This window comes from Catharus ustulatus, chromosome 18 (genome assembly GCF_009819885.2).
Source record: "Catharus ustulatus isolate bCatUst1 chromosome 18, bCatUst1.pri.v2, whole genome shotgun sequence".
Lineage (NCBI taxonomy): Eukaryota > Metazoa > Chordata > Aves > Passeriformes > Turdidae > Catharus > Catharus ustulatus.
Window position 1 is genome coordinate 625243 of NC_046238.1, and position 72089 is coordinate 697331.

The following is a 72089-nucleotide window of genomic DNA, read 5'->3' on the forward strand; positions in this document are numbered from 1 at the left end:
AGGGACAGGAACAGGGGCAGCCAAACCGAGAAGCTGCTGCCCCAGAGATCGCCTCAGACTGCTCCCAAAACTCAGACAAACCAAAAACTGCCCCTGCCACCGCTGGCAGTGACACCCTGCTGCTCCTGGAGTCAGTCCGAGCAAAGCCAGATCTGCAAGTTCAAAAAAAAAAACGAGTAAAGGACGTGCCTTAAATTTGGTTTTATCATACCCTGCAAATGAAGGGCTTTGAGGAGTTTTCAAAACTGATCAAAGAGCTGTGTAATACACCCCTTCACAGCCCAGGCTCTGCCGGCTCCAAGGGTGGAATTTTCAAAGAAATATGCAGAAGAACCTGTTGCCCCAGATAAGTTAATTAACAAAACCAGTAATGGCTGGAATTCTGAATTTGATTATTCTTCAAACCTTCTCTTGCCACTGCATTGTGATTGTTTCCAAAACCACACATTGGCAACTTCAGTTTACCAAAAGTAATACTCTTCTAATGGTGTAAGATGCTGTGCACAGAGCTAGATAATCAGATTCCACTCCAAATATTGATATAGGTGTCCAGGATAGCCAGGGAAGCATGGAATGAAAACCTGGATGCCTTTCTGTGTCTGTGAGGAGAGCAGGGGGTCAGAGCAGTGCAATGCAAACCAAACTGCTGGACACCAGATTCAGGCAAAAATGAGTTGAGTTTGGGCATCTCTAGCTTGAGGATTTTCACAATGCCAGCTCCCTTGAGGCATTTCCTCCTTCCTCCCCTCCTAAGGCTCTGTTCTCTGTATCTATAACCTGTGCACTCACTACCTGTGCTCACTGCTGTCTGTATCTATAGCCTGTGCATTAATTGTGCTCACTGCTGTCTGTATCTATAGCCTGTGCACTACCTGTGCTCACTGCTGTCTGTATCTACAGCCTGTGCTCACTCTTCTCTGTATCTATAACCTGTGCTCTGTTCTCTATATCTATACCCTGTGCATTACCTGTGCCCAATTTTCCTTCTCCTGCCTTTTCTGGAGGAGCTCTCAGATTCCACACAGCCACACTCAGTCAGTGTTTACCTTCTTGTGAGATTCGCTATCAAAGACAGCCCTACAGCACTCACATTCAGAATCTCTTTCCCACAGCTCTCCTTGTTAGATATGCAAAGCAGGTCCTTGAAGAGCTATTACAGAGCGTGAAAAGAAACATCAGATTTGGTTCACTCCTGATGCTCCTACCCCAGTACCAGACCAAACCGAGCAGAATCCTGCTCCCCACAGCCTGTGTTGGTCACACACCTCCCAAAGCTGAGCAGAGCACAGTGCACTGTCCATGGGTGCTGTGACACTCTCTGCACTTGGGCAGCCTTGGCTGTGTGCTCCAGGGAAGCTTTCAAGCATCTCCAGAGCTGCTGCAGACTGGGCAAGCTGAAAGTCAGCCACAACACAGGCTCAGCCTTTCTAATGAAATTTGCTGGGTGATTGTTTGGTCGTGACAGGCCCAGACCCAACAAAACAAATCTGCTGGTCTGGTCCATGGCCCCCAGAATGCAGAGCTCAGCTCTCAGTGTCTTCATAGAAAGATGTAGGAGAGACAGGGGAAAGAGCCCCCAAAAACCCTGCCTGGAGCTGAGTTTAAGCTGTAGGAGAAGGTTTTTTTTTGTCCATCCTTTCTCAGCCATGACCATGCTGAAAACAGCCACTAAAAGCTGAGAGAACCTGGGAGCTGAGCTGGGAATGGAAACCCAGCCTCAGCAGAAGAGCTGCTCCAGGAACAACGGCCCTGCTGCACCCTGCTCATGGGGCTCAACTGCAAAACTGCTCACAGGGGAATTACTGAAACACCTAAAAACATCTGAGAGTGTGAAACAATCTAGAGTGATGCTCCATCTTCCAAATCCCACAATTCACATTTATTTAGTGCACTGTTCTGTCCTTAAAATTGCCTTTATAGTTATCACCATGCCTATACTTGATTAAATAGCATTTTTACCTGGTTTCAAATGGAATCCCTTAATTTAGCATAAAGTGTATGTAGACATGTAGCTTGGTTTTTATTCTCTACTAATTGTCAATGAATAACTTATGAAAATGTTGCTAACATCTTATGTCAAACAAGAAAGGCTTATTGAAGAAACAAAAAGGCTGCATCAAGATTGTTGCAAAAGGATGGGAAGTCTAAGGAAACTGTCATATCTCACTGTTAAAATCAGGATCCTAAAGAACAAAAAGGTTCTTTTATGTAATTTTTAAAAGAAAAAAAGATGACATGATTAAAAACACCCCCAACATCTACAGTAATGAAAGGTGTAAAACCTCAGTAGAAATCTGTCATTTAAAAATCCATTTACAAGACAAAATGTTGTCAATATGAAATAAAATATTTTGACCACAAAAATATTAAAAAGAAGCAAAATGGCATAACTTAAAGGGTATCAAAGGTCCAGATGTCAACACCATGGTTCCAGTGTTATCAAATGAGTGCAGTGGTCACAGGCCAGGTCTGGAATCTGTTACAGACCCACAGGAGGGACAATCAGTGTCCCTGTAATGCCCTGGGCAGTGCTGGCAGCTCAGTGAGAGCCAGGCTGGGCTCCTGCCACAGCTGGAGCTGGGAAAACTGGAGCACAAACCCCTCCTCAGGCTGGCACTGCAGTGAGGGGGGGCTTTCCCCTCTTTTATCAACTGCTCTAATGTTCTTTGTGCCTTTCCTGTTTTTTATTTCACACAGACATTAGTCTCAGATAAAGGAACTATAAAATAACAAACATCCAAGACAGAACCAAACAATGCCTGCCTTCCACAAAAGAGTGTTTTCAGGCTGAAGGCACCTGCTCAGAACTGGCAGTCTCCTCTTGACAGTCTGCTGTGTTCATCAGCACCTTTGGCAGCCCAGAACTTTGAACCTCTGCTCCTTACCACAGCCTTTACCCAAAAAGAGAAAGATAAAACACGAGTTTTGAAATCTCTTTTCGTTTCTGGGGAACAAAGAGGACTCAAAGCAGTGGCAGGTCCTGGCCAGTGGCACCCAGAGCTGTGTGTGGGCAGATTAGAGAGTGAGGGGATGCAGCACAGAGAGGAGGGGAGGGGAGCCAGGCACAGGTGGGTGATGAAAGCTGAGCAGCACAGGGCAAGGGAAGGGAATGAGGGGATGGGGGCACAGCCTGGGATCCACCCCAGACAGGAGAGGAGAGGCAGCAAAGATGGGAACTGGCTGGAGAACCTCTGGGGAGCTGCCTTGCCAGCAGGAAATGCAGATTTATTAATACCAAGTATTTTGCAATTAATGTGTGTTCTCAGAAAGCCAAAATATACTGAAAAACCCCCCAAATAAATCTTCATTCCAACATTATCAACATCCAGTATTTCTGAATTTCATTTTGAAATGACAGTCCTTTTGCAACATGGGCTTTGTACATTCTAACATAGCTGGATTTTGAAAATATAATTGATATAGTTTCATTCACTGATACTTTTTCCTGTATCATGAATTTATGTCACATCAGGGTTTTCAAAAGATGCTTTGATGTGGGAAAATAAAATAAAAATAATGACTTTCCTGTAGCTCATGCTTTCCTTGAGATAGGAAGTTTGATTGAAAGCATACACTGAATTTAGCTGGACACCCATTGACTCCAGTGGAGCAGTTCTATGAGGAGATCTTGAAGAATGGAAGGAAAAAACTAGTGACAACAAACTGGAGGAATTCCTCTGGAAACAATGCCCTACAAACACACAGGGGGATCGCCCCGTCCTGCCTTTGATGTTCAACTCCCCAAAGCTTCACTTTGCTGGCACAGGAAAAGCAGAGCTGGGGACCCAGGGCTGTTCTCAGAATGGAATTGCTGATCCCAGGCTGCACTGGCAGGGCTGTAAACCCAGCCCTGCCTCACTGCAGAACCAGCTCAGCACTCACTGCTCTGCAGCCCTGGGGAAGGCACTGCCTTGCTGGGCTGTTTGCTGGAAACAGCCCCTCCACTTCCCAGCCAGACCTGCAGCTGTTTGCAGCAGGGTTACTGAGCTAAACTCCTCTCTGCCAGAGCAGGACCTGTGTGTTACACAGAGCTGAGCCTGTGTCTCTGCTGGATAAACCTGTGAGCACACAGCAGGCTGCAGCTGATCAGATCCAAGGCAACATGGACTATTGTCTGGATAAAAATAATGGAAAGCAGGTTAATATCAGCACTCAGGCCGAGTGGAACTTGTGGCCCCCAGAAAATCAAGGTTTTGTGATGGGGATGCTGGTACCTCCTTAACTGTTACAGCACAAACAGCCACTGCAGCACAGCTCAGAGCCAGCTCCATCGAGGACTGCTCTGTAAATGAATAATGACTTTGCTTAAAGCTAATCAACATCAAGTGTGTTAGGAAAGATGAAATAGTGCTGGAAGGCAGTGGGAGGTAGAGGAGCCTCAAAGTGCAAACAGGTGCTGATCTCCCTTCAGGGGGGATTGAGTGGCACAGACCTTACAGGGCTGTCACTTCTGATCAAAGCAAGCTCCAAGACCACATAATCACCATCACCCACCTTTTAAAGGATGCCCTGATTTATCATCTGTCACTGTTAATAACTTGGCTACTCTGTCTGAAATACTTAAAAACATTACACGAGGATAACATTTCACATTTTTTTAAAGAAATGCGTAAATGTTTTGAACTAACAGGCACTGGAGCTCGCCCTTGGAGCCATCTGTGGCAGCAGACCACCTGCCATCAGGAGCCCACCTGAGCAGGAATATCCCATCCCTGCAGAGCCACCCCTGCACAGGGCTGGGGCTGGGCTCTTGGTGCCCTCTGACAGCCAGATGTGCACAACAGCTGCACAATACCTGGCAGTGAAATGAGCTCTGGGCAGAACCTGAGGAGGGATCTCCGTGAACTTGATAAAGGACCTGAACACTGCTGGCCTGAGCCCTGCAGCTGCTGAGCTTTGTTATGAGAATCAGCATTTCACCCAGAAACAAGACTTGTACCATGGTAATTACAATTTTGTGGGGTTTTGCCCTGGATCCCATTTCCCCCTGCTGATCTCATGCTTTTACCTCATTAATCTCTCCTCAGTAAATCACTCTGTTCTACCAAACTGCCTTGGCCAGAAAAAGGAACTTTCTGCCTTTCTTTTACCTGTTCACAAGCCTGTGGCAAACCTCTGGTTCTTGATTTAGTGTAGAATGCATTTCTTTCAGAATTTTTATCTGATAAATGCCACTGGACATTTCTTCCTCAACAAGTTTCCTAGGGAGTGACTGGATTGTTAAAATAACCACATACAGACACTTTTCCTAAAAGTCTGAGATAAGCAAATACTCATTGGCAGTAAAGAAAAAATCTGTAAAATTCAACTAACAAAAATACAAACATGATTTCACTAAAATTTAAAATTACTGTGAAAAATAAAGAAGTTTAATGTTTTTGAGATGTTGCCTTAACAACTTTTAGTATTGTTATCATTTAACTAATATGTAGCCTTTTATGACAAGAGCACAGATCTGTGTTAAATATTAATTACTATATTAAATTAATTGCTTTGAAAACAAGTGTATTACTTCCCTTTAACAGTAATAAACTTCTGATTCCTTAAGTAGCAACTTCAGTATTAAACTGTTAAGAGTTATGGGATGGCAAAAGTACGATTTCTGAATTAATTAATTCTTAAGATATCCTCAAAGCCAATCACTACATTCTGCTGCATTTACAGTGTACCAGTCCTGGTGTAAATAACTGGCACCATTGTACTTGAGGAATCTCATTTGCTTACCAGTAACCCCCCCCCAAATAATTCCTGACTAACTGCAAGCATGAAATAAAGTCTGAGCACTCGGTTCAGAGTTTAGCAAGAATCTATTTGTGACACCATGCCTCCAGCCAAGCATTATTTGTCATTTCCACAGAAAAAGGAGCAGTTCTGCTCTGTGACAATGAAGGCCCAAGCTGGCAATGGAATGAGCTGAGAGTGGCAGCAGCAGCTCAGCCACTGCTGAACATCCATCCCCACTTTTTCTGTCTTCCAGAATCCTGCTAGCAGGCTGTAAGGATTCATCATCAGAGTAAATAAAAAGCAGATAATATTCTATACCCACAAAGATGGTGAGATGTTTGTTATTCCAGTGACTGGTGCACCTGGAGCCAAGCCTGGGACCATCCCCTGAACAAACCTGTCAGAGGTGAGTTCTGTGTGAGGCACACGGGATCCTGCTGAGTGTCACACACAAACCAAACACAGCCCCGGAGGCTTCACGGCAATCTGCAACACTCAGGTCGTGTTAAAACCCCCCATTTCTCAGGATCTGATTGAGCCAGAGCATGGACAGATGCACAGCCGTGGATTCAGCAGTTCAGAAGTGCATTTGTTTGTGCAATGTCCAGCTCTGGCTGCAGCACAGTGTCCTCAGACAGGATTAACTTCCAGGGCATCTCAAAGCCTGTGTCAGACATGGCACACTGGCACAAAAACGCAAAAAGATATTTTCTCTTCCTCAAAAGTTAAATTTTGTATCAAAAGCTGCTTTATCTATGTGCACTTTAGACATGAAGATTATTGATAATACCTGCAAGATCATTTATGTCACTCAAGCTCCTTGCCACTGCTGGGAACACTTAAAAACAGTACAAAAAGGCAAGAATTTATCTGCCACGCTGCACAGATAAGTTGAAAAAGCAGACCACTACTAAAGAACCTTCTGTTGGAAAACTCCCAGCCACTCCATGATGTCACAAGGATCCCCACGCTCCATGAGACCTGTTCTTCCTGCAATGGGATCCCTGACAAAGACTTCTAGAGCAGCCTGGGTGACAGGGAGGGTCTGTCCCTGCTCACCAGCTGATCCAGCACCTGGAAAACTGCAGGGACAGCTGCAGGTTCACACAAAAACTTCTTGAAAATGTATTTAGGGTTTTCATCAGGTAACTCCCCTGAAGCAGAACTCAGACCCTGCATTTGCACTCCCCGTGTCCCCCAAGCCTTTCCCCAGATGGTGACACTCTCAGTGGTGCTGGAAAGGGGAGAACCCCCCGAAAAGAGAGACTGAGTCGTGCTCCAGCTGCGGGGAGTGGGGCTGAGATCTGATCTTTGACACGCTGAATGCTGCCCATGCAAATGCTGAAGGCTCATTGTTGTAATCTCAGTGCTTTGTAAACCTGCTCCACATGCTCACATTTTTACATCACTAAAACCCACTCCTTTTCTCAGCTGCAGAGGCTCACAGAAATACACACCTTCGAAATCCATTTATTTCATTTCACCTTGCAATTTCTTTCGAGTCAATTACTGTTCTGTTTATACTTGCAGGCAAGTATAACAACAGCTATTATATCCAAAGTGTGCTTTTATCAAATGATCCAGGAAACAAGTTTATTAACTGCAAAGCACATCAGAGAAAGTTTAGAACACACAAAATTATCAAACTAAAGAACATATTTTATTTTTAATAAAATAGTGGAGCATGAAAAATAATTGTATATTACAAATATATACAGCACAAAACTGTGCACCCCCAGCACAGTAAAGAGCATCACTCTATACAAAGCTTCCCTTTGCAGAATCTAGTGCTTCTTGATCTATTCATAGTGAGAATTTGTTTAACAATAGAAAGAGTCAATAAGCCCTTTGGGTTTCTTTGAATTGATCCCCCCCTTTTTTTTTGCACAAATCAGTCCAAACGTGTATAACATTGGCTTGATTTCCATTAAAAAGCCACAAAATGTAACACTAAAGGGTTTCTGAGGACTAGACCTCTTAGTTCTTTTGTTAAGAGATTTCTTTTGTTGTCTTTATGTACAGCAAAATACTTGTTTCTCTTTTCATGTCATGGTAAGGAAAAAAAATGTATTGCACATTATTCTTATTCACAAAGTTTGTGTCTGGTGCAGGAAGTTTCTCTTTTGGTGAAAGAATATTGGTGAGCATTATAGACTGAGCCTATTTTTAGGCCCTCCAAACCCAGAGGGCTGAGAGCAGCTGTAGAGGGTTTTAAAGTTGTTTTCCCAGAGAGCATCCTCGCTCAGGACGGGCTCCTGGGGACCCCGTGAGACAATGCTCACTTGGGCACTTGGAAATTCAAACCTTTGCTCCATAAAACCTGACTATACCTTGTTACTCAGAGCTGAAGAAAATCCAGCCCAGCTACACAAAAAAGTTAAATAAGTGTCGGTTGTTGTGTTTGGTTTTGGTTTTATGTTGTTTTGTTTTTTTTAATCTGAGGGATGGATGTAATTTTTAGCTACAAAATTAGTAACAGAACAGACTGGTTTAATTCACAATATTTCTTTCACTGAAAACTTTTCCATGAGTAGGTTTACCTTCAGTTTTTCACCAGGTCCTGAATTCAGCATGATACATTTTTGTGCCTGGAGATATTAAACGGTTCTGACAAAAAAAGCACCATTCATTTTTAAATTTCTGACTGCAACTGTGGACATTTGTCAGTCTGTGAGGTGAGATACAGTCTTTTCTAAAACCTGGTCACACACAAGTGGGCGGTTGTAATGTGGATTCATATTTTGCAAGGTGAGTTTTCTGTGGATGTTGAGGTTTTTTGTAGATTCCACTACTGGTAATAACACTTGCGGGTTTTCTCCTGCTTCTCTTCTTTAATCTCCGACTACAAACATTCTGCCAGGATTGAAGAGTCTTGGAAGTCCAGATCCACATGCCACTAGTAATGCCCACAACTAATAACATAAAAATTTTGACCATAAAAATTTCTACTGCTGGGATAGAGTTATTCATCATGCAGTCTAAATTTTTAGTCTGATTATTCATCTTGCATTTCTGTTGAGTTGCCACAATTTTCCAGTAATCCATGTTCAGTCTCTCATAAAAATAGCAAGCTATGACACAAGTTGCAGGCACTGTGTACAAGACTGAGAAGACACCAATCCTGACCATAAGTTTCTCCAACTTGTCGGTGTTTTCCCCACCCGTTTTCATCACCCTCCTGATATGAAAAAGAGCCACAAACCCAGAAAGAATAAACGAAGTGCCAATGATTAGATAACAAGCCAAAGGAATGAGCACAAAGCCCGTCAGGGCGTTCACATCCATGCTGCCAACGTAGCAGAGCCCCGTGAGCTCGTCTCCAGCCACCCTCCTCATCACCAGGATCATGATGGTCTTCACAGCCGGGATGGCCCAGGCTGCCAGGTGGAAGTAGCTGCTGTTGGCCTCGATGGCCTCGTGCCCCCACTTCTTCCCAGCCGCCAGAAACCAAGTCAAGGTCAGGATCACCCACCACAAGGAGCTGGCCATGCCAAAGTAGTAGAGAACCAGGAACACAATGGTGCAGCCCGTGCTCTCCAGCCCCTCCTGGATGACATAGAGCTGGCCGCTGTCCCTGTCGCAGGCGATGCTCTCGGCCCCGGAGAAGAGGCGGATGATGTACCCCACCGAGTAGACGCAGTAGCACATGGACAGGAAGATGATGGGCCGCTCGGGGTACTTGAAACGCTGAGGGTCTATGAGGAAAGTGAGCACGGTGAAAGCGCTGGAGAAGAAGCACAGGATGGACCAGATGGCAATCCAAATGACAGCGAACTGTTTGTCGTCCCTGCTCCAGTACACGTCAACCCCTGGCGTGCAGAGCGGCGCGCAGGAAGCGCTCTTTTCCACATGGTGGAACTTGCCGGGGTTTTCACAGGACGTTCTGCTCAGGCTGTCCTTGTGCTGCTGCAGGTCATGGCCGCTGCTGGGCCGCTGGGGACGGAACATGGGTGGCAGCATGCTGGAGCCCCTGGGCGGCTCGTCCGAGCCGTTGTTGGGGGCTTCCATGCACAGGTAGTTGGGGTCGTTCTTGTTGGGCAGTTTGCTGCAGTCCAAGGAGTCCGGCCACTTAAAATTGAACTGCTCCATAATCGGGGAGCACTTGAGCCTCGCCTGCTCGCACATCACCCTGCACGCCGGGATCGGCGTGGAAACCTGCTCCGTGCACATCGGGGCGTAGAGGGAGCACAGGAAAAATTTCAGATGGCTGTGGCACCCGTACTCCACCAAGGGGGCAAACTCGTGCAGCTGAATGGCAGCTTCCCTTTGGTTCTCGTGCCCCATCAGGTTGGGCATCCTGGTCATGTTGTAGCCGATATCCTTGCACATGGGGATCTCGATGGGCTGGCAGCGGCCGTCGCCGGGCCGCTCGATGTCCATGGAGCTGATGGCCGCGCAGCAGCCGCTGAGCCAGCAGAGCAGCAGCGCCGTGCTGCCGGGCCCCATGCTGCCGGGGGCCGCGGGGCTCAGAGCCGCGCCCGGCCGGGCCCTGCCCTCGGCGGCAGCGGGGCCGCGGGGCCGGCGGAGCGGGGCAGCATCGCCCGGGCCCCGCGATGGGGAGCGCCGCGGTGGGGAGCGATTCCGCGATGGGGAGCGATCCCTCGGTGGGGAGCGATCCCGCGGTGGGGAGCGATCTGGGGAACGATCCGGCGATGGGGAGCGGTCCCGGGAGCGGTCCCGCGATGGGGAGAGACCCAGCGATGGGGAGCGATCCCGGGATGGGGAGCGGCCCCGGAATGGGAAGAGACCCAGCGATGGGGAGTGATCCCGCGATGGGGAGCGATCCCCTGGTGAGGAGCGATTCCGCGGTGGGGAGCGGCCCCGCTCCGCTGCAGCGCCCGGCTCGCTGCGGCCAGCCCGGCAACTTTGTGCTCGCCGCGCTTCCACTTTGGCGAGCCGCCTGCTCACCTCCCTCGGCTCCGCTGCTCCTCCGCTGCCTGCCCGGCGCTGTCCGGAGAGCTCGGCCGGCCGTTCACCGCGTCCCTTCGCTCACCGCGTCCCTTGGCTCACCGCGTCCCCTCGCTCACCGCGTCCCCTCGCTCATGTCCCGGCCGCTGGCGGGCTCTCCTCTCCGGCTCGCAGCTCCTCACTTTCCTGCCAAGAGCTGGGGACCGGTTTATCCGAGCGCGGAATAAAGGAGGAGGAGGGGGAGGAAGTGTCTAAGGCGTTGAGGAGGGGGCCGGGCAGAGCCCCCCGGTGGCCCGGCCGTGCAGGAGCTGCCCCGGGCGAGCGGGGCTCGCAGCGCTGCGCGGTGCGCGCTGCCCGTGCCGGCTCCGCGGCAGCTGCGGCTCTGGGGGGCGGCTCAACCCCGCGAGGAAATAAAGTGAAAAACAAAAAAAGCTAAACCCAAGGAAAGAAAAAAAAAAACCAAAAAACCTGTGCAGGATCCGCCTCGCATACGACATCCACTTTGCATGAGAAAGGTGAAGCTGACACGGTGATTACTTTCCAATCACTCGGAACGCCTTGAAACCTCCTTAAGGACCCCTACAGGTTCTCCTTGATCGGCACAGATTAGAAAAAAACCCCATTTGTTTCTCTCTCCTTCTCTCTTTCCTTCCTTTCTGCTTTCCCTGCCGTTGCCCTCTCCCGAAAGTTTAACAAGATCTTTTCAGAGAAGGCGTCCCTGCCCTCCCTCGCTCAGGTAGGAAGGCAGGGAGAGCGAGCGCTCCAGACTCGGTGTCTCCTAATAACAGGGTGAAGGTGGTGCCTCCTTGCCTGCCTTTATTGGAGGGGGCGAAGCTCTAGCAGGGAGGATGTGGGGAGGAGGATGCATTTTATGGCGAGTGCTATAAACTCTTCGCTGCCAGGGTCATAAATATGGTTGCTTTCAGCCTGGAGTCCCAGCTTTTTTCAAATGTCGTGCTTTGTCTCGAATTCCTAAATGAACAGGACAGGCAGGATTGCTGGAAAAGTACCTGATTATGGTTTTAATCACAGTATGGCATCACTCGAAAAGCAGCTTTTTTTTTTTTTTTTCCTTAAATAAATGCTAAAAGGACGAGAGACATTACCCTTGGGGAAGTTACTTCATCCACTACAGAAAAGATAGAGATTTTTGGAGACGGGGATCGCTCTAAACTGAGTTGTGTTCACTTTTAAAGTTACGCTTTGAGATTTATTTTGCTTTTTGGTCTCTCAGAGCTGGAGAAGGTTAAATCCCCAGCCGAACTACACTCGCAGTTTTACAGACGGAAAAGGAGCACAGTGAGCAGAAGTCAAAGATTAGCTCTGCTCAGCTCCCCCTTCCCCCGCCCCTCGCCCCCCTTTGAGCTCAGTTTTAGCGAACATATTAATGAAGAAGGAAAATCTCTCTTTCATTTCATTCATGCTCACCCACACAAACCGGGCTCCTCTCCATTAGTGCCTGTTTCTTATCGAAAAGAGCACGGATTCTCCTGGAAACTCCCAAATCCCGCAGGGTCAGAGTTAATACCCCAGCAGCTCCAGAAAGGAAACTGTTGGCTTCCTCAGCTGTGATAAGGGTGAAATGGATCCAAGCAAGGACAACAAACCAGGGCTAATGTTTGTGTCTGAAAGCCCTGAAGATGTGGCCAGCTCTTGCCAAGGAGTAAAAGCCATCATAAAAATGTGGCTTGAAAAGCGAGGTCCTTTCTGTGGCTTTTCAGTGCACGGAGGAGATTAGATTTATAAAGTCCTGGTCTTAGGGAGCGACCTTTCCTTGGACACTCAGATCCCTCGGGGAATGTTTCAAAAGCAGGCAGTGTTATGAGCAGAAAAAGAGCTTTATTTATTTTAGTGTGTCTGTGTGTGTGAGAGAGAGGGTGTGCTGGGGCATTTCCATTCTTCATTAATCTAAGCCTGTTTTCTTAGTGTTTGTATTCATCCCGATTCCTCTTCTGGAGAGCTCAGCTGGGGGTAGCAGGGAAGTGTAGGGAAAGCTTTTTCAAGGGACGAGTAAATTCTACTTTAAAAAGTAGAATTTAAATAATAATAAAAAGTAGAATTTAAATAATGCAGAACAGGCACATATTCAATGTTTGTTTTATCCGACTGGATTGTTTGGGAGCTTGTTTTTCTTTTTATTTTTCAAACAAGTATTTTTGCAAAACACATTCAATCACCATTGACATTAAAGTAATCTAGAAAAAATACATCATATAAAGCATGACCTTTTTCTTCTGTAACACCGATAGCAACCTTTTTCTCCTAAGAGGCAGAGAAGAAACACAAATGAAAGTGAGAAAAAAAAAAAGGAGGGGGGGAACCTCCAACCTTTGTAGTTGTGTCTCTCTTAATTGATCTTTCATGTGCCAATTTAAATCAACCTTGTTTTTCTAGCCATTATTTTAGCCACTGCATCCTGCTTTAGATCATTTCTTTTACTTGCTATATTTTTAAAAAGCCATCTACGACTATCAGCCATTCAGGGAGCCTGAGTCAGGGAGAGTAACAAACAGAACATTATTATAGAAAAATGAGAGCGCTAAGAAATCAGCAACTGGAAGATACCTCTGTAACTAATAAATGAAAAGAGCCTTTTGAAGGCTCCAGCTGAAAAGATATTTTATTTTATTTTTTCTCCTGTGTGTGGGATTTGAGATGTGTGATTCTATGGAGCAGCCAGGCACCCCTGCTGCTAGGCCCTGGCTAGGAGTTGGCCCCCCTCTGGCAAATGTTATGGAGAATTGGGAGGAATTTTATGGCTGTCTTTTCCCTCAGCTCTTTTTTCTTTTGTCTTCTTTGAAGAATGACTTTAGACATTTTATTTACATATTTAACCATGGATGAAAGAGGAAAAAGAAAGCATTTGGGCCGTTGTGGGAATAGTGATATGTTTAAATTAATGGAAATCTTATTAGGCTTCTAAAATTTTAAGCAAAAGATTTTTAATGAAACTTTATAATTAAACATGATTTCAAATAATGTGCCAGCTCACAGGAAGGATGCATTTCTCCCTCTAGCTACCCATATCCCCACCTCCCAAAAATGTGCAGAGGAATAATCTCTATCTTGAAGTCCAGCTCTTCTTCTGTCCCGTAAGGAAAAGATTTAAAAACTTGAATATTTAATAAGGCATGCGATAATTCAAACCATAACTAAATATTTTGTAGGTAAAGCAAACCATAAATGAGGCAAGAGAAAAAAAACCCCACCAGCCCTCGTCCCTGCAATGGCAAAGTTTCATGCTGGATAATCTATTACAGTGGCAGAGGAATAAAACACTTTGATATGGCTGATGGGGAAAATCAAAGTTGCATCCATTCTATCCATGTTGGAGTCGTTGGAAATTACAGAGCCAGGCAAGGTTTTCTGAAATGGGATTAAAGAAGACCCAAATAATCCATTTGAGAGAAAATGTTCTGGCACTTCAGCAGTAAAGAGAAATGAAATGAGCAGCTCGGGGAGTTGAAGAGTTAATTAGTACATTAAAGATTTTTATAAAATAGTCCAAATTACTCAGTGGTGTGTCATGACAGAAGGTGAACTGATATTGGCAATCCTCTGAGAAGTCTGTAGCTATAACTGATTTTCAGGTTTCATATTTCTGGCCAGCCATTTATAACACAAAAAATAAAGATCAATTTAATGTTAATCCAATTCAACAATCCTATTCTCATCCATATTTTTATACATTCATTCACTTTTTAACTCACACATTTCATTCCAGTAATGAATTCTATGTATATATTACAAACACAGATATTAAAAAATATATATTAAAAGAATGTTAGCTGTACAGATAACAACTGTGGAAGAAAAGGATCACACACATACACAAAAAGAAAGCTGATAGCTATTTTAGCAATGTTATAGGCCTGTATTTCTTACTGGATTTCCACTAGACATTAATAAAATTAAATGGCATGCAGAGAAATGTTTATTTTCTAAACCAAATGGGTTTATTTTTTCCTAGCTACAGAATCTTTGTAGCAGTTTTCCTCCAAAATTTAAGTAAACATGTCTGCCTAATAGGACAGGCACACTGAGAAATATTCCCATGCAAGTGTGAATCTGCACAATGCACAAAAGTTTTAATTGCCTTAGAAAGCCAGCACCACCAAGAGTTAAAAGAATTAAAAACAAAAACAAATCATAAATGGATGAGTGGCTTGTATAGTATTGCTCTAATACAATTTAGCTGGCTATTTTAAGGGCACTTCCCTTGAAATGTGGTTTGAAATATTACCAAAGGTTCGACGGGGTGCATTAGTGTGAATTGCAAATCAGAACATTTCTTTAATCCCCTTTTCATGGCCTGGCTTCGGATCAGTGGCATCTAAGGGACTCCCCACTGCTTCTGGCTCAGGAGGAACCATTCACTGGGGCAGCTTCCCTCCTCTATTCCCACAGTCCAGAAAACAACACCACAGACAGACACCCTCCAACTAAATTAGATTAAACTCCTTCTCTTCCACAGCACATTAGCCTTTTCACTGCCCAAGATTCATTATTCAGCTACTCCTAATTTAAAGATACAGTATTTTTCTGCTCTTAGGAACAAAAACAACGAACAAAACTAAAGCCAAAGCAGAAAAAAAAAAAGAAAATTTCTGGTCAAAAATAAACCTGATGATGCTAAAATCAGATAAAGGCAGGACAATATCCTTTTCACTTGTACTCTAATATTACAGGAATATTATAATTTTAAAGCACAGGTCGCAGCAGAAAGTTCTACAGACACTACAAACAAGAGAAGGCTCAGTAGAAAAAGAAAATGCCCACAGATTTTGTTTTCTTATGAACACCATTTGATAACCTTCATTCACCAGCCTTCCTGCATGCACTGTTTGCATGTCTTGCAGCCAAATCTGGGCTTGTGAAGGCATAAACACAGTGAAAACTGCAGATGATACAGCAATTATCATTAGTTCTCCTGTTGCCACTTCCTCCCTTACTTCCATCCATAACTTCTCCACTCCTCCTTTTCAAGTTACAGCAGTTGTGAAACCCTCTGCCCTTGGGCTGTGAGCGTGCAGTGCTGGCAGACACAAACTGTCCCTGGGATCCAGGTTTGCCTTTGCTGCACCTCAGCAGTGCCACCCTGGGCACTGCACCCCTGACCAGCATCCCTGGGGTTGGAGCACAAGCCTGGAGCTCTGCTGAGCTTCATCAGCTGTTCAACAGTGAAATCTGGGATGACTGGATGTGCCAGTTCCCTTCATCCTTCCACAGCCATCCATCTCTGTGGTCTTTGTCACTTCAGAAAATATTGACACTTTTACAGAGCCTCCCTTGCTCATTCATGTCTGTGGGTTTGTCCCATGAAGAAGAGAACAATTTTAATTTTATCAGTAATTCCAAAGATGCAGGGAAAGCTGTCATAGTGGTGACACTATGTTAGAACCATAGAATCAGGAATTGTTAAGCTTGGCAAAGGTCTTTAAGATCATCAAGCCCAACCAAGGGGTTTAAGATGGTTTGGAACACAAGCTGAAATTCCAGACCTGGCTACGTGAACCCTCAAGTCTTCTCACTCACTCTAACTTATACTGCTGTCTTGAGGTAATTTTGATTTTCATGGACCAATAATAGCATCAATTTTAACCTTTAAGAATCCTTGACACAGTCAATATCTGAACCAAAATTTAGCAGTTCAAAGATTCCCTCATGTACATGATATTCCCCCCAGGAATTGTAGTTCCCCCATTATTTACTGTGATATATTGAGGGAGTTCCAATCTCACCACAGCTTTATTTCTACCCCTCTGCTAGAGAGGGCTGGCAGGGACAGGATATCCTGCTGGATGGGCTTCTGGCCTGACCTGCTGATCCTTTTTACATTCTTTGGTAGCAGGAATGGATGATACGGGTTTAATCATTGCTGTAAGTTGCCCTTGCACATTCTCCATCTGGCATTTGAATTTTAGGAGGGTGATGGCAATCACACATCCTCTGAAGGGAGCATGAAAAGTGAGAAATTGAAATGCCATTGTTTGGAGTGCTATTTATTGTTTCCAGATCACAGAAGAGAGATGCTCTGTGTGTGCTGCATGCAAGAGGCACAGGAGGGACGGAGCCAGCAGCGAAGGCAGGCACACCACACTCCCAGCATCAGCACAAAGGTCACATAGAAAACTTGATTCTGTCCAAAAGTGGCTGGTGCATTTCTAGCCCAGCCTTTCCCTCAGCTCTGACACTAAAGCCCAGCTGTAGCTGGTGGCAGAACCCCTGATCTCAGTTCAGGCTGCAGGACAAGCTCAGGCTGAGTTTGGGGCCGGAGTGGCTGCTGGCTGTTTGAGCCCACACTCACTCACAGCCTAAACCACAGCCCACCACAAAGTCCCCAAACCCAATCTCTTCTTTTACCCTCATCCTACAGAGCATGGCCAGGCTGTGCTTCCCACAGGAGCAGGAGTTTGATAGAAATGTCAGAGCATTTGATGGAGGATCCATCTGGCTCAAACGCACAAACTGCCAGCGTGGGACAGAGTGAGGCACAGAAAACTTTGCTGTGTGGTGGAGTTATGCCAGTATGAAATATGGGGAGGAAGTGTTACATCTAGATCACTCCTAGATGTTCACAGGTCTTTTTTCCTATTTAAATTATTATTATATGGAAGTGATTAAAACATGGTGGGAAGAAAGACCTGCTGGGTCTGAAATACTTGTATGAGACAGAGAGGGAGTGCACAGACAGCAGCAAGGTAAAGTATAATGAGATAGCAGTGCTGAAATGGCTCTGTGTGCTCCAGCCCCGTGGCTAAATTTGTTTTCCTTGTCTTTGAATGAAGAATTTTCTGCCTGGTGAAAGGGAATGGGAAGTGCTCGGACACTGCAATGTTGGAATTCCCATTACTCCATGAGAGAGTGATCAGAAAACTCAGACATTTGGGAGGACACTGCCAGACCTTTCTGGATCCACTGCCAGCCCAGTGCAGATATATTTGAGTTTGGCAATCTCCTGTTCAAGAGCACAGGAACACTGGTACATGCTGCACACATTAGGCAGCCATGTACACAGAATCAATTCAAAGCAGCTGTTGGAGACCAGCAATTTTAGGGGAGCTATAGGGTGAATTCCTCCATCTATACATCTTTTTTTTTTTTTTTTTTTCTGAAAGTGGGAATGCAAAGGAGGAGGGAATGAAAAATTGATACTGCTCTGTGCTCCAGATGAAAGAACAAACATAATTTTATTTTCTTTAATGACTCTACTGGATTCTGAAATTAAACCCAGCGGGTAAAAAGATCCTGTGCAGATTTCAAAAGAGATCATGTAGTCTGTCCATGTGCTAAGGCAGGCACATTTTTTGAGCCCTGCCATGCTCTGTAAAACTGAAAAAGGGTTATCCCTGTAAGCATTCTGCTTTTCAAAGCCTCTCTCCCTCCACCTACCCCAAGTCAGTGGATATTCCAAATAAATGTCATCCTAACTTTAAATGTCATTTTGTGGTTCCTCCCTCTGAGTTTAGAAGGAGAATTGCTGTATACTCTGCATTAAATATTATTAGACCTCAACATACAGACAGCACGCCCTTTTTTTTCTTTATCCTCCCAGCAGAACCAGACAGAAAAAGAAGCCAAAAAAACAAACCAAAAAACCCCCAGCCATATAAATAACTGAACATAATCCCCAGTACAGATTTCAACCCAACTGCACTGAGAATAGCTAACCTTGGCTCTGAACTCTCTCCAGCTGCAGGTTACTGCAGTGACTTGCAGAGCACCTGGTCTGAGCCCCAGGTACATGAATCATCCCCAGCACACCTTGAATCCCTCACTGTGCTGTCATGGCCCGGGGCAGGGACAGCTCCTGCTGCAGCTTTGTTCTGCTGGGGGTGCCAGCCCTGGGTGTGGGGAGCTCCCTGAGCACCGGGGAGGGCAGGGGAGGGGAGGGACGGGCAGGGGAGCACAGGGAGAACAGGGAGCACAGGAGAGCTCCTTCTCTCCAGGCTCGGTGCTACCTGCTGGGATGAGCACTGACAGTTGTGTCCCAGTGCTCACTGAGCTCAACCCGGCTGTGCCAGGCTGTGCTGGGCTGTGCCAGGTTATGCTGGGCTGTGCCAGGCTGGGGTGGGCTGTGTTGGGGCTCTGCTGGGCTGTGCTCAGCTGTGCCAAGCTATGCTGGGCTGTGCCAGGCTGTTCCAGGCTATGCTGGGCTGTGCTGGGCTGTTCCAAGCTATGCTGGGCTGTGCTGGGCTGTTCCAAGCTATGCTGGGCTGTGCTGGGCTGTGCCAGGCTGTGCTGGGCTGTTCCAGGCTGTGCTGGGCTGTGCCAGGCTGTGCTCAGCTGTGCCAAGCTGTGCTGGGCTGTGCTGGGCTATGCTGGGATGTGCTGGGCTGTTCCAGGCTGGGCTGAGCTGTGCCAAGCTATGCTGGGCTGTTCCAGGCCGTGCCAGGCTGGGCTCACTCCCTGAGCTCCTCGGGGTGCTGCAGTCACTGAACAAGACCCAAACGCTGCTCACAGACCCTCAGCACCAACGGGGCACCCCTGGCACAGAGCAGGGCATGTGACACCTGTGCAGGGGTGTTCAGCACGTGTGACACCTGTGCAGGGGTGTGCAGCCTGTGACATCTGTGCAGGTGTGTGCAGCATGTGTGACACCTGTGCAGGTGTGTGCAGCCTGTGTGACATCTGTGCAGGTGTGTGCAGCCTGTGACACCTGTGCAGGTGTGTTCAGCATGTGACACCTGTGCAGGTGTGTTCAGCCTGTGACACCTGTGCAGGTGTGTTCAGCATGTGTGACATCTGTGCAGGGGTGTTCAGCCTGTGACACCTGTGCAGGTGTGTTCAGCCTGTGACACCTGTGCAGCGGTGTTCAGCATGTGTGACACCTGTGCAGGCAGGTGTGTTCAGCCTGTGACACCTGTGCAGGTGTGTGCAGCATGTGACACCTGTGCAGGGGTGTGCAGCATGTGTGACACCTGTGCAGGGGTTTTCAGCATGTGTGACACCTGTGCAGGTAGGTGTGTTCAGCATGTGACACCTGTGCAGGTGTGTGCAGCCTGTGACACCTGTGCAGGTGTGGTCAGCATGTGTGACACCTGTGCAGGTGTGTTCAGCATGTGTGACACCTGTGCAGGTGTGTGCAGCGTGTGACACCTGTGCAGGTGTGTTCAGCATGTGACACCTGTGCAGGTGTGTTCAGCCTGTGACACCTGTGCAGGGGTGTTCAGCATGTGTGACATCTGTGCAGGTGTGTGCAGCCTGTGACACCTGTGCAGGTGTGTTCAGCATGTGACACCTGTGCAGGTGTGTTCAGCCTGTGACACCTGTGCAGGGGTGTTCAGCATGTGTGACATCTGTGCAGGGGTGTTCAGCATGTGACAGATGAGCAGGTGTGTGCAGCATGTGTGACACCTGTGCAGGCGTGTGCAGCATGTGTGACACCTGTGCAGGGGTGTGCAGCATGTGTGACACCTGTGCAGGTGTGTTCAGCCTGTGACACCTGTGCAGGTGTGTTCAGCATGTGTTACATCTGTGCAGGTGTGTGCAGCCTGTGACACCTGTGCAGGGGTGTGCAGCCTGTGACACCTGTGCAGGTGTGTTCAGCATGTGTGACACCTGTGCAGGTGTGTGCAGCATGTGACACCTGTGCAGGTGTGTTCAGCCTGTGACACCTGTGCAGGTGTGTTCAGATGCCCCTTTGGGACACAGTGACATCCCCATGGCTGTGCACACACACTGTGCCTCCCTCCAAACCCACGGCAGTCCTCTCCAGCCCTTTTTTGTGAGCTGCTCAGCCTCTGCCCATGGAAAGCCTGTTCTTGGATGCAGATTTGTTTATACATCAACAGCACAAAGGCTAACTGAATTAAGTGTTTACCTAAACACTGTAATGTAGATGCTGTAACATATGTACAGCCATGTGTGTTTTATAAATAAATACCTATGTGCACATGTGTCAGGCACTGAAATGCCCACAGGGTCTTTTGGTAAGGGTGAGCTACTTGTAGGTACTTGAAGTTCTTGCTAGTCTGGGATTGATTATGTCGTGCCTATTAAAGTGGTTTGCAGCTTTAAACTGGTAAATATAATTTTAAAAGGGTGGGACAGTGTTTTGAAAATAGTTGGTCACTCCTTTGCACAGACATGGCTCTGGAAGTGCACTTTCATTTATCTCACCACTATTAACTGAACTACATCTCTCCATGAGTGTAATAAATTGTGACACATGACGTCCTTCAAGCTCTGGTGATACACAGATAACGAACATGAGACTAATGGATATGCAGAAGGTTAGTGGAGAAGAGCAGTGAAGAGAAGGCAAATGAGCTGTGTTGGACCTGTACTTTATACACAGAATTAATGGCTGCTTGTACAAGAATTGTACTGCAGGAAAGACAGTCTGGAAATTGTAAAACTGCCCTCTTTGGCAATGCTGATTCCTTGTTTTCTGATTCCTTGTTTCTTTGATGTCAGCACAGAAGATTAGGTTACTCCTTCAATTACACTCAAATAACAATCAGACATTATCACAACAATCTTGATGTCATCCTTTCCATTGTAACATTCCACTGCACTGGTTGGCAAACTACCACCCAAATATCAAAGTGCTCACTCCCAAGGCTGTGATTTCAAGCCACTCATTTTCAGTCAGCCTGATACTCCTGCTTTTTGCCTCTTGCTTCATTGAGTGTTCCCATATATAATGAGAATGTTCTGGGTGTAAAACACAAAATCTCTGATTTCATAGCATTCAGTGTTTTTTTGTCCAAGCAAAGTGAGGAGCAGACCTGAGGGAAGTGTGAACCAAGCTCTGCATGCCCCACAAGCAGGAGCCTTCAGAGGAGCTGGGATGCCTTCCAGACAGAAAGGCCAAAGCTGCTGCCATGCAAGCCAACATCAGAACTCTTGCTGGCTTGCATGGAGTCAGCACTTTGTAGCTGGAGAGGTCATGTTCAAATGCAGCTCTGGACCTGCAGTGCCACCACAGCTCTGGGGTGAGGGACACCCCAAAAAGCAGGGCAGGCAGCTCCCCTGCCAGGCACAGCAGCTCTGTTAGAGAAACAAGAATCTGTCTGAGATGTGGGTTAGGATGGGTGGTTATCTCTGATAACCTGTAGGAAGGGTGGTGTCTCTAATCTGTGGATAAGATTTAAGGACTCAAAATCGTTTCCATAGTTACCATCAGTCCCTGATCTGATCAATATTGAGATCAATATCTGAGTCACTTTGGTGTGCCTTCCTCCTGTGCAATCAGCATTGCTTGGTGCAGGGGGTGGGACAGTTCATGCTCTGCTGCAGTGACTCAGATGTGCATCCATCCCAATGTGGCAGGAGAACCCAGGTCACACAATTCATGGTGTAAAACTGACCACTGGAGTCCAGGCACAGCTCCCCACTGTAGATTCATCTCTCTGTAAGGGCCTGAACGACAGCTGGGCATCCCTTCAGCTTTTTAAGCAATGCCAAAGTGGTGCTCAGGGGAGAATTTATCCTAACAAAAAGAGTCCCTCTTACATTCTGTCTGTAAAATAGAATCTATTAAAAAGTAGCCATTCAAAGGTCATGACATAAATGGGAAGTTGCTCCAGCAACCTAATTTGTTAGGTTATGGACTCTAGAATTTGCTTTTAATGTTTTCACTCTCCTTGACTTTGGGCTTATTAAAAATTCAACTTGAAATTCAATTAGATGATAGTTTATATTATTGGAGTAAATACAGATTTAGCATCAAACTGGTTACTTAATCTCAGTTTTAGTTTACCATGTCAAAGCAGTGAAAGAATACAGTTACCGTCACCTCCCCATTTCTACTTGCCCCAGGTACTCCTGCAGAATCTTTCTTTCAATTCTGGAGCAAATGTTTATAAAATGCTCTGTCAAAGGTAAAGCAGGGGACAGACTGATCCCTTCTTCACTCTTATGATGAATGTTTGCTGACATAGGTCATAAACTTTATAGCATTCATTCCACACAAAAGCCTGCTATTATGTGCTGGGGGATGTCTGTAACAGGGCAAAGGAAAGGGGAATACTTGCTCTTGTTTCTCCAGCTCAGTTTGATTTTATTACTATTATGTTACAGTGTTTGGGTTGTTTGGCGTTCTTTAAGAGGGAAAGAAAAGAAGCGTGGACTTAATTTTGTTTGGCTTCTAATCTCTTGCCAAATGAATGAGCTGGAAGCATTTTATCCTGCCAGAATGTGGTGGAAGCTTGTCAGAGTTCTGACTCACCTGCTGCTGCCCAGTCTCCCCGAGAAACAGCTCTGAGTGGCCAGGGAAAGGTGTGGTCCGAGGAGTTCCTGTTAATCTGTTTTATTGTTGGAGATGCTTTGGGGCTGGGATCCCTGATCTCCTGCAGCACAGAACCCCGAGCTGGTGGGTGAGGCAGGTCATCAATCAGTGCACACAGGGCCCTACAGACAAGATTTAATAAGGAGAATGGATGGAGCCAGCTGAGCCCCCAGGGACAGAGGAGCCTACTTCTCATCTTCTGTTTATTAAAACCATCCATATCAATTTGTCATGTGGAAGCACTTAGTTCATTCAAGCACAAGAGTAATTTAAAAGTCTTATTAATAATACTTTAAATCCTGACTGTCAGATTCCTTACACACAGGTGATAAGGGAACCAGAGTGGCAGCTTAAGATGCCACTGCAAGATGTACTAAACAATGGCTCCAACTCATTTTACTGTAAATTCTCTGAAGCCAAAGTAGTTGCAGAAGGCATGAATTTAGGAAAGCACTCCAAAGGCCATGTATGAACTTCTCTGAAGCTGCTTTTTAAAAAATTAGTTTTCTGAGAGTTATCTTTCTGTTTGCTCTAATTGGCTGTGAACTGATTTCAAAACTTGTCAGAGTTCCTGGAAAACTCAGCAGGTTTGTTGGATGTTTTGCTCAGGATGAGAAGCACCCTGCAAGCGCTGGCAGTGGTGAGAGCAGAGCTGACTCCTGGCTGAGTGCACAGTGCTGGGTTTTGCTCACCTTGCAAAGATAAGGTCTCCCTGTCCCTGGAGCTGCCAGGAGCTGGAGCCCAGCCCTGCTGCAGCAGGCAGGACAGGTCAGACCACTGACAGCTCTGGGCATTGCTCTCGGGAGAATGCTCTTTTTGAGACACTGAACGGCAAAATTCATCCCAAAAGAGTCAATTGCTGGGGAGCCAGCCCTGTCAGGCTGGTTTTCTGCACGTCTTTGTGCAAATGTTGTGTTTTTGAGAGCTTTGACTCAGTGTTCTACCTGTCTGTGTACTGGGTTGTGCCTTTGGGCTTTGTCCAAAGCCTGCTGAAATGAGGGTCTCCTCATTTCCTTGAACTGTCCACAGTTCAGAGCCTCTAAATGCCCACTCCAGGGTGTGACAAATGTCTGTCTGTGAGCTCTGGGAGTGCAACTGCCAAACTGAGCAGGTTGAGGTGCAGAAGAGAAGTTTTCCTGGTGTGGCCTTGGCTTTGCCTTACCCTCTCCCATTCATCACCAGTAATCCAGACACTTAGCCCTGGCACAACATCCATCTTCACACATGTAATTAGCATCACACCTACAGGCTCTGTTTCTTTTAAATAATCCTTTGATGAATGCTAGAGATATTAAGCATGTTATTAGAAGGAGATGGTGCTTAGAAGAAGGAAAAAAATGCTGTGCTTCCTGACTGTTTTGTTCTTTTGAATTATTACATGGTAGAAAAAGAAAACAAAACCTTTTCTGTCTTCCAAAACAATATACAAAATGCTGCTACGGATTCGATCAAACTGTTTCAGGTTCCAGTGGTTACTGAAAATCTAAGGCAGAAAGGAAAACCTCAAACTCTCCAAATATTCAATAAACTCATGGTCCAGGACTAGCTCAGTACCCAACAGCCTATAAACCTCAAGGCTTGAATTGAAACAACCTCTTGGGATGAATGGCCAGACCAGACCTCCCTCCTTAAACTAAGCAACTGCAGTACCTGGTAAAGTTTTACAGCCCTAACAAGATCTTTAACAAATTAAAGCCACTGGAACCAGGACTTTGTTCTTTCTTTTCAAGCTGCCCACCTTCCCATTGAGATCCAGAACTGCCACTGCCCAACGCATGGTTTTAATTCCGGCCCCAGAACGGTACAAAGCTTGGTGTAGATACAATAAACCTTTCAAAGAAGAATTTAGGTTTACTGGAGCTGTTTAATTGTTGTAGAAGCTCTGCTGTAATGAAGAAAGGCTTCTGTCATTTTTGTATCTTTGTTATAATTGACTAAATCTATTAGAATATATTCATAGCTGAGGGAAGACTGGGATCCCTGTGACTGCACTTCTATTTGCATTATTTATGTAGCAACAAGAACTAGATAAGGCAGAGAAATAAGATCCTTGATCATCATCTCCTTTGATCATCCCCCTTCCCCCACTGCATGCACAGAGCACACCATGGAGGTGATTCTGGTTCAGACTGGGGTTCAGAGCTGGGGTTCAGAGCTGGGGTTCCACAGAGCACCTCCACCTCCAGGAACACCCCAGTGCATCTGAGCCTTTGCTGTGGAGTGATTCTGGTTCAGACTGGGGTTCAGAGCTGGGGTTCCACAGAGCCCTTCCAGGAACACCCCAGTGCATCTGAGCCTTTGCTGTGGGCTGATTCTGGCAGTGTCAGACACCAGCCTGGGGGTGCTGAGCTCACAAGAGCAGTGCAAACCACCCTGGGCTGCCCTGGTGCTCAGAACAGGGCACCCAAGGTGCTGTGCAAGCAGGGGGAAGCACAAATGATGGAGCCAGGGTCGCTCTGAGCTGCTCAGGTGAGGATACAGCATTTCAGAGGAGCTGAGGAGCTGCCTCAGTTCAGTTCCCCTCCCAGACACAGCAGCTCTGTCTGTTCCTGCTGCCCCAGCAAGGCACAGACTGGGCAGTGCCTCCCATACTCTGAATATTCATTTTCTCTTTTTTTCCTCTGAGAACCTTCTGTTTTCTGTGGGCTTTCACTGTTTAAATCCCCAGGCAAAGAGAGATGCCCCCAGAACATCAGCAGTGATCCAAGGGAGCCCCTCTGCATACAACTGTAAGGAACACACAGCAAGGATTCTGCTTCATTCTCAGTTCAGATTTCAGCTGAAAATCACATTTCCCAAACTGTTTTCCCTGTTCAGGAAAGCTCTTGGGTTTAGTATGAAGCTACCAAAAAGTAGAGAATTGTTACCAAGACTTTGCATTCTGAAAGGAAAGGGAAAGCACATTCCCATCCATAATAGGATGTAAACCATGGCAGGGAGCAGAAAGAAAATGCTGGGGAAATCCCTTCCCATTACATGTATGGGATTTGGGTTTAGTTCTAGATAGTTTTTTGAATTCATTGTCAGGATTGGCATGTGCCCTTCTGCTGCTTACACAGGAGCCTAAGAATCAAACAGAAATTCTGTGCTTGAAATAAGCCCCCGTTTGTTAGGGAGCTTTCATGGTCCAGGTGTAAAATCTCCAATAAACATTAGGCACAGCTCAGACAGACAAAACCACCCCTGCTCTGACAAGCTGTGAACCACGAGGCCACAAAGTACAAAGAAGCAGCTTCTGACATCGAGACATATGGTATTCTTAACTGACACCCATAAAACTGAAATTAGTCAAAACACATTCTTCACCAAGGCTTGGAGCTCGGAGCATTTACTGCACACTGAATAAAAAATCCCCACAGAGGAGAAGACTTCAGCTGATGAGACTAAACTTGTGGTCTCCAGATCCAAAAAAATGGAATTCATCCTATCTTTAACATCTGTGCTTCTTTGTCATAAGGTACAGACAGAATCATGTAAAATAATTCTGTACAAGTACTTGGGCTTGGTTATTTTTAGATCTGTAAATCTGTACAGAAAATGCCCATAAATATCTATTCCTGTGTCAGGGACTGGATACCTGTTGATAGTCAAGGCTCAGGCAGTCCCAGAGCAGAAAATCCTATCAGCCCTGCTGTGGAACAGCACTCCCTGAATAACCTCAGGGTGAGCTGGGGGACAGGCTGGTGTGAAGTCAGAATTACCCAGAGGTTTGGCTGGGTGCTGTGCAGGATGTGCTCAGCTGGCACAGAGCAGGGGTGCTGCCAAGGCCAGGACTGAGGTTCAAACAGAGCTGCTGCTGCTCACAGCCCCTGCTCACACCTTGGCACCTCTCAGCCGAGCTCAAACCTCGTGACAGCAGAATAAGGTTTACAGCACTTAGAAAAAAGGATTCATTTTCTTACAAGCTCCCCTGATAGCAAATGTGGTCAGGGAGAAGCTGGGAGGGTGCAGCAGTGTGCCAGGAAAAGTTTGTTTTCTTCTGCCAAGGAAAGTGCTGCTTTCAAGGCAGATTCAATTAAAGGCAGAGATGTTACCTTGAGGAGCCACTCTGTTTACATTTCAAAGTCCTCTTGTTAGACTGATCCTGGATCATGCAGCTCCTTAATGAAAAGCATTTGTTTGGTGTTGTACCTCAACAGCAAATTAGATTCTCCCAGGACAGTCTGACCGTGTGAGAAAGGTTCTGTGACTGGCCAGACTTCTGCAGTGCCATTGAGATAACAACCCTCACATCTGCACTGCCCAATGCTCCTCTCAAGGAAAACACAAAAAATATTCAGATCTATTACCAACTTACAGGATTTGTCACCCCAGCTTGATTTAGATAACTTACTTGCCCTCTAAATTCCTGAACTCAACCTGAAATAAATTCCAGTACTGAACATTTTGGTAGTTCTTCTTCCCCAGTACCTTTAAGCAATGTCCCTTGCAGACACTGGCAGTGTCTGACTCTGGCCAACTGCAGGGGCAGCTTTTTTCAGAGGGTTTTGGAAGGGTTCTCACTACACTAAGAAATGAAAACAATGGAAAAGAGACGAGGAAAATTACTGCAATCATGTTACATATTTCCTGTCTCTTGCTTCTCTTGTATGATCATTTTTTAAAAAGGCACTCTCTGCCTCTACTGAACATTTCCCCTGCTGATGGCTAGAAATTAAACTGAAAGTCTACCTGTAAGTTACATTCGAAGAATTTTTGTGGTAAGATGCAGAGGAAGCTACAAGAACGCCAAGCAAACTCTCCTGTAACATAAAATTGCTATAAAATTGTTATATAGATACATATAGTAAAAGCTAGTGAATATAAATATATATAAAAGCACTTTAGTATCCATCACTTTGATGCCTAGAAAATAACAGTAATTTCTTTGCAAGAGACCTGTACAGTCAGTGCTGTTCTGGAGTACACAGCAATCAAAGCCCCCTCCATCTATCACTCCCTGAAATCCAAAAGCCATGCCACCACTGTTCCATTGCAGCTGGGGCTGGAGTGATTCTGGGTGAATCCTGGAACCTCCCCCCATAACCAAATGGATTGAGAAGGAATCCCAGTGTTAGGATGTATTTTATTCACCCCTAGAAGGGTTTGTCACACACACAGAGCCCAGGAGGGTCAGTCCCAGCTCTGCACTCAGTGCCTGGGCTGGCTGCACCAGGTGGTTCTGGCTGTGCCAAACAAAGCTGGAAATGCTGCATCCTCAACAGGAAGAGCTTGAATGACAAGTGACTCATATTAGGAATTCCTTGTGTTCAATCAGCTCCCCTTGATGTGAGATAAAGAGACTTGATGAAAACAGACAGAAGCCAGTTCCAGGCTCCTCCTGGGAGGAGTGGAGACCTTTTTTACATAGGGACAAATCCAGCCCTGGCACAAGGCTTTTTACTCGAGTGGAATTATAGCAGGGATGAAAACAGGTCATCTTGTTTTGTACTACATGCTTCACATCTGTGATGAAATAAACTGGGTCTCAAAGGAGAGGTGACAGAAAATCAGCCCTTGTGTTTTTGTGATTTCTTTTAAACTATAAAACCTCCTAATGCTTCGTTTTTAAAATATATTTGTTTGATTTATCATTGACTTATGCAACGCTCTGTGCAATGACAACCAAAAGCTTTTTGTGGCAAATAGAAACAGTCTGAAATCATCCAGACCCACCATAGCTCTCACAAAGAAATCCAAAATCACCTGTTTAAAGCAGCCAGCTGGAAGGAGGAAAAAAACCCAAACAACAAAACCCAGCAAAGGCTTCTAATCATTCTTTGTATCTCCCTTTTCCTATGCTTGATTTGAGATGCTTTAATGAATCCTCATTCTCACGCAGGCTGGGTACCTGTTCAGGGAATCAGGCACATCACAGCAGTCACCCAAAGGCATTTAGGGGAATATTCAAGGACCTCAAGCACAGCTGAATATTTATTTTCTGATTCTATCCCGGTCTGAACTGTAGTTTTTGTAACCTGAATATCTCTTTTGTACTACTCTGAATCTATTTACAGTGCTCCATAGTAATGGTTGCAAATGCTGCAGTCACACTCTCATGCAGAGCCGGCTGCATTGCTTTGATCATGCCATTATTTGGGTTATTTTACGACAGTTTTAAATGGCTGAGAACTGCACAGAGATGACTCAATTGTATCATTAGCCATGAACAGCAAGTCCATGTTAACAAGCCCCAACTACCCCTGAACAATGTAAACAGGAAGCCTGGTGCTGGAAATTCATTCTGATGATTTCCACTCTTCTTGCAGGTCACAAAGAGAGCCACAAATTAAAAAATGTCTTCACAAAGTGCCAGCTAGGAGTGTAACTGTGCTGGACATAAAGAATAGATGTTTTCAGCCGTTCTGAGAGGTATTTTATGTCACCATTCACTACAGAATTTGTGAAAAGTCTCCCAGCATTTAAATTTAGTCATTGCCTAAAAAGCTCCCGGTGATATGTCTGACATAATGCACAAAAATAAATAAACATTTTAAAAACCACTTCAGAATCTTCAGTGCTCTCTTGAATGTGGTTATAAGCATAACAGCCTTGGTTCTGTATTTCCATGAGTTCAGAGGGAAGTGACTGTGAGTGAAATGCTGCCAGGAGATTCCTCCCTGCCACCCAGTTTATTCAGCAGAGTAAGTTATGTGGCCTAAACTCTTCTATAATAGGGATATTCTGGAAAAAAACCAAAATTTGAATTCTGGCTATATATGCAGTGCTGTAAAATGCTACAGGTTTGTAGAGTTTGGTGTTTGGTTAATCTGGGGTTTTTTGTTTCTTTTGTTGCTGTTCAGATTTATCTCAGAAATCTTCCCAATAAGTTCCTGGGAGAGGGACCCAAAGCAACACAAAAAAACCAATTTCCTACTGTCCCAGGCAGATTGATACAATCTATAACAGAACAAATAGTGTCAATAATTATACCGGATTTTATGTAAAAGCAACCCGGATAGAAACAAGAGAACAAATCAAACGAAAACACAGCAATCTGAACAAATGCTTTCAGTGCCAGAAAGTGCAAGGTGAGCAAATTGCTGCCCTAAGGACAAGGTGAAAATCCCTACCCCCCTTTCCAAAGCAAACAAACAGCAGCGAAACGTAACTTGACGCTCGTTTCCACCAAGGGAAAACATTTTGTCAGCCCCCTTCTTTTCTGGGGTCGCCTTTTCGTTGTTTTCTGGTACCTGATGGTGGCAGGAGCTGCCCTGGTGGCTCTGAGCTGGTGCTGACAAAGCTGAGCTCACCTTGCTCAGAGTCCTCGAGGCGCTCAGTGAGCACCGACCTGCAGATATTTCACACTGGGATCAAATGTGGAGCTTCTCAAAGGCACCAGCTCCACACCCAGCCAGGTGTTCTCGCTCCAAGAACCCTCTGGGAGCTGCAGGTTGTCAGTGAGTGAAGGTGCTTTCCCCAGGGAACGCGTGTTTTAAAGCAGCAGAAATTGAGGACCTTTAAAAAAGCTGGGCATAATCGATTTCCTGAAAGTCACACACAAATCAATAATGTACACAGAAACACAGCCCAGGAAATGTAAAATGTACCATCCAGGTTAACAGTGACCAGCTGAGACAGACTGCAAATTTGTGTGCTCAGGACTGGCTCTGGTATGGATTTATTAGTGGACTGAAAAACACAGCAAACAGAGCTGGCACCAAAGCTGTAGCTGGATTTTTTTTGCTTTGATGAAAAAAACTATATCACTTTGATTTTAGAGTTTCTTTATAGCTTTTGAGTGGCAGGAAGCCCTTTACATTATTAATAAATGTTTTGAATCTAAAGTCTTTAAACTAAAAAGTTTTTTTGGGGAGGAGCTTTGAAAAACCAAGAAATAAAGGAACTCATCATAACACTTATAAGATAAAGCTGCTTTTTTCACACTGAACTTTGGTTTAATGTGCCAGAGTCATGATTTTAATCAGAAATTCTATCTAATGTTGAAATAAATGCCAAGGATGATGACTAGAGGAGCTCTGTCTTTATAAATCTCCCATCAAATGAAGTGGGGAGGTGAAAGTCAGAAGGAGGGATCACTTCATCCCCTCAGAACAAAACTCAGTCCTGCAGAGAGGCCAAGCCTCACAGAGCTTGTGCCTGGAACAGTGGAGAGGCAGAACCTGTCCAGCCTCCAGCAGCAGTGGAAAAGCTCGTTTGGAAGTGCACAAATCAGTGTGCAAGGATGTGGGATGCTGCCTCTGGCCCTAGGGAATTCCTCCAGATCTGCTGCTATTTCCTTTTATTGATCTGACTCCTTTGCTCATTAAACAGGCTTGGTGCAGGGAAGAGTTCTCTTCTCCCCAGAAGTCAGAAAGCAGCAAAAGGTCTCCTTGTGCTCCAAGCCCTGACCCAGGCAGAGCCCAGCAGCTGTGCTGGGCTGAGGTGCCCCATCCACATGAGATCCTCTCTCCAGGATTCCTCCAGGAGCAGCACTCACAGAAATAAAAACATCCCCTGATGCTGAAGCCACACAGGTACAGCAGAACTCCTTGAGGAGAGCAGGGAAGCTGGGGATGTTTGCCAGCTCAGAAGCAGCTGGGGATGCAGGAAGGGGGCACAGGAGGCAGCTCCATGGAAGGAGAGAACGTGGGGACAAGGTGAGAGCTGGGGGTGAGAGGTGGAGTTTGGGACAGTCAGACAAACAAACCAAGGCCAAGTGAGTGACAAATGCTCCGTGCAGGTGAAGGTGCAAGGACAGGGTGACCCCAGAGCAGCCCCTCTCTCTCCCTGTCTTGGCTGCTGCCATCTCACACCTCCAGGGAGGCCAGAACAGGACAGGGGATGAGCCCAGTGCTGACTCCAGGGTGTGAGGTGGAACAAACCCCTTCCTTGCTCAGTGGTGCTTGTACTCCTACAGCTGCTGAAAGAGGGGCTGGAAACTGCTGAGAGATCCCTCCTGAGCCCTCTGCTCCCCAAATCAACCCCTCCACACCCACCTGACCCAGCAGCTCCTTTGGGTGCAGCAAAAGTGATGGAGAGGAGGGAACAAATGGAGCTTGGGCAGCTGGTGTGTGCTGGGGGAGACAGTGCTGAACCTGTGCTCTGAATCTGCCTAAAGCACCCTCTGCACCCAGACACAGATTGACTGGAACCTCATCCTGGATCCCAGTTCAAAGGTCAGCAAGGAGAGGTTTTCAGTAACTGTGGGACAGAGAACACAGAGGTTATGTCACCCATCAGACCTGCAGGGGGACTTTGGGAGAGGAGCCAGAATCCCCAAATGCTGCAGTCTCACAGGAAAGGGAAGCACTGCCCATCACTGCTCAGCAGCTCCTGTGGGACCGTGCAGTGTGAACCCAGCACCATTTCAGAGATTCCTGCTGGAAAAACACCTGCCAGCTGCCATTCCCATTCAGGGTTCACTGGGAAAGCTCTCAGGGACGTGCAGAGAAGTTTTTAAGTCGCTTGCATGGCAGAAGTGTGAGCAGCAGCCAGAGGTCCCAGCCCACTGCAAAGCCCTTCACGACTGCCAGTAAAAGCCAAGTGTCCTGATTCCACTCCAGAACAGCAGCACCATTCCTGTTGGAACCAGGGCTGGGGTTCTACATGCAGGAAGTTCACATCGTGGTACCATAAAATCTAAATGCACAGAAATAAATACCCTGGAAAGAATTTAATAATGCCTTTTGTTTCATCAAAAATTGACAGGAACCAGTGAATTAAACAGCCCTCTCTAGGTCTTTTCACATTATAACTCTCTTAATAACTGCAGAGTATTTCACCTTTCACAACATAAGGGTTTTGTAAAGTACATTTTAACTTAAAAGAGCCTCAGTGTTTATGCAGGGTTTATACAGATTGATCTGCAGTAATCTATCTAGAGTTCTTTGCCTTGATGAGAGATATTTGAAGTGGTCCTTACTGTATTCTGAAGCTTCACCCATTGCATAAAGAGCTCCTTCTGAAAAAGCCCATGATGTACTGGGTAAAACATCAAGAGCAATTAGATTTAGTGAAATTATTCAGAAGAGGGCCAAGATCAAATAAACATTGCTTTTGCACAGCAGAGGGGAGCAGCCTCTCACTTTTTGCCTAACAACAAGGTTCTGAGAGCGGTGCTGCAGCAGGATGGGGCCAGGCTTTGATCTCTGCAGGGGCTCGTGTTAACCACGCCGCACAGCCCGCAGCCCACAGGTCAAGCAGGTATTTTTAGTTCCATTTTCAAGACGTAGAAACATGCTTTCCCTCATTTCAACAGCAGGGCTATTCACTTTGGGCTGGGCAGGGAAAGGGAGCTGCAGACAGATATATTGTTGAGATAAATCAAAACAAAGGAGACATTCAATATTTATCCATTAAGAAAATATAGAACACTTCCTGTGTGACAGAAGCCCTCCCACCCATTTCAAAGGCTACATCCCTCATAAAAGTTAACAGGGAAGAATTGAGGAACAACATTCCACAGGAATAGTCCTAAACACTGCAATAACAATTTCTGTTGAGCATTTTGAATGATTGTTACAGATCATTTCAGTGGTCATTGAAAGAAATAATTCAAAATGTATAATACTGCCAGGATCAGAACAAGCTCTTGTTTAATCCAACATATAAAGATAAAATAAAAACAGGAATGGGGACATTGAATTTTGGCTTTTACTGTAGCTAAGTGTGATTTGAGTTTGTCAAGGCAATGTTAATGACCAAGCAGGAGTGAATCCCATCTCACCTCCTCTCCTGCTTTTCCCCAAGGACCCTGGGCCGGGCAGACAGAGGCTCCACCTGTTTCCTCCTTTCCTCCCTTGCAGAGCTCTGGGTTAAAGGGTTCTGCTGCAAGCTCTGCTGGAAATAGCCTGAGCGTGGTTGTGCCCCCAAGCCTGCAAAACTTGCACACACGAGATTCCCACCGACTTGGATGGGAACTTTGTGCATAATCATTTCAGTGTCTGACCACAAAAACCATAATTGGAATTAAAACATCGACTGAATTGTTAAAAATCCAGAACCTTGGCACCAAGATAATATGGTTTAACTTTAGACTGAATATATAACATTTACATCTATGTACTATTGTATGTGATCCTGGGCATTTTAGTAGATTTTCATTTACTTCACAGAAAGAATAAATTAAAAGTTGCCCCAAATGATGTAGTAAGGATATTACAAACACATACTTTAAATCAAAGCAAATTGCCCCCCCAACACCCACTCACCCATTAAAATTATTTTTAAAACGACATTGCAAGCCACAACTTTTTCCTTGTATTTATTATAAAAGCTCTCTTTCCCTTAATGTTTGATCTAACTATAAAAGACAAAAATGTTTTGTTAGTAAAGCTCAACCTTTGGCAGCCAGCAAAGTGACTAAATTTCCTGCAAACAGTTTCAGTGACTCTTGTGTTTAGCAGTGTGCTTGTTTCCCACAATCCCCCCGGGAGCAGAGCATGTCCCTGTGCAGATGTTCAGTGTTATAATTGGGCAGCATTCAGCAGAAATGTCATCAGTGACACAACACTTTAGCAATAAAAGAAAATGAAACAGACATCACAGGGGACTCCCATTTCAAAGCAAACCTTCAAGGGTCTGAACAGGAAGCATATTTTCCATATTACAAGTTCTCATTTAAATTACAAAAGTACATTGGCATTTATTTCCTTAAGAGATGAGTTTATCACCAGTTTAGCAATGAGTATCAATGGCAACTGAAATTACAGTTCCTTTCATACTGAGCTTCTTTTGATAAGTCCTTTCCTTTACTTACAGCCTCATACAGATTTCTTTTATTCTGACTGTAACATCCAGCGTTTTGCATAAATAGAAATTTTCATTTCATTAAAAAGAGATGCTGACATATCATTTTTTCCTTTGCAGGACAGCAAGAACAGCCCATTTCAGGCTGGCCTTGTGGCAAGTGCCCCTTCCCAGTCAGCTGGAGCTGAGTGCCTGCCCCATGGCCTGAGAGAGCAGGGGAAGGGGCAGCAGTGGCTGCACAGCTGCTGTGCTTGGCTGCAGGAGCTCAGGTGACAATGTGAGGAGTCCCAGGGCTGCACCCCGGGCTCAGGGAGCTGTGCTGAGCTGGTTGCTGTGCCTCAAGGGTTCTGTTCAGGTGCCAGCAGCACTGACAGGGAGCAGCAGCTGCTTCTCTCCAACCACTGTGGCCACCCACTCAGAAATCTCAGGCTCCCCAGGGATGTCTCCTCTGAATCCTCTCACTCATAACCAGCCCTGCAGAGACCCAGCGTGCTGGGAAAGCTGGGAAAAGCAATCCCACAAACTAATACTGGGGGGAAAGGTCCAGAGGTATGTCTAAAACATTATGAACCCAGGTTTTGTTCTCAGATACACATTGGGTAACTCTCAGTGCCTTTATTCACATAAGGATTCAGAGAAATTCCGACACTGAGCAAAATTCAGCTATATCCCATCAGCTTCATGCAGCAGACAGGTGAAACTGGCTTTTCTACATTCTGTCCCAGGATTTATGGTGGTGTTTCTGCTCCCTGACACCAGTGTTACCAGCAGTGTATTCAGGTGAGCACCACAGGCACACTGCACTGAGGATGCTCCCACCATGCACAGCACAATCCTGGCCCATTGCAGACTGGCAGGATGCACTGATTAACTCAAGAGTGACAAAGCAATCCCCAGTTTTTGTCAGGTGCCAAGCAAACCCAGTGCATAACAGCATCTCCTGTGCCTCACCTCTTACCCGGGTACAGCAGGGCACGAGGGCAGAGTCCCAGCAGCAGGTCCAGAAGGATGAGCCCCAGTTCAGCTTGCCTCAGCTGGAGAAGGTTTTGCATTTGGCTGCAGAACAAACAAACAAATCTGGTTCAGTGCACAAAAGAAAACTTTGAAGTAACTTTCTTCTGCAGTCTGAGGTACAATGTGCTAAGGGCTCAAGTGAAGAATTGCAGGAGTCCACACCTGAGGGGAAAGGAGGGAGCATAAACTGGAGCAAGGAATTCACACAGTATATTTCCCTTCAAAGCATCGTGCACATTTGCAAGCCTTGCAGCTGTGATTTGCATTTTTGTCATAAACATTTTGGCAACACAGTGGAAAAACCCCAGAGTATCCAGAGTGTGTCCAGGCACCACGGTTTGCTGCACTGTCACAGGGCTGAGCCTGGTGCCCTCCACAAAACCTCCACACAAAACCTGCAGAATATTCTTACTAACTCAGTGCACCCCACAGCTACCTCCACTCTGTGGCACTTTCAGATGCTGTAATAATTTTTCCAGAATCACAAGAATTTCCTTAGAATTTCCCTAAGTTTTCCAGGTCCTATCTGTGCTTGGCCCCTCTGGAAGTGTAAACCAAGCAGATGCTGATACAAATCACAAATTTATCACATAAACAGCACACATAGGAGGAAGAACTCTTTCCATCTCCAGAACTTCAGTCACCAAGCTAACACCCTTTATGCTGCTGCACTCCTACAGAGTAACAACAGGACAATAAAAACCCTAAAGCAAACTCCTGTCCTGTCTTTTCCCAGCAGAGTTGTGACCCTTCCAAAGGAGACATTCCTGAGATTTTATGAAGTCCAGCAGGAACTTGGTTTTGTTATTGCTGTTATGTGGAAGTTGCACAGATGCTGCCAGCCAGGGATGATGGTGTGAAAAAGCTGTGAGAGAAATGCCATCACATGCACACCCATGACCTGTAATGACAGGGAAGGAATAAATTCAGAGCTGCAGCCACCTCCCCTGCCCTCCCCGACTCAAACCACCTGCAGGCATTGCTGCTTTCTTCAGCTCCTGCTGCTCCACTGTGTCTTTGCCCACCTTCTCCACTCCTTTCATTCAATTGCATTTTCCTCTGCACTAAGATCAAATACTTGTTCAAGGCTCTGTGTAGGTGAGGGCAAAATTCCATCTCTGACTTCATTTTTCCTCTGCTTCTCCAATCTCTCTCCTGAAGGTTCCCTTAATCTCAGCTCAGGCTCTGTCCCTTCTCTCCTGCTAAGTTCTTACACTGCCAGTAAGGTCAGAGTTTTGTCATCCCCTGCTCCTCTTTCCTGCACAAAACCAATCTGCAGACTCTGCAGTGGTCTCCAGATGCTGTGTCTGAATTTTCCCTCCTTTTAACCACAGGGACAATTGTCATAATGTGTGTTTAGTGCCACTAGCCTGTTTCAGCACCACCAACTGCACATTCTGGTTCCTCCTGTTCAGACCAAACCCCACTGATTCAGCCCCACTGGTGTGTGACATTTGGGGCAGAGCTGGTGGCTGAGGAGGAAATTATCCCATGTGGATCCAAAATAAATCATACAAATCCTGAGAGAAAAGTGGGAAAAAAAGGAAAATGGCAATGGGAAAAAGTGAGAAATAGTAAATAGGAGAAAATTTGTGAGGAGGTTCTGATCTTGAGGAGATCCTAAAAGAAGTGACCCTGACAGTGAAAATCTTTACATTTTGAAATATAAAGTGATGGAAAGAGGATGGGATGGGATGGGATGGGATGGGATGGGATGGGATGGGATGGGATGGGATGGGATGGGATGGGATGGGATGGGATGGGATGGGATAGGATAGGATAGGATAGGATAGGATAGGATAGGATAGGATAGGATAGGATAGGATAGGATAGGATAGGATAGGATAGGATAGGATAGGATAGGATAGGATAGGATAGGATAGGATAGGATAGGATAGGATAGGATAGGATAGGATAGGATAGGATAGGATAGGATGGGACAGGATAACACTTTCAGGAGAGCAGTTATAACCAGTGTTTTTCCCTGGATAACAGTATGAGGTCCCAAGCTATACTCTGAATTTAGCAGTGGAATTTCTGTAATCAATGAGCACTTTTTAGAAGTTACATTGCAGTGCTTATGTAATGAATCAGATCTCGGTTTGCTCATATACTCCAGTATCTCAACAGGAACACAGCAGCTGGAAATAAGGAATTCAAGAGCCTACCTGACTGATTCCTCTGTCATAATCCACAACTAAGATTTGGCATTTAGAGCCTTTCAAATAAAATATGAAGGGCAGTGAAAGGTGTTGAGAACAGCTTCAGAAATTTGCCTTAAATCCTCTGCCATACTGCAATGCATGTACATCTGTGCTGGCTCCAGCAGATGTTGGAAAGTTTGATTTTTATATTTTTTTTAACTGAAAGAGAGACAACCAGGCCTCTAACAGACCCTCTTTGATCTCACCTGGAAGGAAAGTTCTAATCTGGCCCCGAGAATCTCCACAGTTCAGGCTTAAAAGACAAAAGAGAGGAGAATGTGAAAAGAACAGGAAGCAGCACATAAAGCAAATGGGCTTAGAAACGCAGCCTGGTTCCCGGGAATGGCTCTGAGTGCAGTTATGTCCTTGGAAGGTTGTTCCTGAAAAAAAAAAGCTGTCTCAGAGATGTGCCAAACCCCCTGCTTTTGATTTGGGTGGCAGCAAATGGGACACGACAAGTAGAGCAGAGCAGAGCAGAGCTTTGCACTGCCCACAGCGAAGGAAGTCCCACTTGGGGAGAGCAGGAAAGGAAAGGTGATAACCCCCGAAACTTCCACCCACAACAGCAAACCATGCCTGGGAAACTGCACTTCAGAGCACTTTGAGAACATTTATCCAAACACACACACACAATATAAAACAGTTAGTGTCTCTCTGACGCTGTATTTTTGTTTTTCTGCACCACCACAGAATTTTTTACATATTTATTGTAGTTCATAGTCCTTAAATTACAGTCAAAGGAAAATGAAAGAAGTTAAGAGGTACTGAAAATCTGTAATAGAAAATAACAGTAACTGCTCTGCATTGGAATCTGTGCATTAATTAGATTGTTCTGTACAGAATGTTATCAACAGAACTTGTACTTGGTGAATGACATGTGGAGTGACAGGGACTGGTTTTAGGTGGGGAATTTGCCTACAGCAATAAATTCATTCAGTTGCCAGAAGTTTCTGTATTGACTTTTCGGTTTTCCTAAGCTCCTCTCAATTTTCCCTTTCCCTCAGCAGACTCAGGAGCTGGAAATGCTGATCTGTGCTGAACAGAACACGAGTGCTCTGCAGGGCAGAGTGATCCTGCCATGGAACAGCAGTGCTGCAAACCTCTCAACAGCAGGTGAGCAGCCTGGAGAGAGGAGTGATTCCTCTCCAGCAATCCTACCTCCCCCCCAGCACACACCCATTTAATTGCACATTTTCTAAAATAGTCTGAGATCAAGATCAACACATTGAGTTTTTGGTGCCAGCACAGAAACAGGAATATGTCAAAGTGCCCTGCAGGAACTCGCATGTCTGTGTATCACACACGGGATGTTCTGTGCTGCTTTTAACAAACGTGTTTCCAAGGCACTCTCACAGCACAACGAGCTGCTGAAGGTTTCACCACACTGTATTTTTTTCTTTCTTTATTATTATTTTCGGGTGGGGTTTTTTGGGTTTTTTCTTTGCATGCATGTGCTTTTGCTTTTGGATTGGAGCTGCTTGGGGTTTTTTTTCACTCCTTATTAACAAAGCAAATCCTGTTTTACTTGTTTACCCTCGAGGAATTCTGCTATTACAGTGATTTTCATAATTTTAATTGTGGTGCAAATGTATGAAAAATGTTTTTCTAAAATACGAGCTGTCTTTCAGCAGCACAGTGACCCATGTTTGGGACCTGTTGCATTATTACTCAGAGCACTTGGATTGTCGAGCACTTGGATTACTCCATGCATAATAAGCACTGCCAGGTCACAGTGTTTCAATTCAAGGAGTCTGCTGGCTAAATAAAATGTTCAAAAATTAAAATTAGAAAGTGCTGTCAGTGTTCTGAGTGACTCTGAGAGTGCAGGCACTGGAATGTGCCCCCAGCACTCGGTGCCTGTGATTCCCCTGCACCTGGGGCTGCTCTGGGGGGCTGCAGCCTGGGAATGGGGATGGAAGGCACGTGAAGGTACAGAGGAAACGCTCAACAGTTTGCCAGGCTTCCCACAGCTTACCTGTGGAAATCTTGGACACTTTTTCAGATCACAGTCAAGATATTTAAGCTTATTTTTAAAAATTATATATATATGTAACATATCAGCCTTAAAGTTTTGCTTCTGGCTACGCTGAAAATTTAAGTTATGGAGTCATGAACTAAAGAAAGGCATATCAGTTACATCAACATACATTGTATTTTTCTCACTAGAGGGAAAAGCTTTGTTGTAAAAATATAAACCTTGCAGTTTCACATGTGAAACAGAAGGCAAATTAAACTAATAATACATAGAAGATTTGCTATATGTATGAACTGAGAGGCATTAAATAAACAGCCTCTTGTTGGCCAAAATACTGTTTCAGTTAGTCAGATGTCAACACAAACCTTTGTGCTACCTCTAAACCGACCCCCTGTAGACAGGAAGAGAAATCTAAATTTGCATCAAGATAGTAAGCATTAAACTAATCTTGATTTCCAGATATCAAATTTATATTTTTATTTTGATTTACTGGGTATCAAGTGTCAGTGCAAAGTGAATGTCAAAGAACATTAGTTTTCAAACTCCTGAAAAGATGAAGAAAGCCCCTCGAGCAGTGAGCAGAACAGATCATGTTTCCTGATGCAAGAGATTCTCATTATAGAACTTTGATGGTAAAATAAAACTCTTTAATCTGGGGCATAATCCTGAAGATAGCATGCTAAAACTTGAAGGACACCAGCATGCAGATGTTCTGATGTTTTTAACCTTGGGCTACCTTGCTTGCCAAGAAAATTTAATCTCCTGACATGTACCTTCATGAAGAGTCTGCTGCTAATGTGTCTGGGGGACAGCGAGGTTTCCTGCTGGCAGTCTGGCCCCAGAACAGACTCTGGGAATGTCACTGGGCTTCTGCACAGACTGCAACCTGGCCTGTGGAAGTGTTGTTAAAAACCTGCATGAAAAACCTGCAGTCTCTCCAACGTTGAACAAACAAGTTTAGGAGATGTTTTAGATTTGTGCACCTGGCATGCAGTGAGCAGCTCTGATGGGGAAATCACCCTGAAACCAAGAGATGCCACTGCCAGCTAAATGAGGCACATGGAGAAGGCTTTACAGAGCTGAAACCTGTGGATAAACCCCTCACTTTGACAAAAACCTCCTGGGCTGTGTACAATCCTTCCTTTAAAAAAAGTAAAAAACGTGAAAATTGGCTGTTCGAAAGCAAGTTATCATTGAATTAACCAAAAACGCTTTTTAGAGTGATCACAGCAAACATTTGGGATGTAATCTCTTGAACTATGACAGCAGTGCAGAGTGAGGCACACCTGAAAACCTCACACCAGGGGTGAACTGGGGAAGGGTTGGGGTCTGGCCAGTGTGCTGGAGTCAGAAATGAACTGTTTGTGGTTTCAATGGGTGAAGAAGCACCGAGCCCTGCTTTTGGAAAGGTTTGCTGGATGCTGCCCCTGGGGAGGATGGGCAGGCACAGGTACCCAGCCCAGGGCTGCACTGCCATGCACAGACATCACCAGAGATCACCAGAGCAGAATGAGGAGATGTGTGCAGGGCTGGAGGAATTCTCCCTGCAGCTCATTCCTCAAGAACACCAGAGGATGGAGAACCCAGGAAAGCGAAGGCAGCCGTCCCATCCACTGCTCTTGCAGCAGCTCCTTTGATGGAGATCTCAGTTAAGCAAATGCAGTTTCCAGCATAATCCATAAATCCATCCATGGAGTGGTCAAAACCCAGCCTGGCTGGGAGAATGGAAACAAAGCCAGGGAAAGAGTTTTATTCCATTTTAAACCTCCGGGAGGTGGCCATGGCACTCGGTGTGGATCTCACCATTAGGTCTGTGCAGCATGTCAGACTTGTTAGGAACAAGTTCCCAAGACCTTTTTAATTCAAGACTCACCGAAGTATTTCATGTAAAAGCCCAGCTTTCAGGATTCCAGCATTTTCTGCTGGGGAGGTTTCCACTGTCCGTTGGTATTTTCATTTAAAAGGCCGTATTTCAGGTTATTCCACACGGAGTGAGAAAGAGGTGGACTGTATGGATTTTGGGAGGTAACTCTTACAATGATTACCGATCACAGCTACAACAATGAGATCGGTCGGAAAGCCGAGCGCCGGAGATGCTCGAATTCCTCTGTAATTAGCACATCGGTAACATCCAAATGCCAAACCCTAGCAACCTCGAGGAGCGTGCAAAGAAGCTGAGGAGCACGGCAAAGATGTGACATCGACGTGACCCTGGCTTTTTACACAATACCGGGCAGCTGGAGGGCTGCAGCTCCTGGAGGGGGAGGAGGGGGGCAGCCAGGGCAGCTCCAGTTATTGCTTGGAAATTTCGGTATTTTTATAACTGGCACTTTCTCGGGGTATTCTCACCTTTCATTTATTCCACGCTCCAGCAAAAAGTGGGCTTAAAATGCAGCCCATCAAGCACTGTACTCTCTTAGCTCATTTTCTGCTTGTGGTGTTGTTCTAGGAAATTAAAAAACAAGGACTACGTACACTGCATAAATCCTTGTGGAATGCCGAATGAGAGAGGACAAAGAATTCAGGAAGGATGCTGTACTTAAAGAAAAGTAACAAATCAAGGAAGTAATAAAGCTGGGGTCAGGAATTGGGTTGGCCCGGTTCTCTGCACAGGTATTTTCGTGTGTGTGTGTCCTGCCCTTCCACAACGGAGCTGCAATAATTTAGGGCTTTATTTGGCTCTGCAGAGCGCCGAGGGATGCTCAGTAAATCAAACAGGTGTGAAGTGGTGCAATCAGCCTAACCCCTGCTTTCCACATACAGAGGTTTTGTACAAAGGAACTGAGGCTGAAAAGAAATGTAGGTGTTTAAAATTAGATTTATTTTAGATACTGAAGGCAAAAAACCCTCAAAGGATGAGAAGTGTTTTCTAAGTCTAGATGTCACTGTCAGATTTCTCTGAATTAGAGGATTTCTTGAGGAATGTAGATAGCGCTGTAAGAGTGCAGAAAAGCCAAACATGGATCTGCACCATTCACAAGGCAGCTTCTGATTCCAATCAAAGCCAACCAGGACTAACATAAATGGAAGATATATAACAAATGGAGAAATCAAAAGGTGGCAAAGCTTCTTGCTCCCTTCCCTGACTCTGTCAGCTAGCCACAGGCATTGTGACACCTTAATGCCATTCAGCAGCTAGAGGTAAGTGATCTTCCTTTCCTGCAGGCTTGCTGTGCACTCTGGTTCTGTAGTTTCTTCTCCATCTTTCACATTATTGCAGTGTGGGGTTTTTTTTCCCAAAAAAAGCATTTGATTTCTCTTTTGGTTGATCTTGTCTCAAATTAGATTCTGAAACTGTGCTTTAGAAAGCCATCTATTGCAGGGTGTGTGAGGAGCCCTGTGTGCTGATCCCAGCGAGGAGCTGCTGCTGTGAATCCATCAGCACTGCCCATGGCACTGATCACTGAGCTGTGCCAGGGCCTGCATTAATCCAGGACCTGTTCTGGACCACAGCAGTGCTAACTAGACACAGCTCAGTGACTTCAATCCAGCTTTGCAAATCAGAACCGTAATGCAGGTTCTGATTCATTGTACGCCCAAGTCTGCAACGATTTCCTGGTTTCAATTGTTCCTAGGTTTCTAAAAGATTTATCATTTAAATGGGAAATGTTCTTACTGCAGATAAGCAGGGTGATTGTTCCCTGTTTGGTATAATGGGATATAATTCCTAAACACAGGGAAGATGGAGCTGTGTTTTATAAGGAGAGAACACTTGTTTGTGCTTGGCTGAAACTGTTATTACACATCATTAGGACTTAGTGAGGCACAGATGCTGAATGGATGTGGGAGGATATTCTTATTAAAAACAGTTTCACATGCCCCAACCACAATAGCTGCAGCTCTGGACTCTGGCCCTCCTTTCCGTGGTAACACCAGCCCAGGATCCATTTCCCTCCTTCCCTGACTGCTGTCCTGCAGGGCTGGGGCAGAGTGACTCTGGCTCCCAAGCCGTGGCTCCTCAGGCAGGACAAACCATGAGGCTGTTTGCAATAATAACGGATAAACAAACATGAAATACAAAATACAAAAAGGAGATAGCATAAATGGACACTTCCAAGCAGGCAGTGGTGGATCTCTGCTTTTCACAGGCCGGTTCTTGCTGACTCTGAGCCCTATCTCTGATTGGATCTGCTGACTGGAAAATGCGGACCGGCCCCGCTCCTTTCATCAGTTCTGACAACAAAGCTGCAAAAACAGGTTTAGCCTAATTATGATAATCAACCAGACAATTTAAAAGAAAAAAAAGTCAATGTGGAACAGAGAAAATGCCAGCAAAGAAAGAGGTAAAAGTTCCTGAAAGAAACTTTAAAAATCTGTCTAAAAAAAATCAAACCATACCAAGTTTCTGGGCTCTGACAACATTTCCACTAGTTAATTTATTTTGCCATGCCACATCTCCATTAAAGAATAGAAAAACAACTAAAAATCACCAATAAACCTCTATTTTCTGTTTGTCTCTCTGCCTTTGTCTTTAGACTCATTGATAAGTGCAGCTGAACCAAAATAAAGTGCTCTGGTTTGTGGAGCCCCCTCTTCCTGCTGCTTTGCCACTATTTCTGTGGTGGGACCCAGAAAAAAATACTCCCCTACTATCTTTTTTTTAACAAGGCAAATGGAAAATTACCTTTGATCTAAAATAATCATCACTGGAGGAACATTTGGCATATAGTCTGTATGACAACAAAATGAGCTCCATCAAAGGGAGGACAGCAGGAAAAGGAACGTGGGAGAAGGGCAGGGAGCATCATTAGAAATACAAGGACATTAAACTGCACAGTTCAGGGCAGAAGGGCTGATAGAGCCGTGAGAGAAGAGCTGAACATGACAAGAATTTACCTTTTTAAAGGGGTCATGCTCTTTGTTTCTAAAGCAATAATCTGTGGAGAGGCCTATCAATGCAAAATACAGAGTAAGGGCAGGTTTGGCTGGACTATTAAATATCAAATTACATCAGCTTTATCTGAAATCGTGTCCCTGACACCCCACAGGAGACAATTTGCAAATTCACTGATAGGAGATGGAGCTTTCACTTTTTGTTTTATGGTGTACGTTTTCACTCCCTGGAGCCAGCTTGGCATTGCTATCCCTGAGTGCAGCGGCTTTGGATGCTCAGGTGCTCTCAGATGGAATTCTCTAAGGGATGTTCAGCTCCTATGTAAGGGAGTTAAAAATTCGATATACATCCTTTTACACTTGTTTTTAAGCCAAGCTCGCAAAAAGCAGCCGGGTGCTGGGATGCAGCAGGGCAGAAATGTTTCAGGTCAGGGAATGTGGGGATGCTCACACTGCCCCTCTGAGGCCACGCTGCAGCACCAGAGACAAACGCTGATACCAGCGTTGGGGAAACTCATCCCGGGGATTTACAGCTGCTCGCGGGGAGCTGCCATAGTGCAAACACTTCTTAAATACATCCTTAAATACAAGTCTTTCCAAAACCGTCCCAGGGCTTTTTAAAAATCCTACTTCTCTGTTGAAACACTGAATAGAACAAGGAAATGCAGTCTCCATACAAATTTCTGAAAGTAAATCCTTCATTTGGTAGCTTCTGTATGTACAGAGAGTTGGAAGACTGGGAATATCGAGAAAATTAAGACAGAACTTCTGGGTGCAAAGCTAAAGAACGTTCGGGTACCTGTGTTCACACAAGTCAATCCCATCACTTCGGCAGACAAACTGCAGATTTGCTCATTATTCAGTATTTTTACTGGCAGTGTTGGAGCTTGTCAAACACCTCAAATTCACAAATGGCCACTGGAGTGAGCAGAGAATTATCTGTATGTAAGTTTGATAATATCAGGAATGTTTAAAGACCTGAAAAGAATATGCACTTTTCCAGAGGGTCCCTGCTACAAGAATCCAAAGGGGGTTTTGGCAGTTTTGGAAATGCAAAGCTTTGAATGCATAACGCCCTTTTCAGCTGATTGTACAATTTGCAGAGTGATTTTTATTTACTCCCACTCCCCAGTCGTTTCGAGGATTAATGTTTTCCACAGAAAGATAGCCACAAGCAGATAGAAGGCTTTATTCTTCCACAGAGTTCAACGAGCTGGGCATTTAACTTGTCTCAAAATTTACCCTTCTTAGTCGCAACTTCAAAAAAAATCTTAATCTGCAGAAGAGGAATAATGGAACTGTTCGACTTGAAAGAGGCACTGGGAAGATCTCTCCTCTGGGGATGCCAGCCAAGAGCAAAGGAATAGAAATGAACAGAGCAAAGCAGTGGCAATCCCCAGCGCTGGTGACATCGCTGACACGAGGCAGGGCAGAGCGCATTTCCCAGGGCACATGGTGGTGTGCTGTGTTTGTTGGGACAGCACACGGTCAGCACAGCCTGCCCTGCGGCCGGGGCGATGGCTGGGAGGCCAAAGGGCAGAGCTGCTCTTGGGAAATGTTCCCTGTGCTGGGCAGGGAGCAGCACAGCTCCCGGAGCTGCAGCAGGGATGGAGCAGCAGGGATGGAGCAGCACAGCTCCCTGAGCTGCAGCAGGGATGGAGCAGAGCAGCTCCCTGAGCTGCAGCAGGGATGGAGCAGCAGGGATGGAGCAGCACAGCTCCCAGAGCTGCAGCAGGGATGGAGCAGCAGGGATGGAGCAGCACAGCTCCCTGAGCTGCAGCAGGGCACCCAGCCTGCAGCAGGGATGGAGCAGAGCAGCTCCCAGAGTTGCAGCAGCAGCACCCAGCCTGCAGCAGGGATGGAGCAGCACAGCTCCCGGAGCTGCAGCAGGGATGGAGCAGCACAGCTCCCAGGGCTGCAGCAGGGATGGAGCAGCACAGCTCCCTGAGCTGCAGCAGGGATGGAGCAGCAGGGATGGAGCAGCACAGCTCCCAGAGTTGCAGCACTAGCACCCAGCCTGCAGCAGGGATGGAGCAGCACAGCTCCCTGAGCTGCAGCAGGGATGGAGCAGAGCAGCTCCTGGAGTGCAGCAGCACCCAGCCTGCAGCAGGGATGGAGCAGCACAGCTCCCAGAGCTGCAGCAGCAGCACCCAGCCTGCAGCAGGGATGGAGCAGCAGGGATGGAGCAGCACAGCTCCCGAAGCTGCAGCAGGGATGGAGCAGCACAGCGAGCGCCCGGCTCGGAACGGAACAAATGACACAATGCGCTCCATGTGCTGCGGCTCATTTCCATTTCAATACCCCGCAGACATCCCCTCTGCTGATTGTGCCCAAAGGATGTGCTTTCAGCTTAGTTACAATCTCCTCTTCTGTCACAGATTCCGTTTCTGTTAGTTTGTGTATCTGCAGACTTCTGTGCAACTTTCAGAGTCGGGGAGGATTACCGCGCTGCCGGGGGGGCTCAGCTGAAATGCAGCATATGGCTGTTAATATCATTATGGATCTGTTGCTTTAGGCTGCATGGGATTGCCTTTGGGGTTCTGATTCTTAAGAAGAAAGGATTGAACTATAGTCACCCTCCTTTGGTGCAAAAGATGTGGAATAAATAATCACTGTCTCATTTTTTAAAAAAAATTATTATTTACATGCTTCGTTGAGGTAACCTTCAACATAGCAAGAATTTAGACAGGGATCTGACTCATCACTTTATCTGTGGCACATTTAGCTTTGAGCATTTGTATTTGTTTGCCTTCTTTTGTTAAAAAAAAGTTCATAATACCTTTCTATGGTTTTGTACTTTCAATTCATCGTGATAAAATTCATATTTATCTTTAGAATTGCCTGCTTTTCTTCAGTCTGGATGCATTAATGCCCTTTTATTCCTTGTTACAGCAAAGGTGAGTTACTTTCTTGAAATAATATATTTCAAACTATTGTATCTTGGGTAAGAATAAACTGAAAAGCATTGGTCTGCAAAGAGAAGCTAAATTAACATTTTATAAGCTGGGTAACTTGTATTGCTGAGAGCCAATTACATCAAGCATCAGTTGAAATCAAAGCTCCAACTTCTCTCTCCAACACACTAACTAGCTTGAATTTAAAGCATCAGATAAACGGGGCTGGAGATTTGCATGTGTGAATAAGAGCTGAATTAGAAACAAATCTGAAGGGTTCCAAAGCACTGAAGATAAGCCCCAGATTTTCACCTGACACCTCATCGAGCTGGGAGCAGGACACCGAGTAACAAAACTGTGTCGGGGTCTGGAAAGTGTCAAAGGGTTTTTAGGGCAAATGGAAAAGTGGTATTTGGAGGGATAGATTTACACAGAATTACAGAACTGCGTTTTCTAACTTTTGTCTCCACTGACAATCCCCCTTTCTCTTCTCAGTAACATGAGAATAAAGGAATTTTCAGGGAAAGGGGGAGAATTGAGATTGCTTAGTACTTTAAGTCCCACAGCATGGAAAAACAAACCCTCCTTTACAAGTGAGAGAGAAAAAGAGGATGAATGAAAAGATAGATTTACTAGAATAAGAGAATGTAAGCAGATACTGAAGTTCTGGAGTGGCTCTGATTTACAAGGAATTAAAAAGATCCCAAAAGAAGACGCTGTGGAGCCATTTTTTATTTAAGACTTCACGTTACGATGATTACTCGATATCTTTCCTCAAACAAGAATAACAACCTAATGTGACTGAGCTTAACTGAGAGCCAGGAAGGGAAGGTGAGGGATGGTGGTGGAGTACGTAGTCACCTGAAAATGAACTGTCAGCAGATCCAGCTGACAAGAGAGAGATTAAAATCAAGCCTTATCTGGTACCTGGCCCTGTCCTCGGGGAGATGAGCTCCCATCTGTGGGGCTGATCTTGTTTTACAGTTTGGCAGCGCTCAGCATGGACTGGAACAACTGTGGTATTATATAAACAACCATTGAGCTCACACAGGCAATAATACCCGCTGAAAACACAGAAGTCATCAGCTAATTGCAAACTGCAGAGCAGCGTGTCTGAGCAGGCCCTGCACAGGGCTAATATTAATCTGCAAGTGCAGGTAATAATTCTGCACAACGAGCTGTGCCGTCTCCTGAGGCAAACCGAGCATTCTGCAGGTACCAGTTTGCAAACTGAGAACCCAGGCACTGCTGTTTATAAATATCTCAGGTGTAACCTCATTGCAGGAGACCTGCAGAGCTCTCTCATAGTTTGTGGCACATCTCCCACAACATTTCACAAAGCTCACGCACATTTCTGAGTTCTCCTTCAAACTGCCACAGCCTGAGTGCCTTGCCCCACATACAGCAGATTTTCAAAGAGACCTTGATTCAAACCCACGATTTCCCTCCCGAAACCAGAGAGGCACATTCTCATTTTCCCTGGAAGCGACACTCTCATAAGATTTTATTTTGATATGTCTTTTTGTCCTGCGATGTTTCACCACCCAGCAGCGCTCTGCTCATCTGCACTTCAATGGCAGAATTCACCAGAGGTACAGGTTTAAATAGCACATCTTGAGATGGGAACAATGGGGGGGGGAATGGCCCTGCAATAAATAAATAAATAAATGAAGTCCTATCACACACTTAAAGCCAAATGCCTGCTGGGACTTAGGTTCAAAAGCGCATTTGGAAACTGATCCCTTGAGAAGATATGTTTGTTACGGTGTTTGGCCCCAGGATTTAAAAGGATTTGCTTTTAAGCTGTTACTTTACTGCAAGTATGTGACTGGAGGCCTCAGGTGTGAAAGTCCTTTGATAAAAGGGACCCGTGTGTGCCAGATAGAGGAGTGAAAAGCATTAACGCTCACGGGAGAGGGAAGGGGAGAGCAGGGCAAGGATGGGACAAACTACATCAAGTTTAAGGCAAGCAAATGCCTGGAATGCAAGAGGGATGAGAAACCACAAAAGCCCTTGAACTTCTTGCTTTGCATACGAAAGTGATTATGGAACAAATTCTCAAGGAACTGACCACCAAAGTTGCAAGAACGGTCATTTCCAGTTAGTCAGGTGAACCTGAGCACAAAACCCTCCATAAAACATTCTGGCTGGAAAGAGCCCCAGGGATCATCCAGGCCCTTTGCTCCAGTGCAAGATCAGCCCTGCTTGGTCACTGGGACACACAAATGTTTATCTACCTGCGCTTACAGACCTTCAGACACCGCAGGGAATGTGCCCCAGTGCTTACTCCATTTCCATCAGAAAGTGTTTGCAGTGTCTGGCTCGGGTCTTTGTGCTGCAGCCCAGCCTGTTGCTGCTCCTCTGTCTGTAGGGGATAAAGAGAAGAGCCTAATCCCTTTCTCTTTGCCAATCTTTCATGTATTTGATGATCCTTTGTTGTGTGAGCTGCGTCGGTCTCGCCACGCTGCGCTCCTCACACACTGCTCTGCTTCCACGGGCAAAACTGCATCTGCTCTCTTATCGGAGAATCTCTGCAGCATTTGCATTTTACAAGTCAGGTGCACCATTTTCCCCTAACCTCAAGATAATTCTGCCTTGTTTCCTCAACCACTCCCATATAACAGAAACCTTTCGTGCATCCCAAAATCTGCTCTGAGAAAAACTACGGCAGGCACAGAAATGTGCAGAGCTCCCACAGCCTGCTTGGCAGTGCAATCGAGCACTGTTTATTCAGTGCCTTTTCAGGGCTCTAAAGTGGTTACAACTGCCAAACCTGTGGGCTGCACTTCCAGTCTGCCAGACACTGGACAGATTCAAGGTGATTCACCATCAAAAGTTTATGCTGGATAGGACAGTAATTATATTTGTTTGTTTCCACTTGAAAATCCTGAAGAACATCCGAAACTAGGAGTAGGCACATGAATAAAAAAAGATTACAATTCCTATAACATCTAAACTTGGCCTAATCTGGAGTAAGTACGTGCAATCCTAGAACAGAACTCCTGTTCACCTTCGTTCCTCTACTGCAATAGCAAGAAATAAGAGCACTGCAACTGCTGAACTACTTCAGGTCATTCAACCACTTAGTTTTTGTCAGGACCCATCAATTTCAAAGTAACAAAGAATTCTCAGTTATCATGACTACAATTATCTGTGGGTGCAATCAAAAATAAGTTACAGCTTTCCCAGGCTGTCAGGCTTGGGATCTCTCTGTCCCAGGTCCGGGATGAATTTGGGATCTCACCATTCCAGGTGAGTTTGGGATCTCTCCGTTCCAGGTGAATTTGGGATCTCTCTGTTCCAAACCCGGGATGAATTTGGGATCTCTGTTCTGGGCTGATTTGGGATCTCTCCATTCCAGGTTAATTTGGGATCTCTGTTCCAGGTGAATTTGGGATCTCTGTTCCAGGTGAATTTGGGATCTCTGTTCCGGGTTAATTTGGCATCTCTCTGTTCCAGGATGAATTTGGGATCCCTGTTCTGGGTTAATTTGGGATCCCTGTTCCAGGTTAATTTGGGATCCCTGTTCCGGGTTAATTTGGCATCCCTGTTCGAGTTAATTTGACATCTCTCTGTTCCGGGTTAATTTGGGATCTCTCTGTTCCAGGATGAATTTGGGATCCCTGTTCCAGGATGAATTTGGGATCTCTCTGTTCCAGGTTAATTTGGGATATCTCTGTTCCAGGATAAATTTGGGATCTCTCTGTTCCAGGTTAATTTGGGATCTCTCTGTTCCAGGATGAATTTGGGATCTCTCTGTTCCAGGTTAATTTGGGATCCTTGTTCCAGGTTAATTTGGGATCCCCGTTCCGGGTTAATTTGGGATCCCTGTTCGGGTTAATTTGGCATCTCTCTGTTCCGGGTTAATTTGGGATCTCTCTGTTCCAGGATGAATTTGGCATCTCTCTGTTCCAGGTTAATTTGGGATCTCTCTGTTCCAGGATGAATTTGGGATCTCTCTGTTCTAGGATGAATTTGGGATCTCTCTGTTCCAGGATGAATTTGGGATCTCTGTTCTCGGTTAATTTGGCATCTCTGTTCCAGGTTAATTTGGGATCCCCGTTCCGGGTTAATTTGGGATCTCTGTCCCAGGTTAATTTGGCATCTCTCTGTTCCGGGTTAATTTGGGATCTCTCAGTTCCGGGTTAATTTGGGATCTCTGCTCTCGGTTAATTTGGGATCTCTCTGTTCCGGGTTAATTTGGGATCTCTCTGTTCCGGGTTAATTTGGGATCTCTGTTCCGGGTTAATTTGGGATCTCTCAGTTCCAGGATGAATTTGGGATCCTTGCTCTGGGTTAATTTGGGATCCCTGCTCCAGGTTAAATTGGGATCCCTATTCCGGGTGAATTTGGCATCTCTCGTTCCAATCGTTGTGTGCAGCGCCGCCCCGCGGCCGCGGCCGCGCACTGCAGCGCGGTGGGAAAAGCCCCAATCGGTGAAATCGTTCGGGGGATGCTCGGACCATGGAGAGGAGACAGCTGCGATTAGTTCTCAGCTACTCCAAAAACACGGGCTGGCTTTTTAGCTTTAACTCTGCTTCATCTCACAATCACTGCCAAATCCCAATTTTTTATTTCACTATCAAGTTACTCCATTTAGGACAGGAACAGGAGCACATAGAAGTGATCTCGCTGCTCAGAAACTGTTTTTCTCTGTTGGATTCCCTTTAGGGTCTGGATATGGACTTACTGGTGTCTGAATATGGACTGTACTGCACTTCACAGAGGAAAAAATGTAAAAGGAACTTTATTTTCAGTTCTAGAGAAAGCTCTCACACCACGGTCTGGGCCTGACTGCAATTGTGTAAAGCAGCTGCAGATCTTAATTGTTAGACAATTTAAATTCAGTATTAAAGAACTGAAATAGCATTGAGCAACAGAGAATATAGAGCTCATTTAGAAAACTTTTATGTACACTGAAAATCCTGAACCACAAATCTTTCAGACCATCCTATTCCAACAATACATCACTGAATATTTTTTAATTTCCAGACCCAGATTATTCACTAGAACCAGTTTCAGATACAAATGCAGTTCAGTTGCAGCTGGATCCAAGCTGGAAAAACCAAAGTGATCCATGTAATCATACCCACAGAAATCATGACTCATTTTGCTGAAGACAACAGAGCAAACACTGCTGGGAGCTGGCAGACACAGGAGTGCTGTAAGAGATGTGTCCCTGCTCTGAAACAGGGCATAGCAGAGCGGATTAAGTTCTTTAAACATCAAGGAGCACAGGTGGTGACATCCCTTCTGATAGAGCAGCACAGATCTAAAAACCCTGGCAAAATCATATCATGGAAACAGAGGTAGAGGTGAGGTGCCTGATTTTCAGCACTTTTTGAGCCTAAAACCTTGCAGTATTTAATATTGAGAAAAGCAAGTGGTTTATTCAGTTTTAGCTAGCTGAGATCCTGCACACAACAACATTAAATGCTAAAGGGGGCATCTTGACATTCTCTGTATTTCATTTTTCCATTGATCTCTTTCCAAAGAAGGAAATTAAGCAGACATAATACAACTCATAGAATACAGATGAAGAAAATGCTTAATCACATCAGACACAATTTTGAAATCAGCAGCCCATGCATGCCAGGAAACATGGATTTATGTGGCATTTCAAATGCAACACAATCTTTAGCTTTTCTCTATATTGGGGCACTTTTTAGACTTTTATTCATTAGATAGAACTGCAAAGTACATCTCTGAAATGTGAATCAAATCAAATCAGCTCACTTAAAGCAACAAAATGGGAAAAGATAGTAGTGATATTTAGTTAAGGATGTTAGAAAACATAAAATGTTATTCCCTTAACCGTAAAGAATGATTCACCAGGTCCCACCAAAGGTGCAGCTGCCCTGTGTGGTCACAGCCCCACAAAAGCTCGAGGACAAGGCACAGAGATGCTGATGCTCCTCCAAACATCTCTGACTCTTACTCTGACCAGTAAATGTGCTTGGACTGAACAGTTCCTGGTGGTTGTTTCCTGCCTGATTTTGTACAGTCACTTTTTAAGTATTAGCACTATTGACTGATAAAATACCAAATCCACCCAGTGCCAGGATTGCTTTTGGAAAGACAAGGGGCATTCTCAACAGCCTTCTCTGGACTGGATTTCAAGTTTTTGCCTCAGTATCTTGAAACAATAATCCAGCAATCGGTCAGGGCTGAAAGCTTTTAATGTGGTCTCTACAGCACCATTCTGACTCCGAATAAAACAATGTAATGACCATTTAAAGCTTTTCTACTGCACCCAGTTTAGACAGACACCACATTAACGCGCCGAGCTGACACGAAGGTGAAAGCATTTTCTTCTGAAAGAATTTTTTCTTTAGACCACGCACTGCCGAGGTGAGTTACAAAGAGAAACAGGAGAATTATTGCTCATTACAGAGCTGCTGCAAGAGAGGAGTGGGGACTAAAGGAGTGGCAGTTTTTAAAGCCAGGCTTATTCCGCAGCTGCAGCGCTGAAAGCCCAGCAGAGCGCAGGTGCCCGGTGCCGGTAGATGTCAGCAGCTGCCTCTGCTGGTGTTCCCATCCCTGTCCCGGCTCCCCATCCTTGTCCTGGCTCTCCATCCCTGTCCTGGCTCTCCATCCTTGTCCTGGCTCTCCCATCCTTGTCCTGGCTCCCCCATCCTTGTCCCATCTCTCCCATCCCTGTCCCAGCTCTCCCATCCCTGTCCCGGCTCTCCTATCCCTCTCCCGGCTCTCCCATCCCTGTCCCAGCTCTCCCATCCCTGTCCCGGCTCTCCCATCCCCATCCCGGCTCTCCCATCCCTGTCCCGGCTCTCCTATCCCTCTCCCGGCTCTCCCATCCCTGTCCCAGCTCTCCCATCCCTGTCCCACCTCTCCCATCCCTGTCCCGGCTCCCCATCCTTGTCCTGGCTCCCCCATCCTTGTCCTGGCTCCCCCATCCTTGTCCTGGCTCCCCCATCCTTGTCCTGGCTCTCCCATCCCTCTCCCACCCTTCCCATCCCTGTCCTGGTTCTCCATCCCTCTCCCACCTCTCCCATTCCTGTCTCACCTTTCTCATCCCCATCCCAGCTCTCCCATCTCCTCTCCCGCCTCTCCCATGCCCTCTCCTGGTTCCAACTCCATTTTTTTAGGAACAGAACTGTATTCTTCCACGAAGTCAGATGGGAGCCCTCCAACCCCTAACTGCTCTCCACAGGCAGCAGCTCAGGCCCCAAGACCCGTGGCAGCTTCAGACACACTCAGCCCAGCCAATGCCAAAGGTGAAATGATCTCTGCAATTTGCATGAAAATTGCTCCAGCCAGATATATCCCTTCCTGTTATGTTGTTCTGTGTGGCATTTCAGAAATCTTATTCAAAGATCAATGAATTCAGTTACTTTAATTCTCTGAATTCTACACTGAGGCTGAACCCAATATAAAATAGATTGGCAGATCGAGGCAGAACAAATTCCTGTATTCTACAGACTATGAGCATTATATCACATCACTTCAGCATCAAGGGGCTGATTAATGATCCTGGCATTTCTGAACTTAGCAATTCTTCCTTGTTCAGATATGAGGCATTGCAGAAGCTGTGACAAGTGTCCAAAGTTCTGTCCATTTAATCTCATTAAATGATGGCCCATTCATTCATCTTTCGGCTGTGTTATTTAAGAAAGGCTGCATTTTCAGGCAGGAACCTGAGCAATGACATTTTGGTAGGCGGGTGGGACATGCCTGAGTAATGGAGAACTTCTCCCCCAATGAATACAGGATGCCCTTGCAGGAGGTACCATTGCTTTTCCTGGTGCCACAGCTCTGCCAGGCTTGATTCTTGTCCCCAAGGGCACGAAAGGGGCCTGGGAGGAATTCCAGCCCTGTTTACCCGGGATTTCCTGTTCCCATCCATCCAGAGCAACTCCTGCAGCTCAGCCAGAGCCACTCCTGCATTACACAGGCCACTGGCACTTCACAGAAAGGTTTTGAATTTGGGCCATCTGCCATGTCCCATTAACTTCCACAAAGCCTAACTCCACCACGAGGCTTTGAAAACCCAAATCCTAACACTTGTTTCTTCTTGACCTCTTTTGATCTTTTCTCTCCTGCCATTAGCTGTGAGTTCAGAACCACAGCCAGAACAATCATCGTTAAAATGACTGCAGTACTTCCTGAAAATGTAACAAAAAAGGGGTAACTGTGGAAAGTTCATTTGGCTGGCTTGAGTACAGCACAAACCCTCTGATACCTGGGCATTTGAGCATTAGGATCTACACCTAATCCAGAACAAACAATTCTTATCAGAAATCCTGGGAAAAAATTAAACTGGAAATGAGCAATTCTTCTGCTGAACGAGTACAATTTGCTCAGACAGAAAAGAAAAGCAAGATATAAGCATCAAATTCTGTCTGGTCTTTTGCACTCTATAAAATAAATTTTAAAAACTGTGCATATTGCTTTACAGGCAGATATTTAGAAAAATTTATTCTTCACATGCATTGTCCCATCATAGCTTTTTGTTTCCATTTTGCCCATCCTTGTGACCTTTTTTTCAGAGGAAAATCCTCACTGATTTTTATCAGTGCAATACAGGTTTTCCCATGGCCAAGGCTGCAGTGATTCAAAAGGAATTACTCAGACACCAGAACAGCATGGTCTACAACACTGCCACCAGCCTGTAACATGTGAATATATTCTGGCCACAGAAACAATGATCTACAGTTCCTTTTTTTTCTTTTTCTTTTTTTCCCCCAACTCAGTGGTTTATTTGTTTTTACATCCCATAATCTTTTCACTCTTCTTTGGCATGTCCAATTTAGAGAAACCATCACTCTTCCTCTTCTCATTAAATATGCTCAGAACACTTTGTATAAAATAAATAAAAATACTGACTAGTTCGAAAAATGTATATTTTTGATGGGAGGAGGTTTAAAGCCAAGGCACTCATTAGCCAGCACAGATGCAGGAAGTTAGATTTTGATGATGTGATCAGATGTAAAAGAAGATAATACACAGTCAAAGAGGGGAAAATGATGCATTATACCCTCAAGAAAAGGATTTGATTTGTTTGGCTTTTAAAGTCAAGTGCTGAAGCCGAGTGAGCTGAAACCCAATTTTAATGCGTGGAGAGAAACATCTGCGATGGGGATGGTCCAGAATATGAACATATGGAAGGATCAGACAGAAGCCCGTCTCAGCCTCACAGGGGAGCAGATCCTGCAGAAGGAGCCGTGCAAAGGCAGGGTCAGCAGCAGCAGAGGTTCGGATGGCAGCAGCACACCTGGGCAACATCTGGAATCTGGCCGGGCTGCGCTGGAGCTGCTCCTTTCCTCGCAGCAGCAAAAGCAGCCTCATTTCCTGTGGGGAGCGGGGAGGAGGAGACAAAACTCACCGGGACAGAGTGAGTGGCTCCCGGCATTGCGATTCCTTGGCCGAGGTCGCTTTGCTGCTTTGTCCACTCCCCAAAGCTCTGCAGAGCCCCAAGGCAGAGCGGTCAGACCCTGCTCCCACCGCTCTGCACACTCAGGGCAGCTCCTCTCACTCCTCTCACTCCTCTCACTCCTCTCACTCCTCTCACTCCTCTCACCCCTCTCACTCCTCTCACCCCTCTCACTCCTCTCACTCCTCTCACTCCTCTCACTCCTCTCACCTGCCCTTTCACCTTTATTCCAGCCCTTATGTACTGAACACTGCTCAGTGCCCTTCCACAGTAACTTCATTTTCAGCAAATATTCACCACGACTGTTCTGTCTTTCTAGGTTCTGCTAGGACTGAGAGACAAAAAGCAAATACCTACTCCAGTCCTTTTTTCCTTTGCCTCCTGACTTTGAAATTGTGAATTTCCAGAAGTCTGCTAGACTCCACTGCTATATAAACTGATAAAGTGCCAAGCAACTTCATTTTTAACAATGATTTAGGGCACTGCCAAAGCTTTGTGCTTCCCAGCAAAATGAGTGACAAATGTTCCATGCATAGTTCCTTCCTAACAATGCAGTGTTCAAGCTTTTATCATTTATAGAAAAGAAAGAAGATATTTATTAGAAATCTAGAAGACTTTGAAGATGATTAAATTTGTTTACTCAACCACCCAGCTGGTTTGGTAGAAAAAACCAAAATATTTATTGGAATTTCCAAAATACTGTTTACCATTAAGAAGCTACTTCTGAAAACACCATTAAGAGGATTTTTACAAGGAGAAAAAGTGATGTGTAACATGATAGAGCCCAGATTTGTTTCTTCTCTTTCCCAAAAGACCTTCTTAGGCTGAAGCTCAGAAATGTCAGATGTTCTGCATAGGTTTTAGGCAAAGAGTTGGCAATCCAAATTGCATGTGGTATTTAAGCATGTGAAAAACACAAGACCATCTCCAAAAACTGTTAAATAAATATGTAAAAAGCAACTCTTACCTTTTACAGAAGTTTGAAAACATTTTTCCTTCACTTCCCTGGTACTTCTAAAAGTGGTTCTACGAGAGAAAGAAAGAAGTTAAATATTAATACCTTCTTATGTTTCTAAGGTGATATTCAACTAAATTTAATTGTCAGATCAGAGAAAGTAAATGTCCCATCATTCTTTTTTTCCCCATGATTTTTGAGGGACAGTTCTTTGTTTTCAGAAGAAAAACTAGGGAGATATCCCAACTGCATATCTAGTTGGTATTAAAAAATCTTTCAAAGCCTTGAATAACACTCTTGCAAGGCAGGCTGTTCTCATTTTCCAGGAGCAGGCTGACAAAACCCAAACTCCTGCTGTTTTTAAAAAGTGTGTATGTATATTCAGAATTTTTAATCATTGCCCCTTATGTGTCCTGCTCAAGGCTGCCTGGTATCAGACACAAACTGAGCCTGGTTATTCTGATTTGTGATGAAGATTTTCCCCTTGGCAATAACACAGGAATACATTTACTCCGCTGTGCTGTTTGGTACCGGAGTGGCAGACATTTCATTCAGTAAATCGCCACCATTTGTTAATACTCCATGTAAAGCGGTGCAGAACACTTGGAGTGAGATGTCAGAGGGCTGCCAGGAGCACAGGGAGGCTGACACTCGGTATTTACAGCTGCCATTTGCCACCACTAATGTGGAATGTGTTTGGAGCTGCCTGCATTGCTGCCTTTCCTCAGCCTCCGTTAATGCCCTGACTCATGAATATTCAGCAGCGGCTGCAGCGGTAAATGTGTGTGAATCGGGGCTGTTCAGGCACTGCACTAATGCTGGAGTCTCCTCCCGTCCCAGTGACACAGCAGCACTCACATGAAATACCCTTTGAAAGCTCTGAACATACAGCCAGGCAAAGCTGTGATGGCTGGAGTGGAAAATCAGATCCCTGCATGTCAAAAACCTAAATAACTGCACCAGAAATAGAGGCAGACTCAGAAGGGCTATTAAGGAAAACAGAAAAGAAGCTTTCTTTTAATTACTGAAGTGAGATATCCAAATGAATACAAGCCTACATCTGTATAATTGAAAACTCCACCACATAATATAATGTGTGCTAAAATAAAAGGCAATAAAGCATTAAAGTTCATGTGGCGTTTTAATCAGAAAGCCAAATAAATGCATTAGCAAACAGCATTGACTTAGGCAATTATTTTAGGTTTTAAAAATTAATTTGTTTACCATTACTTCATCCTTGAACTTGTACCATTAATATCAAACACTGTTTTCCAGCGTGTCCATGAGAATATTCTCAGGGTGTTTGAGAGCAGCTGAGAGGTAAGTGCTTAGGAGATACTTATGAGAAATGCATTGCAGCGCTGCAATTTAAATGTGCACACACGGTAATCAGGAGGAGGGGGTAAGAGCAGACCTTACAGCCTGCGTGCAGCACCCCGAGTCTGTACCTGCGCTGTCACTTGGAATTGGAACTGTGGAGCCCCAGAGAGCCCCAGAGAGCCCCAGGGGGAGAGGGGACAGGGGACAGGAGACAGAGGGAGAGGGGACAGGGGGAGAGGGGACAGGGGACAGAGGGAGAGGGGACAGGGGACAGGGGACAGGGGACAGGGGGAAGGGGAGAGGGGACAGGGGAGAGGGGACAGGGGAGAGGGGGACAGGGGGACAGCGGACAGGGGGACAGGGGGCAGGGGGACAGGACAGGGACAGTGGACAGGGGGACAGGGGGACAGGGGGAAGGGGAGAGGGGACAGGGGAGAGGGGAGAGGGGGACAGGGGGAGAGAGGACAGGGGGACAGAGGGACAGGGGGACAGGGGACAGGGGGACAGGGGACAGGGGGACGGGGGACAAGGGGACAGGGGAGAGGGGACAGGGGAGAGGGGGACAAGGGGTCAGGGGGACAGGGGACAAGGGGACAGGGGGAGAGGGGACAGGGGACAAGGGGACAGGGGGAGAGGGGACAGGGGACAGGGGGACAGGGGAGAGGGGACAGGGGGAGAGGGGACGGGGGAGAGGGGACAGGGGGTCAGGGGGACAGGGGACAGGGGACAGGCGACAGGGGAGAGGGGAGAGGGGAGGAGGGCAGGGGACAGGCAGAGGCTCCAGTCCTGCTCTTTGTGCAGCTGGTGTTTGGGCTTGGGAAGCAGGAGGGCAGGGCAGCAAGGTGGGACTGACCCCTTTGCTGAGCTGTCACCTGCTGGGCACAGCTGTTTCACCCCCTCACACCCTCACTTTTGGGTGACATTCGCTTAAAAGAACTGGAATTGGCTCTGGCATCTCAAACATTGGAGCTTGGCAGGAATTGGGCAGAGCTTCCCCAAAGGGAAATCCAGAATATAACTTTCCCTAAGTCCACTAAACTCTCGGCTTTCCATTCTCAGGAAATCAACTTCAGCTTTTGATTTAGCAGAGCTTTGCACTTTGGTGTAACTACTTATACCCACATAAATCAGCATAATGGGAGCATTTGCCCTCAGATTGTGCAATTCTGATTTCCACAAAGCTTTAGTGCTACTGTGAGAAGACTTGAGTGCAGTTTATTAAAAATGAAAACATACATGTACACAAAAAGCAGAATGATGGATCACAAGTTTTATAGATCCTGCTCTGCAGGATGCAGCCAATAGTGAAAAATGTCATTATTTCCTGGTAATGAAAAGTTGCATGTGGGTATTTATCATTTATATGCCAAGTATTTGTTTTCATCTGGAACTGCCTATTTGTAAGTTGGGACATACAGAAAACTGGTTCCTGACAACTGAGACTTAAATTTATTGAAAAAAAGTTGCTTAAATTTTACTAACCATAAAAAATCATGGTCCATCTTGTGTGTTATGCAGGAGGTTATCACTGTTCATATTTTACAGCTCAGTTGATAGCCTGGTATCTGAATTCAGCTTCCTCCTGTGCCTTGCACTGGTCAGTGACTGCAGGGCAGCCCCAGCACTGTTTCCATTCAGGTCCAAAGAAAGCAAACTAAGATTGTATTTATTACTTTAGTGTTCCTCTTCCACTGATCACACTAGTAATTAGTTAACCAAGCAGTGTGCATCAATTTGATTACTGAAAAAACCTGATGGAAACATCCCATTCCCACACCAAGTCCATGCACTGCTCATACACTGATTAATTATTTATTAATTCAATTTGAAGACAGTCAAGACTTACAAACTTGTAGCACATACCTAAAAGAAAGTGCAAAGCTATTTTAGGACAGGAAGAACCAAACATTTACTGTTCCTGTATTTTTCCCCCCGAGTCCCTTGTATGTCAAAATATATCTCTTCAGACAAAATAAAGCATTATTCTTAGAAGACATCCCTAGGAAAAGAAAAACTTGTGTTCAAAGACTTAGAGCTAAACTCCAAAAAGCCAGGATAAGATTGAAATATCTGGTTTCATTATTTATTTAGGGGAAATTAGATCTCTAAATACACCTACAGCCTGTGTGAGAGCTGCAGAGCAGGCAAGGTAAGAACAGTTCATTTTCCATTTAATCCCCTCTGTGCACGTCTAACAGGACTAAGCACAGGGGAAGAACAAGAGGAGATAAATGCTTCATCTGTCCTACCCTAGAACAGCAAAATACTTCAGAACACAGAGGTCAGTTAAGGAACAGACCCATTCTTTCTCAGAACAACTTTAAACCCAAGATTTACCATGACAATCAGCTTTCAAAACTTCATTGACAAAAAATGAAGTCTCAGAAGGCAGGTCTAATTCTCGAAACTTTTGGTCAATAAGAAAATAATCACCTTTTGCTTTGATCCAACAGAACCTGCTCTACAGCTGTTGTTTATCAGCTCAAGCACACTTTTATGACCTGAAATGCAATATCAAAGTGTTTCATGTGCTTTAGAGAACGAGGCATTATTGACATTTCCATGTATTAGAAGCTGAGGGAAAATTGCATATTGGTGATGGCAGAGTTGTTCTAGAAAAGAAGGAATAAGAAACCATTTAGGATTTTATTAGATGTGTTCTGGATGTCGGATTACCCAGCTTTAACACTGGCATAAGGAAAGCATTTCCTAACTTTGGTATTTTCTACCTCCCGTTTACTGCAGATGCACATTTTACCAGACAAGATGGTTTGGCTGCTTTTACAGATGGTCAACCACTTCCAAAAACTCTCCTGATGAAATCTTAAGCCCAAACAGATGAACAGCAAATCATATATCAATTTCAAAATAGATAGATTTAATTTTTGTTAACATACTAGTCCTTTACTACCAAGCAGATATATTAAAAAATCATTAAATAAACAAATCATGATAGAATTGTAGATGTGTTTGGGTTGGAAGGGTTAAATCCCACCCATCCCACCCCTGCCATGGCAGGGACACCTCCCACTGTCCCATTGCTCCAGCCCCAATGTCCAACCTGGCCTTGGGCACTTCCAGGGATCCAGGGGCAGCCACAGCTGCTCTGAGCACCTGTGCCAGGGCTGCCCACCCTCACAGTAAAAAATTTCTTCATAATATCTAATCTAAACCTACTCTCTTTCATGTTCCGTGTGATTTATTTCCCCAAAAGATAACTTTGCATTAACAAAATTAAAGCTGCTTTCCAATCACTACTGCTTCTTTTAAAATCAGGATTAAATGGCAATTACTTAGGAAGAAGCACTATGCTTAATTTGCTCATTTGCAGTGCTGCCAAGCAGCACACTAACTAGATAGTTATCAGCTGTAAAAACTTTATTGAGCAGAAGTAGGAATTAATTAAGGTTGCAAGTCTAGAATCAGAGGGTCAGCATCCTAAGGCTGCCTGAGGACTTCTGTTTGTCCTGGAGGTGATTGCACTCTGGATGCTCTCAGGAAGTTCTCTCAGTGGGGAATGTTTTATTTCTCACTTACAGACACCATATGACTGAATGGTATGATTACAAATCAGGCTAAAATTACTTATTAGAAGACCTTACTTTTTGAGTCCAGGCTTTCCTGTTGTGTGTTACATAAAACCTGTCTGTGATGCCAGCAGTCTAAAAACAAACACTGAGGCTGCTGGAGCTCTTTATTTCTACTGTACTTGCACCAGCAGTACCAAGCCATATCTGTAAGCGTTGGCTGCTAAGAGATCTCCCAGAGCAGTAGCTACAGAGAACAGCTTTGAAGTTTCACACCATTTTGACATCATCCACTCAAGCCTTCTCTTCTGGGATGTTTACATTGCATTTTATTAAAAATATATCTCAGAACTTGCTAATTACCCAGCTATTCAGGAAGAAAGCCTTGGCATACCAGTAAGAAATGGTCAGACGAGTAACAACTGCTCTTGCAATGTTAAAACAGAAGGAGAACCCTAGAAATCATAATTTAATACCCATTCTGGGTGTTGGCAACTGTCTTGGGTTACAACACAGAGTGTGATAAAAAATATCTGCTCTATCACCATCTGTTGAGGGTGGGAGCAGTGATCCTTATCTCTGTGGGAGATATTCTGCTAATGGGCCATCCATTGAAACCAGGCAGGGCAGTGTCTTTATCTCCATGGGATATCTCCTGTTAATGGCCATATTTTATAAACCAGGTGGGGCAGCGTTCTTTATCTTTTCACAACCCATCCTTCCTCCAGAGAGTCATTTTCTTATAATCGTGATATTACCGTACTTTGGCAAAGAAGAAGTAGAAACAGTACCATAAAATGTGACTCTACCAACAGGCCAAAAGGACATTTTAAAGACAAATTAAGCCCATTGGAAAGAATCCATGACAGAATCAGGAGCTGATTGCAGTGTTTACCCTTGCAGGGCATGGTCAGACCAGTGCTGACCAGCGGGTGCCATGTCGGCCTGGCCGGAATGGTTTCCCCACATGTGGGGATCATGGCCAGCCCCGTCACTCCTGCTCACCTGGCAGGCAGGAACATGACAGAACACGCTCCTTCCTGCTGCCCACCCAGCACAGCACAGCTATCATTACCTGGTGAAGGCAAACTGAGGGGCCATCCCTGTGTCCGGGGGTGCCTTGGCCATGATCGCTCAGGCCCGTCAGGCCCTGGTTGGGCATGGCTGCCGGCCCGTCCCTCACGGCCCCTCATGGCCCCTCAGAGGGCCAGAGGGCACCCATGGGCAGTGTCAGGACTCGGTGCAGGGCTGAAGGACACAGGGACACAGTGCCAGACTGGGACATGGGCTCCATCATGCAGGCGCGGTCCCTCATGGCCCCTCACGGCGCCGTCCCTCACGGCACCATCCCTCATGGCCCCGTCCCTCACGGTCCCTCACGGCCCCGTCCCTCACGGCCCCTCATGGCCCCTCATGGCCAGAGGGCACCCAGGGGCAGTGTCAGGACTCGGTGCAGGGCTGAAGGACACAGGGACACAGTGCCAGACTGGAATAAGGGCTCCATCATGCAGGCACGGCCCCTCATGGCCCCTCACGGTCCCATCCCTCATGGCCCCTCATGGCCCCTCATGGCCCCTCATGGTCGGAGGGCACCCATGGGCAGTGCCAGGGCTCAGGACAGGGCTGAAGGACACAGGGACACAGTGCCAGGCTGTGACACGAGCTCTGAGGTGCTCACCTGGAACACCTGGACCTCACTGCGGATCCATGAGGGGACAGACGTGGCAGGATGGCGAGGAGCTGGGCACAGGCGTGAGGTGAGCGGGGATCTCCATAGGGATGAGGGCTGTAAACATCCCACTGCCTTGGGACAGGGCAGGGGCTGCCCTCACACCTGTGTGGGAGGAGGGAGGTGTCCTGGAGCGGGGATGGGGGTACCCCTGGGGTACCTGTGACAGCCTGCCCAGCCTGGCATTGGCATCTCCATGTGTTAGAAGATGAGGGAAAATTGCATGTTGGTGATAGCAGAGTTGTTCTAGAAAAGAAGGAGTAAGACAGCATTTAAGATTTTATTAGATATGTTCTGGATGTTGGACTACCCAACTGTAACACTGGTATAAGGAAAGCATTTCCTAGCTTTGGTTTTCTGCCTGGTAGAAGAGGCTGCCAAGGTGAGTGACCCGTGGGACTGGGCAAGCAGCAGAGTTCAGAACAGTGAGCAGCTCTGTAGAGAAGGAAAACTACACCAGGCTGCTCTTAAGGATGCTGAGAACATGCCTGCACTCCTTCTGCATAGGTGTGGCTGTGCTTGCATTGGGGTTTGCACTGATGGAGGGTTTTGTTTGAGGCATATCCCTCAAAACAACCAGCATTATACTGAATACCAGATTTATCCCTGTTCTGATCTTGTGGAGTTGTTTCCATTTGCTGTTGGAGTTGTGTGAAGAGTGGCCATAGCACAACAAATAGATATTTCACTTACCTGTTTAACAGACCGTGAAATAACACAGGCCACACCACATAAGAATTGTGCTTATGTTAGGCTAGACCTTTTGTTTTCTCTTTATACAGTGGTAGATACATCTATAGTGTAATACAAACTGTAATTTATTGTAAAATTGTGAGGAAGTCTGTGAGGAGGATCCAACTTTATCACAGCAAAACTGACAAGCAGAGGGAGCTGATGGCTTGGCTGAGGCTGGGAGGTAGCAGAGCACACTGCTGTGTGTGCACACAGATCAGGAATGTCACATCTGTGTCACATCTGTGGCACTGCTGGCCTCCCAAAGAAACCCTGCAAAGGTTAAAGGAAGGGGAGAGAGCTGGCTACAAGCATTTGCCTCTTCTTGGCCTTTTCTTCTGTTTGCTTTTTAACAGAGTACTCTGTCCCATGCTGGAATTTTTTGCCTGCCTTCCTCCTCCTCATTTTAGTGGTTTTGCTGAAGTTAGCATTCACTTCAAATATCACACAAGTAGCTGACACTGATTTCTACCCAGCAGTGCAGTAACATTTAAATGGAGGTGAAAGAGCCTTGACTGGGAGGAGAAACCATGACATTTATAACAGATGTGTAGAATGGTTTGGGTTGGAAGGGACCTCAAATCCCATCCTGCCATGGCAGGGACACCTCCCACTGTCCCAGGGTGTCCCAACCCCAATGTCCAGCTGGCCTTGGACATTCCTGGGACCCAGGGGCAGCCACAGCTGCTCTGGGCACCCTGTGCCAGGCCCTGCCCACCCTGCAGGCAGGAATTCCTTCTTAATATCTAATCTAAATCTACTCTCTCTCAGTTTAAAACCATTATGCCTCAGTCTGTCACTACCCTCATTTTCTGAAAGACTGATTACCTCCTCAGCCACAGTGGTGCTGATCCCTAGAAATCCATGACGTATTCTACTGACAGAAGGAATTAGATTTATCTGATCTCTGTTACAAAAACGTATAGGAAATCAGTTTTCTTTCAGCAGGGTACTTTTTAGCAGTGTAACTTGACTGAGGCAGATCTTGCATCATAAAGAAAAGGATAAGAATAGCTTCTTGGAGAGTAACAGACTTTTTTCACACCCTTAAACTAAACTATTTTACTATTAAAATGAACTGCTTTGATAATATTTTTTCCTCCAAAAATTCCAAGCACACACATTCAAAAAGGAGCAAATCCTGAACAGTACACCAACTGTTGACCCTGCTTTTGTATTGGAGGATAGATTTGGAATATTTTTCCTCCAGAAATTAATTGTGCTGGAAGAGACTTCTGAGACATAATTAAAGGCAGTAAGTTCAAATGCTCTGGAACTCCTGAGTGTTTGCTGCACACTCTCAGTTATCCATAATTGAATATGCAGTTTAGATTTTAGTCAATTTGTCTGGAAGTATTTCAGTTCATTGGCTTTACAAAATCTCCTGGGCTCATCAGGAAGTGCTGCACACCTCCCCTCATCCCTTCCACTTTCTGGTTAATGCTCCAGCCTGTTTCCATGCAAAGGAACAAAGTGCATCTTGGTTTACTTGCATACATTTACATCCCAATGCAAACTATCACATTGAAAACATCTGAGTTAATTTTAGGCATTAAATTCAGCAGGAATATTCATATGAGTAAATATTTTCACAATTGCTTCTGTCCCAGAGGACAGACACAAAATGAAATTTGAAGCCTAATGTACTACTTTTTTCTGTGAATATAAATTTCATAGAAGAACATTGTTTTTTTCACTCTGCTTTTAAAAGAATAGTTCAAATTATCAGATTTATTAAAGGAACTCTATCAAGACTTAATTTAGGAATTGATGAGGTAACAATATAAAAAATCAAATCCATGCTTCTTTTATGTTGTTGATTTATGTTTTTCTGTAAGACTGAAGATGAGCCTGTGTAAAATAGTTTTGCATTTGGAATTTTTTTCTTCTAATGAGTTAGAAAATGTAGCCATGTGGTTTTTATTACTATTCTTTCTTACATGCCTCTGGTATTTTTTCATGTCTTAGGCTGAATGAATGTGTAGGTTCTTCAAAAAAATATTGCATATTGGAATATGCATATGGAGTAATAAAGGTATTTGTGATGATGCCCACTGTCTGTATTTAAAAAAAAATGAAAATAACATAAAAAGTGGGAAGGACTAATTGTTCATATACTGCTTTCACAAATCCATTCCCTCAGTTCACTTTTATATCCACATGGAATTGAACTGAGATCTTTATTCTCAGTGTCCATGCAGAGATGTAGGTTTGAAAGTAATGGAGTTCAAGGCTGTGGAACTCAAACTTTTTTCCTCTTTTAAGCTGACATGATTGATGTAGATTATACTGCAGTTTGTACAGGAGGTACACATGCAAAATTACATGGAATTGATTAGATGACAGCTAAATCAGCCTCAGTGTGCCCTTCTGCCTTGCAGCCCAGCCTCCTTCCCAGGCTTTTGTTACCTTGCCATCATGAAGGGGACTCATCTGCTTTCTGCAGCTTTTTGGTTGAAGCAATCTTTTCATGTTAAATCAAATGAAAAGTGTTCAACACTTAACTGTTGTTGCTGTTTTGTTACCTGAAGCATTTACCTGACAAAAAAATAATCACTGCAATATCCCATAAGGCTTCCTCAATTATTAGATTGACAGCAGTATGCTGCTTTGATTTAGATTAATGGTTTATGATGGCTGCTGTTAAAACTTTTGCTTTCCCAAAAAACTCTATTTTGATTAATTTTTTGTGAGAAGGTGAAGGAGCTGGTGCTTCAGAGAAGTTACCTAACAATTTTGCAGTGAAGAACTCCTGAGTTTCAGAGACAGAATAATTCAAGCGAGCTTAATAAACTTTGCAAAATTAGGGTGTGTTTATTGACCAAAGAGGTTTCTTTCAGTTGGCATGAAGCAACACAAGTGAAAAACTGGTTGTGAGCCCCTATTCCCTTCTGTGCCTGCAGGGTCCCCCAGCACCCAGCTCTGCTCCTGCCCCACCTCCCTCCATCCCTCCCTGACACATCCCACCAGGTGCTCCTGTTCTGTGGTGCTCAGCACCACACCCTCCTGGGCTTCCCCTGGGCTGGGGAGGAACAGCAGCCAAGAACTGGGCAGAGCTAAACAGAAATGGCAATTAGATCTGCTTTTAGAGCTGAATGGAACACAAACAGTCCCCCTTTCTGCTGTACTAGCTGGAAGTGTTTCATACCATTAACAAAGCTGTTCAGAAATTCGCTGTGTGTGCTGACATCTGGGCTGGAGCTTTGCTAAATGAGGGCCCACAGGGTGACTGACAGCAAAGGCAGCAGGAAAGTGCAGGAAATGCTTGGGAAAGGATGCTCAGGTGTTAAGTGGCAGCAGGAGGACAAGTAATTCTATCCAGTTACCTTAACAGATCCTGGGATAGAGAACCTCAACCAGGCTCTAACGATTACTTAATATGAATAAAATATTTAGTTTTCCTTTGTATAATGGATGAACTACCTTAAAATAGTGCCATGTGTATAAACCCCTCCAGCTCAACAGCAAAATGCTCAAGTTGTCATCACGTCTCTGCCTATGAGACATGACTGAATCGGTTCTGCTTAATTCAGCCATAAAAAGAGAATCACGAGAGCTGGGGATTTCAGTTACCCCAGGAAGGGCACCCAGCTCAAGCAGAGCTGTTCTCTGTGCAGGACACTCCAGCTCAGGCCTGGATTATCACCGGGGTGCATTTGGGCTGCTCACAGACAGTCCTGGAATCCTTTTCTGCAGGGTCTGCAGATGCACTGTGTGAATAAATGAAAGGGACATGAAGGTGTTTATTTGCACCTGGCGGTGGAACTGAGGAGCACCAAGTCTAGACCCTGTACTAATGTAAATAGTAATCAAAGACATGGCCTGAGCAATATTTCTAGTCACTCTTTTCACTGAATATTTTGACACCAAGATTGGAAAGGAAATTACTTCTTTTAAACTGTCCAGCAAGCACAGACTGAACAATTGAACCAAGGAGCAGTAAATTGTTATCTGCAACTCCAGCTTAAAAAGATTTAGGCCTGAGATCTGGTTTGCTAATTCTGAGGCCAAGGCCATCTTCTAATTCATTTTTTCAATAAGCATTTCTAGTCATGTTTTAGTCATCAAGAGCCCAGTTCAGTTTAAGTTTATACCTGTCTTGCTTCCACAGCTTCCTTGACTTTTACTGAACTTGTGGGAATTTTGATTTAAAGACCAGCCCAAGAACTAAATATCAACAGTTGATGGGAAAATGCTTCTCTGTGCACTGCATAAAGGCATCATAACTTACACCCCCTCATTCTTCATTAATATGCAGTTATACAATTTATATACCACTTTAGTCATTAGCATATAAATTGCCACCAATATACTGCATTCCCAGAGCAAAAATAAACCAGTGTGAGGAAAGGAAAAGCTACCACAGAATGCCTGGTATTTTTATATCTATAGCTGCTTCAGTGAATAATAACCCCAGAGAGTCAAACTGTTGCACTTTGCTTCATTATGTAGAAGTGTTGCTGTGATCACTTCCTTGCTGCTCTCAATGCCTTACTATTTGAAATATCAAAATATTTTCCTGTTTGGAAAGCAAGCAAGCGTTTTTTAGAATATTCTAAATAAAAATCGAAAATCAGGTTGATATTATTTTACAGTGTCACTCAAGCCCTAGACTGGAAAGCATTTTTTTCCCCACTGTTTCTGTGACTTGGATTCACAGTGGTGATGATAATGGAAATTCATGAAACCCCAATGGAGAAGAGCAAGCTATCCCAAAGAAACCCCAAAACAAACTGTAAAAAAATCCACTTAGTGAATTTGCCTAACTTTATAAATAACTCTTTAATTGAATTGCAATAAAAAACCAGCTTGCTTCCTCTTCTGGTTTAGAGATGCATTATTAGCTTCTCAAGATCACAATTTCAGGTAGTGCAATTGTTCCTCAAGAACACTTTTTGTTTTACAAGAATAGAGCTTTTTGACTGTCTTGTTCAAGAAATAATTAGAACAATTAAGTCATTTGAGGTTAACTTCAGCAGCAAAGAACCCCATAGACTTTAATAGGAGGAGGACTGGCTTTGAACTAAGCTTAGGCATGATTTTTTCTTATGCCTTTGAAGACACAAATAAAATAAATCTCTCTCACATGGCTGGATTTGCTGGCTAATTATCCACAGCATCTGCAGCATGGAATCCAGTCTTGGGCCACTGAAGGTTTGGCAAGACAAATGTGTGGCTCTGCAGTCAGAAAAGTGCATCCTTCTAAAACCACTGACATCTGGAATTACAGGAGACAGGGGCTGGCTGGAGTTGGTAGCTTGCCATGTAGGTAAAATGAATTGCAAGGTGACAATGTGACTGCACATATCAAAAGTCTTTATTTCTTGCATCCAATATAGTGAGAAAATGTGGAGTTTTCCTGCAATAAAATAGCAAAAATTCGTGTGCTTGTTATGGAGTGTGAATGGCAAAGTTCTCATTTGGAACTGTAACTCACCACAGTTTTAGGGTGCTCAGAAATCAGATCAGTCTGTCCTGTAACAGAGGGTGCCACAATGCAGACAGTGCAAAATGCAGATGTGTGTAACTGTGGTGTTATTTCCCTCTCTGTGGACAGATCTTTTCCCATAATTACCTGTGAATGTACAGAAAATCAGGCCCCTCTTTGTCAGAGTTCTCTCTGCTGTCCTGTTACTGGGATGGAGGTTACCTGGACAAAGAGGATATTTCTCCCCATTTTGGGAAGTGTTACTGATCCCTGAGGAAATGCAAACATCCCACACTCAGTTACTTTATTCAAGTGTAATTTAAAATCGGCTCTCCAGCATAATGGGGTGTTACAGCCAATATTTATTTTTCTTTCATTAGATAAATAGTATTAAATTGCAATCCTTGAGAAAATTGTACAGACTGTATCACATTTGAATGTGTTTGAGCTTGAGTCTCACTCGGGCAAATTCTCATCACATTCAAATAACCATCATTATGCAAATAAGAACATCCTCATTGCCAAGCAAGTTTAAGATGGATGGTTGTTTTTTATCATGATGGATTATCTTCCTCCTGGTAGCAGCTACATGCAGCTCAGAAGAGCTGTACAGCTCCTGGTTATTCTTCAGATTTCTTCTGCCAGTTGCAAGCTGCGTTTTTTGCCAGCAAGGATGGACTTTGATTGCTCCTCTTCCCAAGTTTGCTGCTTGAAAAACAGCAGAACCAAGCTTTTCTTATCACCAGGGGTTTTGGTATCAAGCTTCTGCATTTTACTGGATTTTCACGTAGCAAATAAGGCTGTTCTGGGAGAGCCATTGTATTATATCAGTACCTCAGTATTATATCAGCACTGCCTCAAGGTAAAAATTCAATATAATTCTGAAAACTCTAAGTACAAGTCATCTTTGTGTCTTCTCTCTGATGTTGTGCAAAAGGAAGAGTAGCTGTGATAAATTACAACATCTAGCCCAAACATAGCATCTCTACTATGAAAATAATTTTAAATACTTAAAAAGAAATGGAGTGCTGTGGAGATGACAGTGTCACAAGGATCTCTCTCACTCCATTTGTTAGACTGATACCAGATTCTTCTACAACCTGTGCAGACAAAGGCTCATTTCCAGTCCAGTTACAGATCCTGCAGATGAAATGCTCTGCATCAGTTGTTTATGACAGAGGAGCACAGTGAAACATGACTTTCACTAACATCTGTTGCAGGACAGTTTTTGCAGATGATGTTCCATTTAACTTCAGGAACACAAGTTCCATGAAATCAAAGAAATAAATTCATTAGCGCCCCAATTTTTTCACATGGTACAGGATTCACTACAAATTTACCAGTGCCATCTATAACTAAACCAATCAACTTGGAATTCTTCACTCAAAGAGAAAGTCTACAGTCTACCATACATTAAATGATTTTTCATTTTTGCTTCTATAATATTTAGAAGACAAAAGGTCTGCAGCAGAAAAAATTCTTTCTGTCCTAACTTTATGAAGTTTGATTAATGCAATGAACAACAAATAACAAAACCAACCCTCCTCATA

General features: G+C 45.0%; 1 protein-coding gene across 1 annotated transcript; it reads right to left on the reverse strand.

Annotated features, from left to right (window-relative positions):
- Positions 1 to 7362: 7362 nt before the first annotated feature.
- On the reverse strand, positions 7363 to 10305 carry FZD10 (frizzled class receptor 10). Its single transcript, XM_033076184.1, has one exon. The coding sequence runs from the start codon at positions 10168 to 10170 to the stop codon at positions 8428 to 8430; it is 1743 nt and encodes a 580-aa protein (XP_032932075.1). The 5' UTR covers positions 10171 to 10305; the 3' UTR covers positions 7363 to 8427.
- Positions 10306 to 72089: the final 61784 nt, after the last annotated feature.

What these genes read in the sequence shown, in the direction of transcription:
- FZD10 (XM_033076184.1), bottom strand. Translation starts at nt 10,170, where the DNA reads ATGGGGCCCGGCAGCACGGCGCTGCTGCTCTGCTGGCTCAGCGGCTGC.